Here is a 72,089-nt window from a genome sequence, read left to right as displayed (position 1 = left end):
ATGGTGGTGTTGACGGGCCCAGTACGACAAGCAGAAAGAGAGAGGAGACAGAGAGAGCGGGAGATATTTATGCGTGCGTATGAGGCTTCCGAACCTGCTCTGATCTTATTGCCGAACCACTTCGCCTGCCATCGAAGTTAGGCGTGATCCGAAGATCACCGAAGTTCTTCGTCTGCCTTTTCGTTTAGCAGTTGTTTATTATTCTGCTGGTTGTCAATAATTGTGACTGGAATGATAGCACGCTGTTAAGAGATGCTTTAATTTGGAATGTAAGTAAATACGCTGTTTACAGACTGAGATTTTCACTCTGCAGCGGAGTGTGCGCTGATATGAAACTTCCTGGCAGATTAAAACTGTGTGCCGGACCGAGACTCGAACTCGGGACCTTTGCCTTTCGCGGGCAAGTGCTCTACCATGTGAGCTACCCAAGCACGACTCCCGCCCCGTCCTCACAGCCTCACTTCTGCCAGTACACAGTTTTAATCTGCCAGGAAGTTTCAGATACGCTGTATAGTTTGTCTAATATTAATAACAGAAGATTATCGTTTTGGCGCGCATCTTCCGAATGCAGCAGCCAATCGCAGAGAAGGACTACAATTCAGTAGGTCTTTCTCACGATACCCGTGCCTAAAAAACCATGTGTCATCGGTACTCACACCACATTACATCATCTTGCCACTGCTGCCTTCTCAACTGCTCTGAGAAGAGCTTCTTGTATCTGAATATAATGGCTGTAAAGCCAGAAATATTACACCAGTCGGGGCGTAAAGCTTTGTCTTGCGGTCATCAAGGGTACACGAGTGGTCCTTCGGTTCCGAAAGCCCATATCGATGAAGTTTCGTCGAATGGTTGGCACGCTGACACTTCTTGATGGTCCAGCATTGAAATCTGCAGCAATTTGGGGAAGGGTTGCACTTCTGTCACGTTGAACAATTCTCTTCAGTCATCATTGGTCCCATTCTTCCAGATCTTTTTCCGGGCTCAGCGATGTCAGAGATTTGATATTTTACTGGATTCCTGATATTCACGGTACACTTGTGAAATGGTTGTACGAGAAAATCCCCACTTCATCGCTATCTCGGGATGCTGTGTCCCACCGTTCGCGCGCCGACTGTAACACCACTTTCAAACTCACTTAAATGTTGATAACCTGCCATAGTAGCAGCAGTAATCGCACGAGACAGTGGTTGTCTTATATAGGCGTGCCGATCGCAGCGCCGTATTCTGCCTGTTTACATATCTCTTTATTTGAAGACTATACCAGTTTCTTTGGCGCTTCAGTATATTACACCTCGATAATTCTCATATGAATTTTATGATAGCCTAGAGGCATCGTTCGTATGAATGGTTCGTGTGGGACTAAATAACGTTCTGTGCCATCTGCAAAGTGTTGCATAGAACATTAGCACCACTCATAGCTTGGTTCATTCTTTCTTATCCGTACTCCAAGATCAAAAGGTCTTCAACACAGACTTTTTCATTTTAATTGGTAAAACATTAGAAGTGATCAGTATTGTAATACAATGACAGAAAAAAATCACAAAACGAAGGAGTTGTGCAGCATAAACAAAAGTTGGTAGGCATGTTTCTACATCTGAAAGTTGATGTCTATTCAAACGTCGCGCCAGTCGCAAATGAGTGGCGCTAGTAGGATGAGAATCAGATTAGCTTTAAATACACGCTGCAGCGGTCGTGGGCGTGTTACTCTTGAGATTGGACGTGGTCATCTGATATTAGTCAAGAATCCCTTTAAGGCGAGAAGGACGCTATTACCAACACCTCAGTGAGTTTGAATGTGGTTCTATAGCACAGCTACGAGAAGCTAGACGTTCCTTCTGCAACGTTGCAGCAACGCTTGGTAGGAATCTAATCTCTGTACATGACTGCTGGCTGCTGTGGGCACAAGAACGTACAGTCGCAAGAAGACCGGGCTCTGGACGGCCACGTGGTACCAACGAGAGGGAAGACCATCCTGCTGAACGTATGGCTCTGTCGCATCGTAGTACACCTGCCGCAGCAGCATGTGCACCAGTTGGCACCACACTGACACAACGAACTGTTACAAATCAGTTCCTTCAAAGGCAACTCCGAGACAGACACCGTGCTGTAGCGTGAATACCAATTCGGATGATATTCTTCCAGTTGGTAATACAACTGAATCTTGGAATCAAGGCTGCATATATTTAGCAACTGTGTGACCTGCGAGTTATATCGTAGGTGGTACAGAATTATCCTGCTAAATTCACTCGATTTTCCACGTAATTTCCATGGAATAATTTTTATGATTTTCAATTAAGGTTATCAATTCATGGTTTTGAGTCCACGTAGAAACTGCAACTAATTTCGGCCTGGCAATGCGATTTACCTGTCCTAACCACCACTGGGGCAACAAGTAAGAGACAAATAACACAGCTTTTTTCTAGATCTGGGGTAAGATGGTTGCTTGTGAAGTGAAAACTGCTTACGCTCAGGGTTCGCTCTCACTGAAGGCCAGATTTTTAGTCATTCTGTTACTGAGCTACAAGCAGCCTCGTGGAAGAGCAATACAGAAATCTTAAGAAAATTTCTCCATCAGAAGCCGTGTTGCTTCTTCCAGTGCCTCATAGAATAAGGGCAAAAAAACTTGTGGTGCCTCATCACTGAAACTGCCTCTTTCCACTTCTGTAGACATAATTTTTGCCTTTTGTTAATAAATAATTATATTTTCGAAATGCCACACTTCCACATACTTGTGAATGTCACAGACTGTCTCAAAGCCCAAAGAAATTCATGCTGACATAAGCACACTCGTTAGTTTTAGATACTTTATGTTTTATTAAATTATACTTTCATTGTAGGGGTATTACGGTAAGTTCTATCGCATTTCCGTTAGTACAGTGCATATTTAATGGCACTTTAATTAATTTATTGAACGCATCAGAGACGCATAAATAATTAACAATATACTCTCTCACATTACCTAAAACAGTAGTTGACTGATTCCACATCTGTAGAAGCCTCCTAGTTCTGAGTTAAAGTTGTCATCAATCCAGGTTTGAAGTGCATTTTCGCCTGAAAACTAATTTTCTTGACTGTTGTTCTATAAAGACTGAAAAAGGTAAACATTTGATGGCGTAAGGTCAGAATAATAAGTGAGTGAGGGATGACGTCCCTTACAACCTCCTGGATGGTTTTGCTTTTGAAATCAGCAGATTGTGTATCATGTAGTAGCGACACAGGACGCTGTTTTGTGGGTAATTTTTGATACAGTGTGGCTGAAAGGTGTCTCCGTTGTTGGCAACAAATACCATCTGTGATGGAGACAGCTCTGGGGAAGAGCTCATAGGGTACAACAGCTTTCTTGAGCCACGAGATGAATAATATTATGTTCACACTGATCTTAGCTCAAGTGTACATCTTTTGTTAGGGATCAGATTTTAACTTCTTCTCAAGAGGTTAACATAATGGCATCATAACTTGCCGCCAATAACAATATTTCTTACAAGGGAACCTCCCCATCGCACCCCCCTCAGATTTAGTTATAAGTCGGCACAGTGGATAGGCCTTGAAAAACTAAACACAGATCAATTGAGAAAATAGGAAGACGTTGTATGGAACTATGAAAAAAGAAGCAAAAAATAGAAACTGAGTAGTCCATGTGCAAGATATGCAACATCAAGGAGAATATGAACTGAGGAGCTCCATGGTCCTGTGGTTAGCAGCTGCGGAGCGAGATGTCCGTGGTTCAAGTCATCCCTCGAGTGAAAAAATTTTTTTTTCAGACAGTTATCAAAGTTCAGGCACTCACACTTCGCTCTCCAAAATTCTAGGACATGTTCAGATTTGCTTGGACATATGCAGGATTTGACGGTCTACACGTGGAAAAATTTGAAAACGTTAAAAACATATGTTTTGACAGAGCACAGGGAAAACTGTGCGACTGTGAAACTGTTGCATTCATTTGTTGCAGTTTATGTGACAAACTCTTATGTTTTAATCACTTTTTTGGGAGTGATTATCACATCCACAAGAAAACCTAAATTGGGCAGGGTAGAAGAATGTTTTTACCCATTCGCCAAGTGTACAAGTTAGGTGGGCCGACAACATATTCCTGTCATGTGATGCACATGCCGTCACCACTGTCGTATAGAATACATCAGACGTGTTTTCCTGTGGAGGAATCGGTTGACCTGTGACCTTGCGATCAAATGTATTCGGTTCCCATTGAAGAGGCACGTCCTTTCGTCTACTAATCGCACCGTTTTGCGGTGCGGTCGCAAAAACACAGACACTAAACTTATTACAATGAACAGAGACGTCAATGAACGAACGGACAGATCATAACTTTGTGAAAATAAAGGAAGAAAACTTTTCACTCAGGGGAAGACTTGAGCCATGGACCTCTTGCTCCGCAGCTGCACATGCTAACCACGGGACCACGGCGCTCCTGAGCTCAGAACATCCTTGATATTGCCTATGTTGCGCATGGACTACTCAGTGTGTATATTTTGCTTATTTTTTTTATAGTTCCACACAACTTCTTCCTGTTTTCTCGATTGTTCTCTGTTCAGTTTTTCAAGGCCTATCCACTGTGCCAACTTGTAGCTAAATCTGCGGGGGGTGCGATGGGGAGGTTCCCTTGTTAGGAATGCTCAGTGAGTGCACATATGACATTCAAGCAAAAATGCAGTGTCAGTCAGACTTTTTCTTTTTTTTATAAATTATGGCATGGAATAATCCTACATCCGACTTATGAGCCTTGCCTATTGATTGGAAATGTTGCTTGATGGTCAAATGGCCACAGTTCATGATATATGTCAGTTGTTGAGATGTTCTCAATATGGAAAGTCATTCATTTCAGAACGATGTTTCTTTAACAAGAAAAACCTTTCCGACGTATTTTGCGCAAAAGCACTCACCCCATACTTAATACAAAGTTTACGAGCTACCTCTGTTGCCTTCACCCCTTCTATTAAAACAAAGGGAACAATATGTCACAAATGTTAGACCTAGTCTCTTATGCAACTGTATTTTACAATGCTTAAATAACGTTCATAAGCTCGAAGTATGCAAACTTCAGTCCATAACTGCAGGATAATGATGTCTGGCTGCGTGTGACCAGCAGCCGCCGTAGGGGGAGGAAATTCTCGATCGTGAATTGTTCTGATCTTGAAGCAGCCATGAGTTGTTTTGCGGATTTGTTTCTGAAGTTTTTGCCATTACTGGTGGGTTAGAAATCTAAACGAATTATCTTTGTAGTTTCATCAGATTGGTAACTTTAGCAGGCAGGCGAAATGCAGTTTAAAAAATAGAGGAAGGAGTGGACTCAAACTCGCGACTATATGTCTACATTGGGCGACATTTACCAGTAGACCACGAGCTAATACAGCTCTACTAACAACTTGAGAAGAAAATGACTCTTCCTCATCATAAAGTGTTCCCAAAACGTGTGTGTGGTCGGATTCAGAATCTGAGGGGCGGCCAGGTTTATTGACCGCCTTAATGCCTTGGCTAGACGTTACAGAGACTGCTGGTACAGCCTGCGGACTTGGGTTGTAACGGCCAGGCTCGTAAAAACTTTTATCCATTGTGGATGTGGAACAATGTGACTACAATGAATAAAGGCTTCTATTAATAACTGCTACCAGTCGCCTTTTGTGATTCTTCACTTTTTATTTACAATGGCCAGTTTTGAATCGCCGCGCGATTTATGGTACACGTTTTCTGAATGGGGATTATTGTAGCTAACTATAAAAAAAGGAAACAAGCAGGCACTGAATGTGGTGCGAATTTTTTATATCGTAAGGCATCACTTACAGTTATTAACACCCGACAGTTTGTTTCTGGTGTACACATTGTTCGGGAAAAGATAATGTACGTTTTCCAGTAATGTTAAGTGTAATGTACACTACGCATAGCAACTCCGACTGCTTTATGCAATGTAAATAAACCAAAGAGCGTGACTGAAGTTACATTCAAAGAATTTGTGTCAGGGCAAATGCTCGTTATTGTATCGTGCTAGTCATACAGAGTGCGGCTTTGACCCAGGGGCAACTGTACTTCCTGCGCTCAGTTGTTTCAGAATACAAATGCGTCGCAGTGCGCAGGGGAATTAATTGCTTACAAGTGCATCGCCCCCACCATAATCCTTACATGCAGTTAGCAATTCCATACGCCAAAATTGGAAGCGCTTCTTATGTGAGTTTCAAGAAGTTGCTTATATGAGTTCAAAGAAGCTGACAAGTGAAATTATTCGTACGGGAGTTGCACAGCTTTCAACCGAAGAGCATATGAGCTGACAAAGAAAACACAGACAACCAAATGTTTGTAATGAAATGGAAACCTTCAAGAACTCATTTGGGAACATCCAATACGCTATTAATAGTGTGGCGATTATCGACCACAAGAAAAATCATCTTCGATTTTTACTTTTATGCTCTTTGACGGTGGATTTTGATATGTTTGTCTTTGCACGGTTCTTCTCTCGAATGTTGACACTTTGTGTGTATGTGCTACAGATATTTAATAAAAGTGTTCTGTGCACATTATGTTGGTGATGTTATTCCTTCACCATACAACTAAAGGAAGAGAATTACCACATTACAGAACCCAGACTCTTTTTCACTCTTTTTTCAAGGGCTGTGTGTTCTGTGCACGCTGCAAACAATGAGCCATGCACCGTATGACACAATGAACCACATGTTCTCTCATCTCGTTCCGCCTGCAGACTGTGAATCTCATGTGCACCACCTACCTCAAGTTGCCAGAACGGAACAGGAACATTTCCTTCTTCACGCAACACAAAAGGGCCCTCTGTACTATCCCAGTTCACAATAGTGTGATCCAAGAGCATCGTCTGCAGTGTTTCTACAAGGTCACGTCGACCTCGAGACTCCGCAAGTTTCATAAACAGTTGAACACGCTTCCTGCAGACCGGATATCACCACCCGTTGCATGGTTAATATGCTGCATACGTCACCATTGGCGCCCAGCAGCCACCAGACTGGAAGTTATTACACTCAACATTTCACTCAAAGTACTGTTCATTCGCCACCTTTGTATAATATACATCTCCTGTTATCGCCTTTCATAGCCACAGCTGTATGACCCATGATGGACCACCGTGTGTATGTGTCTTCCACGTTGCGTGATATCGCTCCCCTTCCCCCCCCCCCCCCCCCCGCCTCCTCGTTCCCCACAGGGGCCTTGGACGATGGACCACATCACGCTCTCACAGTGCCCAAAAATCCTCTGCCGAGGCATTCGACGACCATGGTCTTCCCTGCTGTGTTTGTCAATGGTGCTCTTGCACCTATTCCGTCGTACAGCGCATGATCACCTTCTTGAACCCCCACAAAAACATCAGGCAATGCTGCTCTTAGATACCAACTGTTGCTCAATCAAGATTTTCATCTCTGTGCCTCGTCTCCCTCAAAGCCTCAGGAAGCACAAATTCAAGTTTATCTTGGGTTGGGTGGGGTTGTTTGGGGGAAGAGACCAAGCTGGGAGGTCATTGGTCTCATCGGATTAGGGAAGGATGGGGAAGGAAATTGGCTGTGCCCTTTCAAAGGAACCATCCCAGCATTTGCCTGGATCGATTTAGGGAAATCATTGAAATCCTAAATCAGAGTGGCTGGACATGGGATTGAACCGTCGTCTGTCGTCCTTTATCTGATGCAGTATATTCTTACTGGCAGGTTCCCTAAACTGCCCTCTTGTTGGAAGACAACCCTCGGACCTGGTTCACCCTGAACAGCAATCTTTCAACCTATACAGCATCGCAGTTGAGGATTCAGACATTATCTGCCTGGAGACTCATCTATATGATCCCATGGACCTTACAAATGACCTCGTTCTCTGCCCACCTACTCACCAGAAATACTCAGCTGCCAAAGCATCGATAATCAAGTGCCTATCACGCCCTCCATCTGAAGTTGTACACCACATTATCCATGAAGTAAGCTTGGGTTTGCCAACTCCATCCCGGCTTTGGTGCCAGCTATGGGACTGATCGATGTGCAGTTCACACCTGGTATCACATATGGACCTTGTGGCCCATCAGGCTACTGTATGAGCTGCAACTTCAGCTCCTTCCTCATGCTTCACAGTCTTTGGAGTCTAAATGATGCCTTGCGTACCAGGGTTATCGCATGCTCCATCGAGGGCGCCTTCTTACCAAAACTGCAGGCGTGTTGAGGCCAGAGTTGGTACTACTGACGAAACCACACCCCCCTCCATTTCGACCAGATGGCAGAGGACACACGAGAGCATGCACAGCATTTCAAGAGGACACTCAGCTGCCTGGAGGCAACCTTCATACCCTACCTGCATCTACTATCTGACTATTTCTGAGTACTGCCAAGGACTCTTCGGAGCACTCGGCTAACTCATCATGGAGTATCGTCCAGCCTGTGTAATCCTCTGTTGTTTCCACAGTACACTGGGTGACAATGCACAGAACTGCTGACCTCCCTGCACATTCCTAACTCTGTTCATGTGCCCCAGTCTGCGCCACCTCCACAGTGCAGTGAAACAACGGTCAGTGAACACCATCTCCTCTTGTGGCAGCTGTCTCTACATGTTCGACCAAACATCGTGCATAAGGTTTCCTATTGATACAGGCACAGAGGCTAGCGTCATTCCTGTCGCATTAGCCTCCATTTGCACATCACCAACAATGCTAACCTTATGTGCAGCTTATAGTTCTAGCGTCACTGTCCTCGGCACTGCAGAGCTTCAGGCCACCTACCTCCTGATATTGTTTTTCTATGGACTTGCATGAGGAAGGGAGGGCTTGAGTTTAGTACCTTTACTGACCATTAGCTGCTTGCAAATGCCATCTGCAACCTGGTCAAAGACCTTCCTCCCTAATGCCTGCAGCACATGTACCTAATCAGTCAGTATTCAACAGACATACAGTGAACATTATCATGTCGCCTGTTGACATGGATAAGTTGACTCATCTGCACAAACCAACGACATCGAGTTATGCTAAAGGACACAACATGTGCATTGATTGTCGAACCACCAATTACCTTGCTCAGCTACCCCCATTATGTGCCATACTTTGACAAGTACTCTCTGACATGATACATCCCCCTCTCTGACGAGCAGTTTCCAACTCCCTAAACTCTCTTGCTCACCCAGGCATCAAGACTACCACTAAGCTGGTTACTGAACGATTTACCTGGTCAGGGATTAAGAACTATTCTCACTATTGGACATGGGGCTTTGTATCGTGCCAGAGAAGGAATGTTGGACGACACGCACTGCCCCCTCTAGGACTGTTCAGCATCCCCAAAGAACGTCTGCATCATGTACACATCGATCCTGTTGGCTCCCCACCTCGTTGCCTCCCAGGGCTTTCGATATATATTCTCGGTCATTTACTGGGTCACGGTGTGAGTCAAAGCCATTCCTCTATCCAATACTACAGCAGATTCGGCCGCTCATGTTTTTTTCCAACTCCTCAATTTCTCGTTTTGATTGCCTTTCATCTATAACCACAGACCAGGATGCCAACTGCTGTTCTCCAGAATTTGCTGGCTGCTGGCTGTGTGTGTCATCTGTAGAGCAACAGTCTCATGAAGTGCTCGCACTGCACCCTTAAGGCAGCACTCACGTGTCATCGTGGTTCCTGGTTATCATTACCATGGATCCTCCTGGAAATATGTGCTGCCCACAAAGAGGATTCACAAGTGTCACTTACTGACATCCTCTACAGTGAAGCACCCATACTCCTGGCCGAGTTCTTTGAACAACCCACCTCCGGAACGAGGATGAAATGGTTCAAATGGCTCTGAGCACTATGGGACGCAACTGCTGAGGTCATTAGTCCCCTAGAACTTAGAACTAGTTAAACCTAACTATCCTAAGGACATCACAAACATCCACGCCCGAGGCAGGATTCGAACCTGCGACCGTAGCGGTCTTGCGGTTCCAGACTGCAGCGCCTTTAACCGCACGGCCACTTCAGCCGGCGGAACGAGGATGAGCCTCCTGCTCTAGTCGATTCAGTATATTAGCGTATTTCGCTCATCCATACTCCTCCACTGAAACTGTATTCCTTATGAGTCTTAGTCCACAAAAATCTCGCATCATGTGATTATGTTACACCCATCCATGCAGCTCTCCAACCCCCATATCCAGGCACTCACAGAGTCCTTGACCGGCGACAGAACACAGTGGACGTTCTAATAAATGGCAAACGCCTAACGATCTCAATAAATAGATAAATCCAGCCTGGTTGTTAACAGACGATCTACAGCTCTAAGTTTGGCTGCAGCCGACAAAGCTCCTCCACGGGACACAACGCTTGGAGTGAAGGACGACTCAACCACCCAGAGTGACAACCACCCCCCCCCCCCCCAACCCCCTTCTAACTCCTTCGCCCCCTCTTGATAAAGTGTTTACCATCGGCATTACTCAGATGACCTCTCCACTAAGGTTCGAGATGGCGCTATCTTCGTTTTCGCCGTCCTTCCACTGACAACACAACACCTCAACAACTCAGTTCTCCGTTGTCGTGTCTCTGCGTCCGCAGCTCGCTGTCCTCTCTTCCCTTGACGAACCTCCCCGCTCCCACAGGGAATGACACCTTCGCACACCCACGTGGCTTGAAGATTGTGTCGTGTGAACAGCACCTCCGTTCCTCCCCCGTGCTCCGCGCTGCAACGGCGTGTGTGTGTGTGTGTGTGTGTGTGTGTGTGTGTGTGAGACGACTGTTGACCACAAGAAGCATCATCTTCGGGTTTGTCTTGTAGACTTTTCGATCGAAGATCTTTGATATGCTTCTTTTTGTGCAGTTTTTCTCTCGAATGCTTCCGCTTTGTGTACATGTGCTACAGTTATTAAATAAAAGTTTCTTCAATGTATGTTGTGTTGGCGATTGTTATTTCTTCGCCATACAACTAAAGGAAGAGAATTACAACAAGGTTGTTATTTCCCAAGGGAAGTTTCTTTCGAATGAGTAAAATCAATTTTGAAATCATTTTGAGCCATATTTCTGAAGTCCAATATACGTGTACGAGATTCTGTTTCAGCTGGCACTAAATTACAAGTAACACTGAAACCTCTTCCATTGGAATCAATACAGTATGTGCATTATATTCCGAAGACCAACGTGTCTGAATTTTTATGTTCTCTACAATACAGTAAAAGTGTACCGGAAAGTAATGTTTTTGTCTCCACAGTTCAGCTTTGTTTATATTTTCAGGGTTAGTCAGGTTTTGATAGGTCACAGTACTAGGCGACCACAGTATTACTATAGTTGGCCTCCGGCGGCCGTAATCGGAAACACGCAGTACCGTTACAGCAAACAACTAACGAAAACCCAGCGTGTGCTTGTGAAATACCCCGATAAAAGCTCACTATCATTACTCCCGGTGCATTAATATTGTGGTCGACTAATACGACCACAAGTGATGCCTTTGTTTTACAGGTAAGGTACTTAATTTTGTAACCGAACTTTGTACTACTGTGCAGAACTGTCACTCGTTGATATCGCAAATATCTACATCTACATACATACTTCGCAAGCCACCATATGGCGGCGGCAGCAGAATCGTTAACAGGCAGTCAGTTTCAACTGCCGGTTCTCTCAATTTTCTCAACAACGTTCCTCGAAAGAAACGTCGCCTTACCTCCATGGATTCCCATTTGAGTTCCCGAAGCATCTCTGTTTCACTTGTGTTGTTCGAACCTACCGGTAACAAGTAGGCTACAGCAGCCCGCCTCCGAATTGCTTCAATGTCATCCTTCAATCTGATCTGGTATAGATCCCGAACACTCGAGCAGTACTCAAGAATAGGTCGCCAAGCGTCCTATATGCGGTCTTCTTTACAGATGAACCATACTTTCCTAAAATTCTCCCAATAAACCGAAGTCAACCATTCGCCTTCCCTTCAACAGTTCTCACATACTCATTCCATTTCATATCACTTTGCAACGTTATGCTCAGCACAGTACTTTTAGAGCAAGCTGCCATTCATCACACCCACTTGAAATTTTGTCTAAGTCTTCTTTAGTCTTCCTACAGTCACTCAACTTCGATACCTTACCGTGCACCACAGCATCAGCAAACAAACGGAGATTGCTGCCCAACCTGTCCACCAAATCATTTGTGTCTATAGAGAAAAACAGCGATCCTATCACACTTTCCTGAGGCACTCCTGACAATACCTTTGTCTTTGATGAACACTCGCCGTCGAAGACAACATTTCTGTTCCTTAAGAAGTCTTCAAGTTCCTCAGAAATCTGTGAACTTACTCTGTATGCTCGTATATTTGCTAACAGCCTGTAATGAGGCACTGTGTCAAATGCTTTTCGGAAATCAAGAAATATGGAATCAGCTTGTTGTCCTTCATCAATAGTTTGCAGTATATTATGTGAGAAAACTGCAAGCTGAGTTTCGCATGAGCAATCCTTTCTAAAAGTATGCTGATTCGTTGACATAAGCTGCTCAGTTTTAAGAGAGTTTATTAAATTCGAACCGGGAATATGTTCAAGGATTCTGCACCAAACCACAGTTAAGGACAATGGTCTGTAATTTTATGGGTCCGTTTTTTTACCCTTCTTATACACAGGAGTCACCTGTGCTTCTTTCCAGTTGCTTGGAACTTCGCGCTAGGCGAAAGATTCACGATAAATGCAGACTAGTTAGGGTATCAGTGCCGTAGAGTACTCTTTGAAAAACCTTTTAATTGATTGATTAATTAATTGGGGGTAATGGGACCAAATGGCGGGGTCATCAGTCCTACAATTTCGAAGTTAGTCATAGTCGAAAGGCGGTCCGCTAAAAGTGGACAGATCCAGTCAGGGGAGTCAAGTTATAAAATAGTGAACATTAAACACACAGAGTAACAGGCATAAAAGGCGAGACCAAATTAAAAATTGGAAAAAAAGGGGCATTCATGGGGTCACACACCGAGAATACTGGAAAAGAGGTCCCAACCGTAACCAACCTGTCCCTGCTCCAAGACTAAAGTAGAACCTTATATCTGCAAATAAAAACGACTTTCACGGAGGGCAGAGAGAGATTTGATGTAAATCTGCATATCTGCAGTTGGAATCATGAAAGGAAATGGGGGTAAGTATCTGCTTCTCTAGCCAAATGGTCAGCCAGTTCATTCCCTGGGATGCCCATATGACTTGGGACCCAGAGAAAGACAACTGAACAGGTGACATGTCAAAGGCCAAAGAGAAGGAGATGGATAGCGGAGACCAAAGGGTGACGAGAGTAGCACCAGTTGATAGCCTGCAAGCTGCACATTGAGTCTGAACAAATTAAAACACTGCCAAGGGCGGCGTGAGAAACAAAAAGGAGGGCTCTGTGATTGGCTAAAAGCTCTGCTGTGAACACACTACACAATCCTGGCAATAAATGGTTTCCTTACCCAGTAGGAGCTGTGAAAGCATATGCCACTTTATCGATTGTCTTAGAACCTTCAGCATAAAAAATGGTGGCACCCTGAAACTCTGCGAGGATGGCACATACATAACACCAAAAAACCATATGTGCGACAGAGATCTTAGGACCCTGGAATAGATTGGTCCTAATCCATGGTCTAGGCACCATCCAAGGGGGGATATGGGAGGAACGACACGGGGTGCATTCCAGTGAATGGATATGGAGATCCCGACAGAGGGAAGTGAGATGCATGCCAACCAGCAATTCCACCCATGGGCAGGTGTTAGGAGGGAGACAACCCTCATTGACAAAGAGTACAGGGTACATGGGATGGTCAGGGAATTGGCGAGAGCGATTGCCTATGAAACCAGGAGTTGGCTTGTATGTGTAGAGGGGGAATCCCCAGTTCTGTGAGGAGACTATCAACAGGACTAGTGCAAAAGGCACCAATAGCCAGACACACCCCACAATGGTGAACAGGGTCAAGCAGTTTCAAAGTGGCTGGAGCTGCTGAGCCATAAACCTGACTACCATAATCTAGTCTGGACAAGACTAGAGCATGGTAAAGATGGAGAACAGTGAAACGGTCTGCACCTTAAGATGTGTAAACCAGGAGGCAGAGAGCATTAAGCTTCCGCATAAAAGTAGTCTTTAGGTGGTGAATTGGGGGCAGCCACGTCAGCTTGTTATCAAAAATAAAGCCTAAGAAACGGGACTGTCCTACAACATCGAGGAGCTGGTCTCCTAAATAAAGTTCTGGATCAGGGCGTACTATGAGTTGATGCCAAAAATGCATAACTCACATTTTGGAGGGAGAAAACTGCAAGCTATGGGAGGTGGCCCACACAGAGGCCTATCGGATGGCACCTTGCAGTTGGCACTCAGCACATGCTACCAAGTGGGAACTGCACCAGATGCAAAAATCGTCAACGTACAACGCTGGGGTAACCAGAGACACAACAGAGGTCACAAGCGTATTAATGGTAATGAGGGAGAGAATGACACAGAACAGAACTCTGTGGGATACTGTTCTCCCGAATCTGAGGGGCACTGAGTGAAGTGCCAACTCGAACCTGGAAGTGCTAGTGAGATAAAAACTCGTGGATAAAAATCGGAAGGGGACCACGGATGCCCCAGTCATGGAGGGTAGCTCAAATGTGATGGCGCCATGCCATGTTGTATGCTTTATGTAGGTCAAAGAAGACCGCGACAAGGTGCCGGCAGTGAGTAAAAGCCTGTCATATGGCTGTTTCCAATCTGAGTAAATGGTTAGTTGGAGATCGTCCTGCCTGGAAGCCACACTGGTGCAGGGACAAAACGCCCTGAGATTCGAGTACCCAACATAATCTGAAACTGACCATCCTCTCAATTGTTTTACGAAGTACACTCATCAGGCTAATTGGGCAGTAGCTGTCGAGAGATTTTGGGTTCTTCCTGGGCTTAAGGGCAGGGATAACTATACTGTCTCGCCATTGAGATGGCAAAGCACCCGCAAGCCAAATGCAGTTGAAGACCCTGAGGAGATGTTGCCTCTCAGGAACGTCCAAGTGTTGAGTCATCTGGTTGTGGATGATATCTGGACCTGGGACCGTGTCTCGTGCAGAGGTAAGAGCTTGCAAGAATTCCCATTCGGTTGATTATAGGGCTCAGCGTGGTATGGGATGAAACAGAGGGGGAGAGGGGTGTGTTCAACTATCTGAGATTCTGTCAGAGAAAGGTAGGATGCCTAAGCTGTCGCAAAGTGTGTCGCGGGGTGTTCTGCGAGAACCAATCGATCAGTGCACAGAGCACCTTGGAGGTTCACAACCTGGACAATTGACTGTCATTGATGGTCCAGAAGGCTATGGAGCTTGGACCAAACCTGCGGCTGGGTGTTGCGTGATGTCCTTAGGTTAGTTAGGTTTAAGTAGTTCTAAGTTCTAGGGGACTGATGACCATAGATTTTAAGTCCCATAGTGCTCAGAGCCATTTGAACCAAACCTGCGATGAAGAGGCATATGTCCCCAGGGAAGAAACATGACGCTCCCAGCATTTCTTTTTATCCTGCTTAATAAGGTAACGATCTATAACACAGAGACACTTAAAACCGTGGAGACTGGTCTGTCAAGGGTGTCACTTAAATCACTGCAGCGCCCATCAGCGATCCTGGACAGCGACTGTGACATCCTTGGTCCACCATGGTACCGGTCGATGATGAGGGGGACCTGTGGATGGTGGGATAGCACTGCCAGCAGCATGAAGAATAGTGGCAGAGACGCCTTGCACGACTACATCAATAGAATTCGAGAGGGAGGTGCACAGCAGATGTATATAAAGGCCAATTGGCCCTCCAGAACACCCAACGTGGGGCCCTGGTGGCAGCAGGGGAACGATAGAATCACCAGAGAGTGGTCACTGTCACAAAAGTCGTCATGAGATGACCAATGTAGAGAAGCCATGAGGGCAGGGGAGGAGATCGTGAGATCCATAGCAGAAAGGGTGCCATGAGCAGCACTGAAGTGAGTAGGGGAACCATCATTGAGGAGACACAAATCGAAGTCCGTGATAAGTTGGTCAATTAGGAGAATCCTACCTGTTGAAACGACTCATCCCCACAATGTATAGGGGGCACTGAAGTCCCCGAGGAGGAGAAATGGGGGCAGGATTTGCTGAATCAAGGTAGACAGTGTAACTTAAGGAAGTGGCCTACCTGGAGGGAGGTAGACATGCAAATGGAGATTGCAGGAGTCATTTGCACTCGATCCACTATTGCTTCCAGGTTGGTACATAGGGGGACCCAGTCACTAATGACATTGGAGCAAACCAAAGTGCAGACCCCACCAGATGCTACTCTAGGGCCAGTACGGTTCTGATAGACTGACCGATAACCACGATATGTTGGAGAGCGGTCATCATGGAAATGCATTTCTTGAAGAACAAGGCAGAATGCAGACTAGCAGGAGACAAGATGTTGCATTTCTGGTAGGTGACGATAGTATCCATTGCAATTCCACTGGATGATCAAGTGGTGAGAGTCCAGGTTAGACATAAAGAAGCCAAGAGGAGGGTGTGTCACACGGTCACTAGCCATCATCGACAAGGATAGGGTGACATCCATAAATAAGATGTCAGACTTAGGCTGCGAGGGGGGAGATGGCACCTCCGGGGGCAAGGGGGGGCCTTGCCTTGGGATTTATGTTTCTTCTTCTTCTTATTCTCTTTCGGAGGTGGAGGAGGGCAGGGCACAGAGGGAGTACAGGTGTCTGCAAGATCTGGAACCAAAAGAGAGTGGGAAATCTTGGGATGAACAGATGGTGCATCTCATGGCCAAGTGGTGGTAGGAGTCTTCCAGCCTGAGAGACGTCGGGGAGATGGGTCCTGCGAGGGAGCCTGATCACTGGCAGGTGCCAAAGAAGGGGGGCTGGGGTAAGGAAGAGGTAGGAGGAGGAAATGAAGTAACAGAGGCAAAAGTTGAAGATAGTGACACTGGATGGAGTCTCTCATAATTTTGGCGATCCTCAGCATAAGACAGGCGATCCAGGAACTTTTCTATTTGTAAGCCAGGCAATACGGCGAGTCAGGGGAGTGGCGGCCACAAAAATTGACACACACAGGTGGCAGAACACAGGCTTCCCTCATGGAGTAGATGTCCACAGTCACCAAGCAAAGGGTCTGCTGTACAGCAGGAAGACATATGCCCAAAACGCAAGCATCGAAAGCACTGCATAGGTGGAGGGATGTACAGCTTCACATCACATCTGTAGCACATAAACTTGACCTTCTCTGGGAGGGTATCACCGTCAAAAGCCAGAATGAAGATGCCAGTAATCATGTGGTTGTCTCTGTGACCTTCTGGACATGTTGAACAAAATGAATGCCACATCGCTCCAGATTGACCCAGAGTTCCTCATCAGTTTTCAGGATGAGCTCCCTATGAAAAATCACACCCTGGACCATATTCAGAGATTGGTGCGGACTAATAGACACTGGAATATTTCCAAAACAATCACAAGCACGGAGAGCTGCAGATTAGTTGATAGAAGATGCTTTGGTCAACAGGGAGCCCCACCAGGTCCTACTAAGAGACTCCACCAAATGTGCCCTCGATATTTTCCACAAAAACGATGGCTTTGTGGCAGTGAACATGTCCCCATCAATCTTAGAACAGATGAGGTAATGGGAAAATTGTTTCATCCCAAGACAGTGAGCCTGGCCCTACTCCCATGGTATAGCCAGGGAAGGGAAGGTTGCCGGGTGATATGAAGTAGCATTCAATGATCCTCATCTTTTGAAGAGACGGCTGTTTGAGAATGTCCAGATTTTTGTAGCTTGATATGCTTTATGCTCCATGCATCCGCCCTGATACCACCCACTCCGACCTGGGGCTCTCCCCATGGGCACCACCCAGCCACAACAAGGGCCGTTTGGCATGGCGGCCATTGCCATTAGTTCCAAAGCTCCAAGAAGATAAACAACCACTCTTTTGCATACGTGGGGAGGAAACAGCTCAGGTATCAGTAATGTGATCCGTGTGTTGTCAGGGGTGTCAGCCATATGGGTATATAACAGCCCCACCACATGGACTGGCTACATGTGCTGGTGACCTAGCAGGGTGGAAGGGGGCTACAGCAGGGAAGGGAAAGGAGAAGCAAGGGGGAAGCAGAATCCACACCATAGATGCTGGGGAGGGAGTTCTTCCCAAAATGGCTCACACTAAAATAGGAAATTTTGAAGTAGAGGTCAAACCTCAAGTGGGGACCTAAATGCCAAAAAGCGTGAAAGAACAGGCAAAAGGAACAAAATTGCAACCAATGAAGGAAACCAGGTGATTAGACAGATCAATATAAATCAGAACACTGAGAGAGAGCAAGGAGGGGGGCAATGGGGAATGAATGAGGATAGGGAGGGATGGCAGGGTGAAGGAAATGGGACCAGGGAAGGAGGAATTGGCTGAAATAGCTCATGTCATCCATATGGGAGCCTGTCCGATGGTCAAATGACAGTATGTGTGTATGATTCTCCTGTGTGAATGATTTCTTGAAAGTTAAATTTAAAGCTTTGGCTTTTGTTTTGTGAACTGCAACTGCCACACCGGATTGGTCAACAAGGGACTGAATGAAAGCCTTAAAACCACTTACAGATTTTACATAGGTTCCCTGTTTTAGGATTTTATATAACTTACATAGGATTTTACATAACTTAGGTTCTCTGCCAGACCTTTCCCTAAGGTATGGCAGTGGTAGTTGGTGGGTGCTTCTCACATAGATCTATTCACAGAAATATAAAGCTCTACTAACCCTTGCTTGTAGTTATTTGTGTGTTCTCTTTTGAATCGTGAGTGCAACAGCCTTTGCTTTCTCAGCCTCTTACGAATTTTGTTATTAAACCATGGTGGGTCTTTTCCATCCTTTACCCACTTACTAGGCACATAACTCACCAGACTACAGTTTACAATCTGCTTAAACATTGCCCATAATTTCTCTACATCCATCTTACTGGAACTAAGTGATGTCAGTCACTATCTAAGTGAGATACTAACAACTGCTTATCTGCTCTACGTAGCAGAAACACTCTCCTAGCCTTCTTAACCGATTTAATAACTTTCATAACCATAGTTGCTACAATGACATCATGATCACTAATCCCCATCTCTATACTGATAGTGTCGGCCTATTTGTGGCTACAAGGTGCAAGATACTTCCATTGCGTGTGGGATGCTGAGCTAGCTGCTCATGATGGATTTCAGAAAATGTGTTCGAAAGTATTTCAGAAGGTTGTCTATCTGTACCCCTGTGCAATGAATCCATAGACATCCCAATCTATACTCGATAGGTCAAAGTTGCCTCCAACTAGTACTGCATGATCTGGGTATTTACACACTACTGACCATAGACTATATTTGAATGATTCTAGAACTGTCACAGTGGAGTCGGGTGGGCCGGCAAAAACATTCAACAATTAACATGGTTTCACCAAAACCAGTTATATATGACCAGATAACTTCACCGTGACAGTCAACTTCGACCTCAATAGAGGCAATATTTTAGTCAGCTGCCATGAGCACTCCCTGTCCAATGGATTTCTAATCTCTTTCCGATATACATTCCACGACTTGCTAAACATCTCAGAGCTTTCCCAGCTTTCAGTCCCAAGAATAATTTTGAGTGCGAGAACTTTCCTGGAGGGCAGCAGATTTGGGAACTTTATTACAAATACTTTGACAGTTCACTGATAAAATTTTGGAAGTCAAAGTGTCTTTACTCTAAACACACTCTGAACTTCTGCTGCGTATCGACTGGTGAGTGGCCGTCAGAATACCTCAAACTACTGTCTGGCCTAAAAACCTTCATGTTCACTTCACAAGTACTGTGCTGCCCAGGTAGCTGTTTCCTTTGTGTAGTGCATCCCACATCTGTCAAGGGGACACTTATGCTGATATAGGGTCAAGAGTGGCTTTTAATCTCTGAAGCCACAAATAAATTCCCACTTCACCGTAATATTTAAATTCTTTGACTAAACAACAAAATATTGTTATACAGAAATAAAAAATACCTTTACAGTACCAGTATTTACTGTTCTGCAACACTATCAACCTTAGCAAGTTCATGCTCATCATTTACAATTTTAATCCACTTCACCACTTAAAACGATGGTATGTTAGTCTCTTACAAATAAGCGATAAGGAGTTGCTGAATATTCCTATCGCACATTTTAAGAACTTTTTTCCAACTTTTCAAAGCATTAATTTACTTAGTTGAAGACAGTCCATGCCACTGATCTGCGATCGGGCACCGTTATCCTCTTTTCCTACATTCGACTTCACTTTACATCTTACTGTTCACCAGAATTAACATTACAATGTTCTCTCATCAACTAGTATGCTGAGGAAGAGATTGTGGAGATGCTGGAAAAGAGCAACTCTGAGGATGAATTTGAAGTGATAACGCTTCCAAATTCTGAAAGCAACAGTTTCAAGCTGTCTATCTCAGCAGGTGTAACACTACAGTCTTTCAACAGGAGATGTAACTGATTGTTCATCTGAATAACCTGAAACTGATAATTATGCACTTTAAGAAAGCAAAGTTTAGTGACAAATTGGATTGGAAAAGATTTTCAACCACGTAATCATGCACTTGATAATCATCCTTTGAGACTAAAAAGTCAGCCACAGGATGATACAATTGTCATTTTCTGTGTGTGTTTTTTTTATTTACAGAAGATACTGTGCTGGGGTTTGAAGTGCTACAATATTTATTTTGTTTGTGAAGTATACAAAAGTGAAAATACAGCACATTGTGCCAAGCAATTAAGCAGTATCAATATATGACACTGAGCTACTCATACATCAACCAAAAATATGTACATACAACTTGATTTCCAATGCCTTTAAAACTGGATTGCACACTAAACCGTTTTTGTATATTTTGTAGAGCTGTTCCCCACTTCTTTAGCAAAAGTAATAAGAAGTAGCAAGGAGGCACTGAAGTATTGCATTAGCAACCGTGGTGTGGAGACTTCACCCCGCACTGCAACAGCCTACAATATCATCATTTGGGCTGAGTGAAACTACTTTGTTCTTTTGTAGTGACAGTCATGGGGTTGAGGATTTGGGATTACTTTTTAAAACTGGTGGAACCAGCAAATTTATCACAATTTAAGGGGAGTTCTAGATTGCTTGTGCAGACTGCCCCTTGTGCAGTCTGTACAGTGGATTGCTATAAGTGTAATTATTTTGGGCGCATAGATAAACAGTGTAGAAAGTCTAGGTGGCTCATGACTAGACAAAAGATGCAGGTTGGTACTGCAGGTAACTGTGGAGTGCTCTGTGTTACTGTTGGAGTATTATTTTTCAATTGTTTCAGAGACTTGATTCTGAATCATGAAGATGAGTAACAGAGAGGCATTGAAGATAGGAGTAGGAAACTGAATGAGTTACAGTGAAGAGTTGAATAAAGTATCGTACAGGCAGCCAAGTAAGTTTCATGTTTTTCTGAGAGGTCTGGCACCAGAGACGTCTAGTAAGGTGCACACAGCTGTGGCTAAAGATATACATGCAGTGGTTAGATTATCACTGGAGTATAAGGAAATATATGTGTCAAGAGGTATAATGGACTGAAGAAATGTGTTAGCATCGAAGTTACAATATCTACAGCAAGGATATAGGGATAATGGGAGAGGTGGTCTAGGGGATATGAAGTACCTGCTTAACTCAAGAAGGAACCCAAGAGCTACCGAAAAAGTTCCCAGTAAATATAAATGTAAAGGTAGAATGTGTCAAAGTGGATGTGACATATTATACAGAATATAATGTTTTGTTTGGCACAGAGACATGTCAGCAGTCTCTTGAGAGTTGTAGGTAGGTGTTGGACTCCATTATGATACAAGTTGCGTGATATACCAGTGAGGCCTACAACATGATACCGTAGTCAGACTTCGTGCATCATCACTGTGCCATAACTGACCTTCGGCTATGTGTGGTGAACTTATTGGAAAGACATTCGAGCTTGGGGAAGCTGTCAATTTGATCTCTCACAGGGAGTGTCTAGTATACAGGACAATCCATTTAAGACTGGGAACAATGGCATTAATACTTAATTTGCATATGGGTCAAGTGGAACCAGAAAGTAGCAAGGGGTGAACGTGAACCCTGACTTGTTGTGTTTCGTGGAACCAACAGAGGATAGTGATGTATCGGATGCAGCATGTTGTTTGGTGAGACCAAATATTGTACACGCACAAGATAGGGATGGAGGCCAGGCAGTACCCATCAAAGTAGATAATGTTGGCACCAAGCACTCTAAGTTATTGGAGGCAATGTTTTTGGCTACAACGGACATTTTGGATGAGGGAGATATCCACTCAGAGGATATAAACGATAGGACACAGGATGCTGCTAGGACTGCATTTTGCAAAAAACTGAAGCATTTAAAGGGGGACAGAAACAACACAGATGGAGAGCCTTCTGCTAGAATTTCAGGATCTGTATTTTGCACAGGGGCTATTGCCTGCTACACCAGTAACACAAGATTCTGCAGAGCACAAAGTGCCAGTGTATAGCATTACATGGCCTCACCGTCCAATTTTGGAGGAATTTATTAAAAATTCACTGACATAATAAGAGAGCAGTAACCCAGGTGGTGAGGGCAGGAATTGTAATTGTATTCATGAAGTCTAAAGGTGGTGCTAAGAAATATCGATTCTGTTGTGACTACTACAATTTAAAGAGTAAGAATACGACGGATCGGTACCTAATTCTGAATTCCACAGAAATGATTAGTCTTGGATAATGCTTTTACTTCTTGACCATGGACTTGAATGGTGGACACCAAGTTAAAAGTGGTTCCAAAGAATGGACTGAAAACTGTGTTTTCAGCACCTTGGGGAAACTCAGTACAGAAGGATGTCATGTGGGCTAAAAAAACTGCAACAACATTCCAGCATTTATCGAAAGGAGCACCAAGAGAATTGATACCATGTCAGTGTTTGGTGAATACCTACAACATAATCGCCTTTTTCGAGCGATGTGCAAAAGCATAGGCAATGACTGAGGGAAGTATCCAAGAGATTTCACGTAGCTCATTTGACATTAAATACTGAGAAATGCCACTTTGCAACAGAATAGTCAACTATTTAGGCCATGTGATTACTAAGGATGATGTAACAACTGATCCTAGATTGGCGGAAGATTTTCCGGTATCAGTGACAACCAAGGAGTTATTATCTGTTCTTGGTCACACAAATTAGTATAGGAAGTTCATGAAGGTGTTTTTGGATATTGCAGGACTGCTTAAACAGTTGTGGAAGGCTGCTTATGTGGTCAAAGGGATGTCGGAGTGTATGCCTAAAGAAATTGTTAAGAGTTCAGTCCTGTGAGTGGGCCTTTCAGAACGAGTTTATACTGCCATGTGGTATGTCAAATCATTCTCTTCAGTGTGTTTTATGCCAAGAAGGCAATGATGAAAAACATTCTATTGCCTTTGCATCATGACAGTTGAACACAGTGGAGAAACTTATCCAACAACAGAAAGAGAAATGCTTAGTTTTGTGTATGGAGCTACATACTTCCGTGTTGCCTTTGTGGAATAAAGTTCAAGGTAGTGACTGGCCACGCTGTTTTGAAGTGGTTACTAGGTTTGAAGGACCCATCCAGTACACTGAAGAGATGGGGATTGAAGCTCAGTGAATTTGTATATGAAGTAATCCACGGATCACAGAAGAAGTATAGAAATGCAGAGAGACAGGTAAAGCAGGAAAATAGCCATAGTACAAGCACTTTGTAATGACCTTGTGCAGTAACAAACAGCAAACAGCCAGAGCCGATGAGGAGTGTAAACAGTACAACAGGCAACAGCCCTTTACAATGCATGGCAGATTACTATGTAGGGAAATGAAATTAGGACCACAAGTGATTGTGCCAGCAGAGTTGAAGCAAGAAATACTTGAAATGCATGATCACATCTTATTGGGCCATGGGGGATGCTGGATGAAGAACAGCAGGAAAGTACTAGCGGATGGGAAGGAAGAATGATATTGATTAGGAAGTCAGAAATTGTGTGGTATGTGTGCAGTGTGAAGATTTGAATTGGGAACAGATACAATAGTAATGCACAGATTGCCAGCAGCAACTGAACCATTTAGATTCACTGGGGTGGACGTGTTAGGACCATTCCACCAAACACCAGCAGGTAATCTTTTTGTATGGACAGTTTTTCTTGTTACATCAAGATGATGCCAATGCTGGACCAACAGGCAGTCACAATTGCAGAGGTGTTGATTAATAGGTGGATATTGACATCTGGGAAGCTGGAGACAATTATGGACCAGGGGTCAAACTACATGTCAGACCTAATGCAAGAGTTGTGTCAGCTATTAAAAATATAAAAGTTAGCTAATCCAACCTAACGGAGGGATGGAATGAGTTCGTAGGACAATTGGAAAGATGTTTAGTTAGACATGAATCCACACCATTTGCATTGGGGCATGTATTTACTCTTCACAGTGAGTGCATGTAACTAACGAGCACATGCTAGGACACGACTGTCATCATTCAAGGTGATGTCTGGTATGAAGATACCATTGCCATTTGATGTGATTAGACAGCAAGATGCAGGAGTTGACAGCCGATCTGAGAATTTTCAAGAACAGTGAGGGGAGTGTGGAGAAAGGTCCGACCAGCAAATACTAATGCATAAGGCATAAATACATCAAATACTATAGCATTCGAGAATCAGGAAGAGGCACTAAAGTGAGTGGCAATGTTACCTCAATATAAAGCAGCCAAATAGGTGATGTTATCAAGTCCCTATACCTGAAGAGAAGAACAAAGAAGTTTGAAACATGGTAATATGACCCTTTCCAAGTAATTGAAACCACATCACTCATAAATATAAAAGATGAAGAAGCTGACAAGATCAACAACTGTGCATGTTGGCCATCTACAACCGTTCAGGAGTGAGCCGTAAGCAGCTCCATGAGAGGTATAAATAAAAGTCAGCAAAAGTCGAAGAAGAAGTGGGAGGGTGAGTGCCAAGAGGTGGTGGTCTAGATGCATTGAGGCAAAGTAGTAATTGAAATGTATTGTTTTCTGTGATTTATGGACATTTCTCTTTTGTGTATCGTATAGGGCATTATCATTGATTTGGGTAGTATGGTTGTCTGTTTGTGATAAGGCAGGATTTATTGTTAGAATGTTAAGACGTGCTGTTTGGAGACAGCAGGTTTCTGGGGGGAGGGGAGGTAGTATTGATCCCTGATCTCAGATTGCCGTATGGATAAAATGAGAAAAAATAAGAATGCTAATTTGGCAGTGCTGTATCTCTTCTACAGTGGGTGGAGTGGGCACGCTGCAAAATGATCACTTGGACAGAGGAATTCTATTTCCCAGGCAACCATACAGATTGAACAAAACAGCAAAGGCCATAATGTTAGCAGAGGAAAATAACAAAACTATGCGGTGGCATTCCATGCAGATTGTGAACTTGGAAAGGAACATGTTAAACAACTCACACACTTTGAAAACTTATTAAAGTCACGGATTACACCAGAGCCATGGCTAGCACTCTCAATGGGTATCTGGAAGCAGTACAAACACAGATGCAAGTACTACATGCAAGAGTAATGATGACAAATCTATTGCAATTACCAGGAGATATTATCTGGGAAATGAGGGTGGAGATAATGAACTTGCAAGAAGCTGGTCATCAAGCACTACACGGGCAGTTAAGTGCATTCTTGCTGTCACCTGAGCAATATCTGAAAAGGTTGAGGAAGTAGATAGCAGAATTATTGTCGAAATACACTTAGTGGCAGAGCCGAGCAGCCAGAACTTGCCGTTTTATAGCAAAGCACAGTAACTATGATGAATAGTGAAAACAAAATTAATCTCTTTTTGAGTGAAGAGAGCAGACTAATACGTGTAGAAACAAAATTTTCACCTAATAGTTTTCTTAAAATTTTGCAAGTATTTCATGGCTGCCACACCACCATTTCAGCACAGGCAGCAAAATTTGGCAAGCAGTACAGCCACGGCAAGGCTGAGCTCAGTGCAGAATGCAGGGAGCACGTCTGCAGCACCAAAATAGTTAAAGCTGTGACAACTAGATATATGTCTGCCATTTTCAACAGGCAACATGTAAACTGAAATTTAAGAAACATTGCCGAATTTCCTAACAGGACAAGAATTATTCCACAAATTTACTGCTATGTGGTGTACTTATTACCGACAAACAATCTGTCCTCTTTGTAACAATACCCATATGTATAGCATTAGTGTTTCCACAAAATCAGTTTGCCTTTTATGAGTTGGCAATGAGTATTTAGTGCACACAAACTGTCCGAAGGAATGTGACAAAGTTACAGTGAGTTAAGGTGTAAACATATACCACCTAGCAGCAATAGTATTAAGCAAAGAAGAGTGTGATCCTGTGATGTGAACTGTAATAAAGGGTGCTATCACCTACAGAAAAAAATAAGTAGTTAAGATATTCTCTTCTGTGTAGTATGTAAAATGTATTAATTGTTAAAAATGTTTAATATTAAGAATCTGTTAAATATAAAACAAAGAACTGAATAATATTGTAAAAATAATTATATATTCAAAGAGAAAGGGATATGAGTAATTAGCTGTGACTGAAGTTAGGGGGAGAACGAGACAGGGCACTAGGCAATCCCACCTTTTTGTCAGTTCTTAGAATCGTGGTTATGATGTTTGCCTTTAAGAGTCATGGTGGAAACTTGTGTTCATAAATGTGAGTCAGCGGAGTTTATAGTGCTCGAGACAACTGTCTTAATAATACCATGCGTGATGAAGCTGTATGTCGTCTATGTGGATTAATTGTGGATGTTTCTGCATATAAGGAAAAGTCAGAATTACAATGGTGATACGGACATCGAAAGCGTTCTAATGAATGCTGGCTGGTATTTCATACTAAGTATGCAGCAGATTTTATATTATGCAAGTTATTTTCAAGAGCCACAGGTGACAGGTGCAACTGTTTTTGATGGAGTGTGCCCCACAGCAACTGAACATTTAAGTATTTTCATTCTGTGTGTTGTTAGAATTGGAACAAGTTTAACAGCAGGCATTACTGAAATTAAAGTTACGAGTGCCTCGATACACTATGATAAGCATTTTTTTTTAAATTGTTTTCTTATTACCAGGACAGAGTGTTACATGTTTTTATTCACAAGGTACGTGTGATTCGAAGCCGTTACCTTCGAATAACATAATTTTCCATATTCAGCTGTCATAATAGCAAATGGAAAAGTAATTTCAAACATCAAAAGATGGTAATGAATCTTAAGGATAAATATTTAGCTTTCTCTCTTTTAAGTACCATCTAGTTGGGAACTACACCAAGAAGCTGACATCAAAAAATAATGTGCCAGACACTATTGTAAAGCATAGGCACTGCTGATAAAAATCAGTGAAAAAGTATGTCTGTGTTTTTTTTTTTTTTTTTTTTCCTCTCGTGTGACGAAACGCAAGCATTTTTCGAATACCACAAGAGGCTGCTAAAATTACATTCACCCTGTTTTATTATTTTCATATCATTACAATAAAGTGAAGCTTAGCTTATTTTTACACTTTGTATTAACCAATAAATGTGTAGCCACTTTCAAATTAAAACCCAACTGCCAAAGAGTGCACTGAGCCTCCACACCAATTTAACTGTATAAGTAACTTCTGAATATTAATTACTTACACTAACAGTGCAAGTGAAGTGTTTTTCATGTTATTATGGCTTATGTTCTTAAGAGCATAAAGATTCAAATATTCTGTGATTAAATTTTTTTGTGTGTTATGCTAAGGTCCCTCCAACAGTTAAAAGCTCAGATAGTACTCGCTCCTCTATGCAACCCAAAATTTCAATTAAACATATTTCTTTGTGTGGTAGTTTGATAGCACAGTTGTGTAATTAAATGGACTGCAATAAAATTTTTTACTGAGCCAACACATCAAAAGATTGTTAGCATTCCGAAGACAGGTGCCACACGCTCAAATTCAGAACATTCCTATTTAGGAAAAGAAATAATTAATAGCAATGGAGCGACAGATCTCATCTTCCAGTGATTAAAAACTCAGTCAAGCAAAAGATTGTTTATGATGCTAAAATATGTAGATACGAAATAACAGGAGACTTTTGACTATGAAAATACCATAAAGGACAAAAATACATCACAGGAAAACTATCAATAATTGCTTTCACCTCCCACGTGCAACCCAAGTGTCAATGTGCGATCCAAAAATATCCACTTACCTACAATCAATTACGTATATTTTCCATAGTCAGGTGAATAATACATGCAGTACAGTAGGTATTATCAACATGAAGCTACAAAGGAACACTGAACTTGTGTTGCACATTGAAGGCAAGACAACTATAGGAATAGGTTACAAAAATTGCGTCAGAAACTATTGAGAGAAATGCAGTCTAACTCATGTTCAGCACTGGGCTTGGTAGGCCACTCAGGTAGCAAAATCCCTGCTAAAAGACCAGAAAGACACTACACAGGTAGAACCATTAGGTAGTACCGAAGCTGACCCTCTCACTTCACCTCAAGCATTTGTGACCAACTGACAGCATGCATGTTGTGGCACAATATACATTTACCTTTCAGCTGCATGAAACTGCCCCATGCTTTGGGTTATCTCAAAAATTAAAGCTACAGTGGTATGCTTCTGATTAATAAACAAAATTTTCTGTTTTTCAGGAACACATGGTAGTGCACAGTTTCATGCCAGATCAATCCAAATTTCAAGACCAGCTACAGGCATAAGTGCTTCACAGTATCTTCACTCAGCTCAACAATGTTGACAACACACACAAATTACTACAGCACCCTAGCTGTTAGAAACAGCTTAGTTTTTACAATCGGTACGTCATTAAATACTCTCCATCAGTTTAAATCTCGAACATCAACAGAAACTGGTTAATTCAGTGCCAAACTGCAATTATATGGTAGCACTAACCACTCTGAAGAGAATACAAGATCCACCTTGATGGTTCCAACTTCAAAGAAAATTCCTTAGTCCAATCTTAGTGTGATACAACACAGCCCCCCCCCCTTCTAAAAACAACAATGTCAAAAATTTTCACTACCTTAGACCAACTCCTCTAAGAGTTTACAAAGACCCCCATTCAGTTATCCTTCTGTGAAGTAATTCGAATTTATCCTTTTAATTCAACAGTAATAAAATGTCTGAACCATTAACCAACACTGACCTACCACATATGCCTGCCAACGGAAGTCATCTGGCAATTCTGTAATACAAAAGTTATATCTTTCATCATATCCATGTAGCTGATATCATCATCATCTTTATTTAAGACTGATTATGCCTTTCAGCGTTCAGTCTGGAACATAGTCCCCCTTATAAAATTCCTCCATGATCACCTATTCAGTACTAAAATTGGTGCCTCTTCTGATGTTAAGCCTATTATTTCAAAATAATTCTTAATCGAATCCAGGTACCTTCTCCTTGGTCTACCCCGAATGAACAACAGTGGAGACAAGTTGCAGCCTTGTCTTACCCCTGAAACTACTCTGAACCATGAACTCAATTTACCGTCAACTCTAACTGCTGCCTGACTATCTATGTAAAGACCTTTAATTGCTTGCAAAAGTTTGCCTCCTATTCCATAATGTCATAGAACGGACAATAACTTCCTTCTAGGAACCCGGTCATATGCCTTTTCTAGATCTATAAAGCATAGATACAATTCCCTGTTCCACTCGTAACATTTCTCCATTATTTGCCGTAAGCTAAAGATCTGGTCCTGACCACCTCTAAGAGGCCTAAACCCACACTGATTTTCATCCAATTTGCCCTCGACTAATACTCTCACTTTCCTTTCAACAATACCCGACAAGGGAACCTCCCCATCGCACCCCCCTCAGATTTAGTTATAAGTTGGCACAGTGGATAGGCCTCGAAAAACTGAACACAGATCAATTGAGAAAACAGGAAGAAGTTTTGTGGAACTGTGAAAAAACAAGCAAAATATACAAACTGAGTAGTTCATGGGAAGATATGCAATATCAAGGACATTAGGAACGCAGGAGCGCTGTGGTCTCGTGGTAACATCAGCAGCTGCGGAACGAAAGGTCCTTGGTTCAAATCTTCCATCGAGTGAAAAGTTTAATTTTTTATTTTCAGTTTATGTGACAAACTCTTATGTTTTCATCACTTTTTTGGGTGTGATTATCACATCCACAAGAAAACCTAAATCGGGCAAGGTAGAAGAATCTTTTTACCCATTCACCAAGTGTACAAGTTAGGTGGGTCGACAACTTATTCCTGTTATGTGATGCACATGCCATCACCAGTGTCGTATAGAATATATCAGACATGTTTTCCTGTGGAGGAATCGGTTGACCTATGACCTTGCAATCAAATGTTTTCGGTTCCCATTGGAGAGGCACGTCCTTTCGTCTACTAATCGCACGGTTTTGCGATGCGGTCGCAAAACAAAGACACTAAACCTATTACAGTGAACAGAGACGTCAGTGAACGAACGGACAGATAACTATGAAACATAAAGAAAGAAAATTTTTCACTCAAGTGAAGACTTGAACCTAGGACCTCTCGTTCTGCAGCTGCTCACGCTACCACTGGACCACGCCGCTCCTCAGCTCACACTGCCATGATGTTGCCAATGTGGTCCATGGACTACTCAGTTTGTATATTTTGCTTATTTTTTCACAGTTCCACACAACTTCTTCCTGTTTTCTCAATTGATCTGTGTTCAGTTTATCAAGGCCTATCCACTGTGCCAACTTATAACTAAATCTGAGGGGGGTGCGATGGGGAGGTTCCCTTGTGAGAAGATTTTACCCCCAACGCTGATTAAAGAGATACCTCTGTAATTGTTACAATCTTTTCTGTTTCCATGTTTAAAGATTGGTGTGATTACTGCTTTTGTCCAGTCTGATGGAACCTGTTCCGACTCCCATGCCATTTCAATTATTCTGTGTAGCCATTTAAGACCTGACATTCCACTGTATTTGATGAGTTCTGACTTAATTTCATCCACCCCAGCCGCTTTATTGCACTGCAATCTATTGGCCATTTTCTCCACTTCCTCAAATGTGATCCTATTTTCATCATCATTCCTATCCCATTGTACATCGAAATCTGAAACATTACTGATTGTATTTTCACCTACATTGAGCAACTCTTCAAAATATTCCCTCCATCTGGCCAAGGCATCAACACGATTCACCAGCAGTTTTCCTGATCTGTCCAAAATACTTGTCATTTCCTTCTTACCTCCCTTTCGAAGACTGCTAATTACACTCCAGAATGGTTTTCCAGCAGCTTGACCCGAAGTCTCCAACCCGTTTCCAAAGTCTTCCCAAGATTTCTTCTTGGATGCTGCAATTATCTGTTTGGCTTTGTTTCTTTCTTCAACATAACTTTCTCTGTCTACCTGAGTTCTAGTATGTAGCCATTTTTGATACGCCTTCTTTTTCCTTTTACAGGCTGCCTTGACTGTGTCATCCCACCAAGCTGTTTGCTTCATCCTACCTTTACACACTACTGTTCCAAGACATTCTTTAGCCCCTTTTAGTACTGTGTCCCTGTACCTTGTCCATTACTTTTCCAGTGACTGTAATTGACTACATTCAACTAACTGGTACCTTCCTGAGATCACTGTTATGTACTTGTGCCTGATTTCCTCATCCTGAAGTTTCTCCACGCTTATCCTCCTACATATGGACCTGACCTCCTGCACTTTCGGCCTCACAATACCAATTTCACTGCAGATTAAATAGTGATCAATGTCATCAAAGAATCCCCTGAATACATGTGTGTCCCTCACAGCCTTCCTGAATTCCTGTTATTATATAGTCAATGACAGACCTGGTTCCCCTGCCTTCCCAAGTATACTGGTGAATGTTCTTATGTTTGAAAATGGAATTTGTGATTACTGTTCCTGTTGGCCTCCATATTCTCTCCAAATTTACCCATAACCTTTTCATACCCTTCTGTTTGATTTCCAATCCTGGGATTAACATCACCCATGAGCAGAACACTGTCCTTGTCCTTTACTCTAACAACTACATCACTGAGTGTGTCATAAGAACTATCCATCTTATCTTGATCTGTCCCTTCACAATGCAAATATACTGACACAATCCTAATTTTCTTGCTAGACACTGTCAAATCTATCCACATCAGTCGTTCATTTACACACCTTATTGCAACAATGCTGGGTTTCATTTCTTTCCTGATGTAAGGCCCTACACCCCATGTGCTATTTCTGCTTTGACTCCTGACAGGTAGACCTTGTATTCTCCCACTTCCTCTTCTTTCTCACCCCTTACCCGAATGTCACTAACAGCTAAAACGTCCAACCCCATCTTACTTGCAGCCTCTGCCAGCTCTATCTTCTTCCCAGAGTAACCCCCGTTGATATTTTAGCTCCTCATCTCGTTACAATTTATTTGCCAAGTCATATCTTAGGAGTCCCTGGTTTGTCAATTAGAGGTGGGACCTCAAAGGTCCGAGGCATTTTGCTCTGATTGTTGCCAGAATCATATTTGAAGTACCAGGGAAGCAGGCTGCTAGCCTTACTTGCCCCGGGTCCCATGAGTTTTACCCCTGACGGTTGAGGGACTAACCGGTGAATTTGGTAGTCTTTGCCGTCTGAGCACAAAGGTTCTAGGGCGCAAAACTGCTGTGGTCAGTAGCGCCCGGTCTGTGACTTCGGAAACGGTAAAAAACGAAAATGGAAGGCAGCAGCAATGGGAACAAAATTCAAAAAATTGGAGAAACGAAAAGCAGAAGGAAAGCTCAAAAATCCACTACAGAAAGGGGTTCGTTGTCCACAAAAAGAGCTTCAAATGACTGACGTCATCTCACTGGCACTAATAAACTCGAGAACGCGATCGGCCGAGCGCGTGTCATTTGCTAAAATGGACGATATATCAGGCGACAGCTATAGACAGGCGCGTAATGGAGTAAAATAGGGGCACTCAATTAAAAGGTGTCTTACCGTCCACAGCTGAGAGCAGTGGGGACAAAGTGGGGGAGGATCGCCGCTTAAAAGATGTTGATGGCTAAAAAGACAGTGCCCTATCTGGAGTCTAGTTAAAATTACCTCCTCCCGACGACGCGTTCGGGAGGAAGAGGTCCAAGCACAGGGAAGAGCTTTCACAACCCGCAGTTTATTATGGGGAAGTGTCGACCAATGTGCGTGCCATAAAAGAACAACACGACGACATAAAACGCTCTGTAGATCGGCAAAGGGAATCGATCGAATAGCTGGCCGAAGAAGGGAGACTGCAGCCTTGGCCGCTATATCGGCTGCCTCATTGCCACAGATACCAACATGTCCTGCGAGCCAGAGGAACGCCACAGAGATGCCCCCCAAATGGAGCAAGCGCAGGCAGTCCTGAATCCGGTGGACCAGAGGGTGGACAGGGTACAGAGCTTGGAGACTGAGGAGAGAGCTGAGAGAATCTGAACAGATAACATACTGTATCCGCTGATGGCGGCGGATGTAGTGGACAGCCTGGAGAACAGCGTAAAGCTCTGCAGTATAAACCGAACACTGGTCGGGAAGCCGAAATCGATTTGGGGTGTCGCCAACAATATAGGCACTCCCTACATCAAACGATGTTTTCGAGCCATCAGTGTAAATAAATATGGCTTCCTTCATTTGTACACATAGAGCAGCAAATGCCCGACGATAAACAAGTGAAGGGGTACCATCCTTGGGAAATTGACAAAGGTCACGGAGCAGGCAGATCCGGGGACGGAGCCAAGGCGGTGCTGTACCCCAAGTTGTCAAGAAGGTTTTAGGAAAGCGGAAGAAAAGAGAATGGAGCAGTTTACGGAAGTGGACTCCCGGTGGTAATAGGGAGGAAGGGTGGCCTGCATACCCTACAGCCAAGGAGGCGTCGAAAAAAATGTCATGGGCCAGATTAGCAGGCATGGAAGACAGAGGGCTAGCATAACGACTCAGAAGGACAGGTCGCTGATTGGACAGCGGAGGTTCAGCAGTCTCAGCATAAAGGCTTTCCACAGGGCTGGTGTAAAAAGCTCCAGACACTAAACGTAATCCACAGTGGTGGATAGAGTCGAGACGCCAAAGAATAGACGGCCGAGCAGAGGAGTAAATTATGCTTCCAAAGTCCAATTCCAAGTGCACTAAGGTGCGATAGAGGCGGAGAAGGACCACTCGGTCCGCTCCCCAGGAGGTACCATTCAGGACACGGAGGGTGTTGAGGGATCGCAGACAGCGAGCCGAAAGATAGGAAACGTGGGAGGACCAGCACAGTTTTCTGTCAAACATAAGACCCAAGAATTTAGCGACGTTGAAAACGGAAGGTTGACAGGTCCTAGATGTAAGGAGGGTGGAAGAAACTCCTTACGTCGCCAAAAATTAACACAAACGGTCTTACTGGGAGAAAAACGGAAGCCGGTTTCGATGCTTCAAGAGTGGAGGCAATTGAGACATCCTTGAAGACGTCGTTCAAGAAGGCTGGTCCATTGAGAGCTGTAGTGGATCACAAAATCGTCCACAAAGAGGGAGCCCGAGACATCAGGAAGGAGACAATCCATAATTGGATTTATGGCAATGGCAAACAGTACAACACTCAGCACGTAGCCCTGGGGTACCCCACTTTCTTGGGAGAAAGTACGGGAGAGAGTGGTGTTCACCCGCACTCTAAATGTGCGCTCTGCCATAAATTCGTGAAGAAAAAGGGGCGGCTGACCTCGAAAGCCCCAAGAGAACAGTGTGCGGAGGATGCCTGTCCTCCAACAGGTATCGTATGCTCTCTCCAGATCAAAAAATATTGCTACTGTTTGGCGTTTCCGGAGAAAATTGTTCATGATATAAGTGGAGAGAGCAACAAGATGGTCAACTGCAGAACGATGCTTTCGGAAACTGCATTGGGCAGGTGCTAAAAGACTGCAGGACTCCAGCCACCAAGCCAAACGGCAATTCACCATACGCTCCAAAACCTTACATACACTACTCGTGAGAGAAATGGGGCGATAGCTAGAGGGGAGATGTTTGTGCATTCCAGGTTTCGGAACAGGAACGACGATAGCTTCCCGCCATCGTCGGGGAAAAGTACTGTTGGTCCAAATTTGATTATAAAGGCGAAGGAGGGAACGCAGACTATGGTATGATAAATGCAGCAACATTTGGATGTGGATACCATCCGGTCCTGGGGCGGAGGAACAAGAAGAAGAGAGTGCATGTTGGAGTTCCCGCGTGGAGAAAACAGTATTGTAGCTTTCGCAATTTTGAGAGGAGAAAGCAAGAGGTCGCACTTCCGCTGCACGTTTCTTCGGGAGAAACGCTGGTGGGTAATTTGAAGAGCTTGAAATCTCAGCAAAGTGTTGACCCAATGAGTTAGAAATTGCGACAGGGTCCACTAATGTATCATGCGCGACAGTGAGCCCAGAGACCAGGGAGAAACTAGGCGCGCCTGAGAATCGTCGAATCCGACTCCAAACTTCCGAGGAGGGAGTGAAGGTGTTAAATGAGCTAGTAAAGAATTTCCAGCTTTCCTTCTTGCTATCGTGGATGACGCGACGGCATCGCGCTCGGAACTGCTTATAGCGGATACAGTTGTCCAAAGTAGGATGGTGGCGGAAAACGCGAAGAGCACATTGCCGCTCACGTATTGCGTCACAGATGCCGCATTCCACCAAGGAACTGGGGGGCGCCGGGGCAATGCGGAGCTGCGTGGTATTGAACGTTCCGCAGCTGTAAGAATAACGTCTGTAATATGTGTGACGTCATCTTCGACGCTAGGAAAGTGACGGTCATCGAATGTCGCTAGTGTCCAATCGGCTTCGCTAAACTTCCAGTGTCGCAGGCGCATATATGGCTGTTGAGGCTGCAGTCTAAGGACACATGGAAAGTGGTCACTCGAGTGTGTATCATCAAGGGCGAACCATTCGAAGCGCCGAGCTAGCGGAACAGTACCGACCGAAAGGTCCAAATGAGAGAAATTTGTCGTGGAGGCAGACAAAAATGTAGGGTCCCCAGTGTTGAGGCAAACTAGATCTGCTTGGTGGAAGACGTCTAGCAATAGTGAGCCATGCGGACAAGGATGTGGAGATACCCGAAGCGGGTGCTGGGCATTGGCATTGAAGTCCCCAACCAGCAAATAGGGGGGTGGAAGCTGACCAAGAAGATGAAGGAGATCAGCTCATGCCATTGGTGTGGACGATGGAATGTATACAGTACAAAGAGAAAAGGTATATCCAGAAAGGGAAATACAGACAGCGACAGCTTGGAAGGAAGTGTTTAAGGGGATTGGGTGATAATGGAGAGTATCATGGAGAAGAATCATGAGTCCTCCATGTGCTGGAGTGCCTTCAACAGAGGGGAGATCAAATCGGACGAACTGAAAATGGGAAAGAACAAAGCGGTCATGGGGACGCAGCTTTGTTTCCTGAAGACAAAAGATAACCGAGCACAAAGGTGACCACGACTCAGAATATGTCTGAGATGCCCAGCCTTATTCCAAAGTAGGTGGTATCCCAACTGTCAGGATCACTTACTTGGCCCCTTATACGTTGCCTGATATTTATCAATAAAAATACATGCACCTGTCAAGGACATGTACAACTGGGTAATTTTACAGCTGTGAAAGTATATTTATACAATCAATAGAACATTGTATCTTTTCTACTATTCTTTTCATTAATCGTATGTTTGGAACTGCAGTTAACCATTAGATCTAACGTGGAGAAGTATGGCGTGTGAGAGAAATGAAGAGGTAGATTGCTAGTAACTTGCCCATGCAGTCTCAAACAAAGTAACTGTAAAACAGTACCTACCAGGGTACATATGCAGCCAAGAAAAAGTCCCAGATTTCCCAGTTAAAAATACTTTTTTCACAGTGAAAACACACTGCTTTCTGTGTTTGGTGAAAATATACTTTCCCTTAGAAAAGCTAAGCTTTCATATGTAATATTGGTCGTCAAATGTTTAGCTGTTTTTCTGAGGGTGTGGTTAGGCAAGGTTCTAATAGCATGGCTGAATATTTCTGACAAGCACGATTTTAAATTTCACTGCTGTGCGCCAAACATTTCATGCATTACCTAGCTGAATAGATGATGATGATTATGATGATGATGATGATGATGACAATGATGATTAGTGTTTTAGGGCGCACAACAATGAGGTTATCAGCGACCATTCCCAAAAGAAATGTTGACGAGTGCAGCCAAGATCTGTTAAACAAGGATCAATTCAGAGCTAATCTTTGCGAGAATTGTAAATGTTCAAATTTCAAGATTGGACATACAACATCAAAACAGGTAGATAAAACTAAAAAAGCAGTACAAAACAGGTAAAAATAATTAACGGTGGCCGAGTGAGCACTTACAAACAATGGGTGACCAAACCACTTTACAGCACATTAAGATCTCAATCCCAATACTTTGGGAAGAACTCCAGACATCACACAAAAACGTAAAACTCTAGCGATACTCACCTCATTATTAGTTAAAATTGAGGGCAGGTCTAGTGGGAAAGTGAAATCTTCCCTCAAACCCGCATATAAAACACTCAGTTAAAGTGTGTCGTATCGACAGCTATGTCCCACATGTCTGACACGTTGGTGGCTCCTCACGACGTAAAAGAAAACCATGTGTCAACGGACAATGTCCTATTCTAAGCCGGGTAAGGGCTACTTTCTCAGCTTGGCGTTGTCGTTAGGAGGTAAGCCACAGTCGGACAGAATCCTTCACTGCTCCCAACTTATTATCCTTCACTTCCAGCCACTGAGCCTCCCACCAACACATGACCTTCCGAGTCACGAATGATGTTATTGCCTGCAGGGGGATGGATCAGCGAGCAGGAGGTGGGATGGAGCAAGCCTCCTTGGCAGCCGTATCTGCAAGTTCATTTCCAGGAATCCCTATGTGCCCTGGAACCCAGCAGAAAATTACATCCTTACCCTGCTTTTGCAAGAGCAGGAGTGCGTCCTGCACTTCTTGCACCATCCGATCTGCTGGGTACATCTGTTCAAGAGCGTGTAGAGCACTTTGGGAATCTGAGCAGATGATGAATTTCGTGCCATGATGTCGTCGCACATGCTCTAATGCTTGCTGAATGGCAAACAGTTCTGCATAGTAAACTGAGAACTGCTCTGGGAGCCCTATCGACAGTATCAGGAAAAACAGCAGTGCAGCCCATAAAATCCCCGTTTAGACCCATCTGTGTAAACAGTAACAAAATCTGAATGCATGCTCCGTCGAGCACTTCAACTTTACCACAGAAAAGCCAATTACATGTGAAATTTCTCAAGTACTCACCCTGCACACTTTTTTTTTTAAGTTTAATTATACTTTTTCCATCATTGTTTAATAATAATTACTAAAATAAATATGAAAAACTAAAACTAACATTGAAGCTGGGTCTTTTTCCTTTTCCTCATTTGTTACCGTAGCATACATTCAACACAAATATGTCAGTAAAATTTTAAATAATGGCTTAAATGGTTGGTCTGAGTCTCAAATTTTTCTAACTGGATGGTCCTCATAGTGTTAAGTTTTGAATGTATCTCAAATGTGCCATGATTTAATAAATTCATCACACATTCTCTCAACATAATTTATCTTGAGGAAAGTAAATTTACTTTGAAAGCAACACTTTTCAAACCATCATTAGGAATGTTTTCCCCACAACCTGTTAGAAATATAAACAGTTGTGATGTACATCACACTTTAAGCATTTTGTTGTTATGGAGTATTGAATGCTCTTCATCTTAAAAGCCACTGATAAATTCTGCTGTCGACATGCACTATGTTTTGCTGTTTTAAATGGTGCATTTTCTCCTCAGCCAAAGTTTTATTTTGCTGTTATTCTTTTGTTTCATTGCTGCATTATTATTCTGTAGCACTGGGCTAAAGTAAAATTCTTTGTTAGATTATCAGTTTTTGCCAGTCAAAATTACAGAAATTTAACTGAAAAGTAAAATAATGAAAAATTCCCAGGTTTTCCACGAATTTCTCCTAAACAAAGTTACCAGATTTTTCCCAGGGCGTATACACCCTGTTGACAGACCCCTTGACCTAGTGTAATCAGATGAGTAATTCCAGTACAACTAACACCAACTGTCCGCTACAATCCACACATGGTTCACTATACCTTACTCTGTGCATCAGACTAAGACTGGCTTGCGTTTCACTATACTGGCTATACCTTTACAGGTTTCTTTAGGCTATTGATTACAGGGAAATTTCTGTGTATCAAAAACGGAGAAACCTAGTAAGAGCAAAAATTGTCCAACCATCATAGTGTTCCACTTAACCAGTAACACAAGAACTTCACTAGTTGTTTTCATATTTTTCATCCAAAGACAAGTTTCCATTACAACAGGCATGTCTAGCCGCACCCCATACACTGAAGCACCACTTACCACCCTTTAGACAGCACATAGGTACGGATTCCAAAACAAAACTTAAAATTACTAACAGACAATTTTAATCCTACAGGTGATTTTGTAAGTATATACAACCACCCTTTCCTCTGAGAGGTACCTTACAGATTTTTTTACTATAAAACCTCATCAATATTTACAGTAACCTGACATTTTGCAGCTGACAGTTATCTATAATGTACTGTCTGAAAGAAACAGCATAAAAATTCCATCAGATCTTGATAAGATTTCAACGTGATGTGAAGATTGGCAACTTACTTTAAATGTTCAGAAATGAAAATTGTGCACTCCACAAAACAAAAACCTAGTATACTAAGACTATAATATCAAGTCACAGCTGGAATCAGTCAACTACAAATACCTGAGTGTAACACTTTGTAGGGCTATGAAATGTATGATCACATATGCTCCATTATGGGTAAAGCAGCTGGTAGACTTCTGTTTATTGGTAGAATACTGGGGAAGTGCATCGGTTTACAAAGGAGACTGCTTACAAATCACGCAACTGGTTCTAGAATACTGCTCAAGTGTGTGGGATCCATAGCAAATAGTCCTAACGGGAATGGTCACAGGTTGGTTTTATCCATGGGAGAATGTCTGAGGACACTGAAGAAACTAAACAGGAAGACACTAAGAAAAACATATAAACTAGCCCAAGAAAACATTTCAAGACCTGGCTTTAAATGACAATTCAGGGAATACAGTTTAACCCTGCTTTTCCATTCCTGGGATTAACATATTTCACACTGTTTATAACATTATTATTCTCATCAAATATCTTGTCTTCACAACGTTAATTTTCCAATAACTTGTTTATAATTTTCCTATAATTTACACTTTATGAACAAATGTTCATGGAGAAAAACTGATGTAAAATAATGCTGATCAATCAGCATTTATAAATAGTATGCAGTTAAGTTTCTTTATGAAACAGGGCACTACTCAGCAGATCCAGACCAGTACACTGGTAGAAGTCTGAAAAGTTCGTGCCGTATCTCCTGCCGTTGCCAAGCTCCACTCGATGTGGTGGTTGATGGGAATAACAAGGTTCGTACGAACAGAAATACCATGACGAATCACAACCATTCCCAAACTGTCTCTACTGCGCATGTGCAGCTTCACGATTGTTGCAATTGTCTTGACACCTTTCTCAAGCCATGTTTAGCACACTTCATCTTTTGGGCAAGTTAAGTGCTAGTTGACACCTTTGCTCACTTTATGTGGCTCAAATGTTTGATTTAAACACAGCACCAGTTACGTATTTCTTCATGCTTAGCAAAATATGTTTCAAGAATTTATTCTTGTTACGTGCAATATTTGTGCAAGTAATTTTTTTTTATGTTTCACAAACAATGCGAGTGATACTTAGCATGTGTGGTTTTCAATGTAAGTAAGGAGGCACAGTAACTGATAATTTCAAAAAGACAACTATAGGGCAAGAGATGCGAAAGAAAACACAACCACCACACAAAATACTTATACAAATATTTGTACTTAATAACAAATAAACTCTCTAAGCACTTGCTGCTCAGCAGGGAAAAATGCTTAACTGGTACAATGTTTAACAACTTAAATAATGAATGACAACTGCATGCTTTCCAATAACATCGATGTATATGAAATTAAGTCAAACGTGTCAACTTCCCAGACAGTTTTTCTTACACAATCCTTCATTAGATAATAAACAAGTCCCTGACAAGTATCTTGATGTCTTATGTACATATACCATACATTAAGTGCAAAAATGCAAGGAGGAGGGGAGCCTACACGTAACTTTGCGTTTAAAACGTTACTTCCCACATTCTACATTTTCCCACGTTTTACACCATTTTTTAAAAATGGTCTTGGAAAGTGGGGTTTATATCACTCAGGGAGCACGAGGATAAAATTAGAATAATTACAGCATGCACAGAGGCATTAAAACAATTATTCTTCCTGCACTCTATACATGAACGGAAAGATGAGAAGCCCTAATAACTGGTACAAAGGGATGTATCCTCTGCTATGCACTTCACAATGGATTGCAGAGTATAGATTTAGATCAATGCACAGATCCTCACAACTGTCAGTTATGCATGCACGAATGGCCCACTGAAAGCGAAAATTGTTAATACTCTGTTCTGTCACAGCCAATTCTGTAGTTAAAACCATACACTGATTAGGGAAAAAATACATTTTAAAACTGACTGGAGAGGAGGGGCGCTCAGTTACAGGGAACTTTGCCCACTACTTGAATTTGTTTGAACTATTTAATGGTGGAGTTAAAATATCAGTTAAATGACAATATCTTGTGAATTTAAGTGATACACCATTGGTATATTTGACAAATGTAACAGATTAATAACAAATCATGTCAATCATTTTATTTCAATCAACATGTTATGCAACAGCTGCATCTTCCTTGATGTGGACTTTTTTAAGCAAGTCCATAAATGAAGTTGGCATCAGCAGTTTGGAACTGTCCACGACCGAACATGGATGAAGTCTCAATGAATTATAAGTGGATCTTTCCAAAGCCTTCCTCTTCTTGTGCACAAGTAGTGACTGAAAACCAAACAGAGGCTGTAAAACGTTTCCAAGTATTTCAGCAAGAAATAGGTTTCAGAAAATTAAACTCAGTCCTATCATTGATCATCAAATTTATTGCAGAATCCTTTTGGCTCTACTGCAAAATCATCATGCTACTTCTCACTAAAATAATTAATAATTTTATTGTGATACTTGAGTTTCTCCCGGCGTATTTGATAGTCAAAATATCCACGGGTGTGCTGCCGGTCTATAGTGTCCAACGGGCACAATATTTCGGCGATCATACATGTCGCCATCATCAGGTGAACTGACGGACTGAGCTCCTGTGAACGTGCCGGCACGGAGATCCGTACGCTATGGCTGCTCAGAGGGAACTGGGTTCGGTCGCGGCGGCGGCCGATTTAAATACCCTCCGCCCGCGGCGCGCTCCCTCCGCCGTCCGCGCCCCGCGCCACGGTCGCGCGGTGGAACAGATTGCGACGGCGTCTGAGATGACGTCGGAGTGATGGCTCTGTCCGCCGTGGTCGTCACAACTATACGTTTGCTCGATTTACTCTTGATTAACCCGATCGCTGGTTCCCAAGCCTTGCTAAGATTATAGCCACAGTCACGGTTTATGAGGTCGTCATTGGTGCGAATTTCGATGGCCTCTCTAACAACGCTGTCCCAGTATCTCGACGTCTGTACCAGAATCCTCGTGCGGTCATATTCCATGGCGTGATTTTCCGACAAACAATGTTCAGCGACCGCCGACTTGCTCGGATACATCAGGCGAGTGTGCCTCTGGTGTTCACGGCATCGATCCTCGACGGTACGCATCGTCTGACCAATATACGACTTGCCACATTGACACGGAATCTGGTACAGCCGGCCTTCCTCAAACCGAGGTCATCTTTGGCGCTCCCCACCAGTGCACGAGTTTTATTTGGAGGACAAAACACAGTTCCGACCCGGTGTTTCTTCAGAATGCGAGCGATTTTCCCCGAGAGTGCGCCTGTGTATGGAATAAATGCAGTGCCTACCTCCTCCCTCGTGACTTCATCCATCTCAAGAGGTTGTGCTGCAGTGGTTGGGCGGAGAGCACGTTGAATCTGCCACTCTGAGTACCCATTTTTCCGAAATACAGTTCTCAGATGTTCCAATTCCTGGGGTAGACTCTCTGCGTCAGAGATAGTGCGCGCCCTATGTACTAGAGTTTTAAGTACCCCATTCCTCTGTGAAGGGTGGTGGCAGCTGTCTGCGTGCAAATACAGATCAGTGTGCGTAGTGGTTGGGCGGAGAGCACGTTGGTGTTTACGAGGGTACCCCTGCGAGAGTCACTAGAATTGATTAGTCAGAAGTTTGACGAGAAGACCACTGAACTTTTTAGGCATGTCTTGACTTCCACGTATTTTCTTTTTAATGGAGAATACTACGAACAAACGGAGGGAGTAGCCATGGGTAGCCCACTCTCACCGGTGGTAGCGAATTTGTACATGGAGAACTTCGAGGAGGAAGCCCTGTCGTCATCCGTATGGAAACCTACTTGTTTTTTCCGTTACGTGGACGACACGTTCGTCATCTGGCCACATGGTATGGATAAACTCCTTGACTTCCTCACACATCTAAACTCCATACACCCCAACATCAAATTCACTATGGAGACTGAAACGGAGGGTAAATTACCTTTCCTCGACGTCTTGGTCAAGAGAAGGGCTGACGGCACCCTAGGTCATGGGGTGTATCGGAAGACTACGCACACTGATCTGTATTTGCACGCAGACAGCTGCCACCACCCTTCACAGAGGAATGGGGTACTTAAAACTCTAGTACATAGGGCGCGCACTATCTCTGACGCAGAGAGTCTACCCCAGGAATTGGAACATCTGAGAACTGTATTTCGGAAAAATGGGTACTCAGAGTGGCAGATTCAACGTGCTCTCCGCCCAACCACTGCGGCACAACCTCTTGAGATGGATGAAGTCACGAGGGAGGAGGTAGGCACTGCATTTATTCCATACACAGGCGCACTCTCGGGGAAAATCGCTCGCATTCTGAAGAAACACCGGGTCGGAACTGTGTTTTGTCCTCCAAATAAAACTCGTGCACTGGTGGGGAGCGCCAAAGATGACCTCGGTTTGAGGAAGGCCGGCGTGTACCAGATTCCGTGTCAATGTGGCAAGTCGTATATTGGTCAGACGATGCGTACCGTCGAGGATCGATGCCGTGAACACCAGAGGCACACTCGCCTGATGTATCCGAGCAAGTCGGCGGTCGCTGAACATTGTTTGTCGGAAAATCACGCCATGGAATATGACCGCACGAGGATTCTGGTACAGACGTCGAGATACTGGGACAGCGTTGTTAGAGAGGCCATCGAAATTCGCACCAATGACGACCTCATAAACCGTGACTGTGGCTATAATCTTAGCAAGGCTTGGGAACCAGCGATCGGGTTAATCAAGAGTAAATCGAGCAAACGTATAGTTGTGACGACCACGGCGGACAGAGCCATCACTCCGACGTCATCTCAGACGCCGTCGCAATCTGTTCCACCGCGCGACCGTGGCGCGGGGCGCGGACGGCGGAGGGAGCGCGCCGCGGGCGGAGGGTATTTAAATCTGCCGCCGCCGCGACCGAACCCAGCCCTACGCACGTGCACACGACGACGCACGGACACTGTCGCTGAGATGTGCAGCCGCGAGAAGGACGTACCTGCGCCTGCTAGCGACGCGAAGGGTGTGGCAGATCGCCGTTCGGCCGCGCTTGCGCTGTCGACGGCCCCATCTGGCCCCCCACCTATGACGACCACTGCTACGGCTATGGATTTGACGGACACTGCTACGGAAACGTTGAAGACTGCGCTGTCTGCTCCGCTGCCAGATTCTGACGATGAGAGCACTGCCGCCCCTCGGCCACGCGGACGCAGCGGGAAACAGAAGAGGAGGGCACCAGCTGCGACGGCTGCTGCTGCAGCTCGCCGATTGAGAAGAGGGCCAAGCAAGACTTCGCCCCTGACGCTGACGGTTTCGTCCCGGCCCGGCGCACTGCAAGACGCATGCTGTCATCGACGACGCCACCAACTGTCGTCGCCAACTCCTTCGCTGCGCTCGAGGACGCGCCGGACCCGCCGCCGAGCAATCCTGCGCCGAAGACAGACTCCCATCTTCCGCCGGTGGTTCTTCAGTTTCGGCCGCCCTATGGAGAACTGCAGAAGCTGTTGCGCAGCTGGACAACGGCCGTGTACACCGTGAAGCCTGCGGGGCGAGACCTATACAGGGTCACACTCCGCACTGCTGATGACTATCGCCGGGTCACCCAGGAGGCGTCTGAGCGTGGTATCCCTTTCTATACCCACGCCTCCGCACCTGACAAGGTCCTGAAGATCGTATTTCGCGACCTTCCGTTCAACATGGAAGCCGATCACCTGCATCGAGAACTCGCAGACCTGGGCTTCTACATACGGGCAGTTGTGAAGATGAAGTCGCCAAAATCACGCGAAGATATGCCGCTCTTCCTGGTCGTCTGCTCTGACACCGTGGAGAACCGCAAACTCTACCAATTGACGCGGGTCGCCGACGTTCCGGTCCAGACCGAAGATCTTCGTTCCCGGAGAGGCCCTGTGCAGTGCTTTCGCTGCCAGGGAATCAACCACGTCGCGCGCCACTGTTCTATGCCGGACAGATGCGTTAAATGCGCCGGCGCCCATGCAGGAAGTGCGTGCCCCCGTCCGCCCTCCGAGAAGCCTACATGTGCACTCTGTGGCGGTGCTCACGTGGCCAGTTATCGTGGGTGTGAGGTATGGAAGCGTGCCATTGCTCGCCAGCGTGGCCAAACACCAGCGCCACATCAGAAGAAGCTCGCAACGAGACGGCCAGGCGTCTCTTTCGCGGCGGCAACGTCAGGGACGTCCTCCGCCGCCCCGGCTACGTCGGTTCCTGCTCCCGCCGCATCCGAGGCCGTACCGACACCGGAGGCTCCTGCGCCTCCACCACCGCAGCCCGTGGCGGTGCCGGGTACTGCCTCTCCCGGGCCGTCGGCCGGATCGCGCCCCACCAACCGCCGGCGCGGGGGTCACCGCCCAGTGGGTACCCAACGCTCAGCACCGTCCGTCGAGCAGCCCCAGGCGGACTCTCACAGCGAAGCAGCCACGCCCCCCCTTTCCTGCGCCGGGGCCGCGCCGGCTGTCTCCACCGCTGACCTGGCCAACCTCGTCGCGCAACTCACAGCCCTGGTGACCAGTGCTACGAAGTTGATTGAAGTCCTGTCGCAGCAACTCACCGCTGCAGTGCCGATGGCCCCTCCGGCCCCAACCGCTGCCCACATTCAACAGCCGCACCATGGGCAGCGTTAGAGGGCTCACGGTCGTCGCGTGGAATGCCAACGGCGTCCGCACCCAAGCTGGCGAACTTCGCCAATTTCTCCGCGATGAAGCCGTCGACGTCTGTCTTATCAATGAAACGCACCTGAAGCCTGGGGTAGACGTCAGGGCGGCCAACTACTCAAGCTATCGCACCGATCGACTGACGGCGGGTGGGGGGACAGCCGTCTACGTCCGCAATGGCATACGTCACCATGTGATACAACTTCCACCACTGGCGACGCTGGAGGCCACTGGTGTCGTTGTTCACACCTCGGCGGGCGCCATCACGTTCGTCGCGGCCTATCGGCCGCCGTCTCGTCCCCTGGACCCTGCTGACATCGATGCTCTGCTTTCCTTGAGGGGGCCAGTGTTCGTCGCCGGGGACTTCAATAGCAAACATGTCTCCTGGAACTCCAGGATCACCAACGCCGCTGGCCGCTGCCTGCTCCGGATAGCGGAACGTCACCATGCGCTTGTGGTGGGGCCGTACGACCCGACCATTTTCCCTGCTCGTGGCCTCCCAGATATAATTGACATCGCAGTCGTCAAGGGTATCCCTCATCAGATCACCGCCACGACGCGGACTGCACTGTCGTCGGATCATGTCCCTGTGGTTTTTGACATCGACCTAGACGCCCTCCAGCAGCCCAGGCGCGGTATCTCACTTGCTGGCATCGACTGGGACAGGTTTCAAGAAGCCGTGACGCACTCACTAGCCGCCGCACCGCCCCCTGCGGAAGTTGGAGCGGACGAAGCACTTTTGCACTTCGCGGCAACCACGATCGACGCTGCCACCATAGCGACGCCGCCCCGACCACGCCCCCCGCCTGACTACTCCCGACAGCTGCCGCCGGACATCCTTGCGGCCATCACTGAGAAGAACCGGGTCTACCGGGAGTGGCAGAGGACGCGAAATGCCAACACCAAGCGCCTCCTCAACAGGATGCGTCGGGACATCCGGGCCGCCATTGACGATCATCGCAATCGCGACTGGAATAACAAGGTCGCCGCCCTTTGTCTTGAAGATGGCACAGCCTGGCAGATGACGAAGCGTTTCCTCCGCCGCACGCAACGTATCCCCCCGCTGCTGGTCCAAGGTCAGGCTGTCTGCGAACCAGCTGCGAAGGCTGATGCTCTTGCTGACGTCTTTGAGGCGGCGTTTACGCCTCTCGAAGACCCGACTGACGCTGTCACCGACGACCTGGTTGCTGACCGGCTCCCACGCTACCTGGAGGCGCGTGACGACGATGACGTCATTGAAGAGACAACGGCGGAGGAGGTGTCGACCATCCTGCGTGCCCTGCACCCCAGGAAAGCTGCCGGCCCAGACGAAGTTTCCAACGCCCTGCTCCGGAAGTTGCCGCCCGTGGCTGTCACTCATCTTGCTGACGTCTTTAATGTCATCCTCCGGTCCTGCAGCTTTCCTCAGTCCTGGAAACATGCGGAAATCGTGGCGGTTCCGAAGATGGGGAAGGATCTGCGGCAGCCCGTGAACTACAGACCTATTAGTCTCCTGCCGGCCGTCTCTAAGGTCTTTGAGAGGGTGTACATCAGGCGGCTGCAGCGCCACGTCGACGAGGAAGGCCTCCTGCCCGAAGAGCAGTTCGGGTTTCGCAGGGGCCACTCAGCCGTTCATCAACTCCTTCGGTTAGTGGAAGATGCGTTCGTCGCCCTCGAGCAGCGCGAGTTCTTCGGCGCGGTGTTCCTGGACGTGTCGCGTGCTTTCGACAGCGTGTGGCACCGCGGCCTCTTGTTCAAGCTTTTTGAACTTGGGGTCCCGACGTCGCACGTGCGTCTCATCGCTTCCTATCTTGCTGATAGAACCTTCCATGTGCGGGCCGCGCAGGGCTTGTCCTCCGTCCGCCACATCAACGCCGGGGTGCCGCAGGGCTCGGTCTTGGGGCCACTCCTGTACTCGCTGTACACGTCTGATGCGCCGAAGATCGACCGTGTGCAGCTCGCCCTGTACGCGGATGACACGGCTCTCTACACTCGGAGCCTCAATGCCGCTGTCATGCGCCGCCGTCTGCAGCTCGCCGTTGACACCCTGGCAGCCTGGGCAGTCAAGTGGCGTCTCCTATTCAATGGTGCCAAGACTCAGTTCCTGATCGTCACCAGGCGACTCGTTCCTGCAGGTTTGCAGCCGCTCGCTGTCGGTGGAAGCCCTGTCCCGTGGCGCCCAACGGCGCATTACCTCGGCGTCACCATTGACCGCCGACTCACGTGGGCTCCACACATTCGCGACGTGAAGGCCAAAGTGCGGAACAGGCTCCGCACCCTGTACCCTTTGCTGAACCCTGGTTCCCAACTACCACCGCGGCTGGGCATCACCCTGTACAAGGCGCTGCTCCGTCCTGTACTCCAATACGCCGCCGTCGTCTGGGGGAACGCCGCCGCCACGAACCTGAAGAAGCTGGAGACTCTGCAGAATCGCATCCTTCGGCTGGCCTTACACCTGCCTTACGATTTTCCCACTGCTCATCTTCACGACGTCGCGGAAGTACCTCTACTCCGTGACCTCTTCCAGACGGCCGCCCGCACCTTTTACGACAGTGCTGGTCGGTCGCACAACGCCCAAATCCGGACGCTGGGCCACAAATTGCAACGCAGCGTCACCACCCGCTGGCCACACCTGCTAGCTATGTAGCTGGCTCTGCCGAACTGTGCTGAGGAGACACCCAAGAAGACATCCCACATGTGAAGACGCAACATCAGCATGCATGGGAGGCAAAGCATTAACTGCTGCGAACTCCATCACACATCGGAGGAAAAGTATCTCCGTGCAGATCCATGCGATGCGACCGAACCCAGTTCCCTCTGAGCAGCCATAGCGTACGGATCTCCGTGCCGGCACGTTCACAGGAGCTCAGTCCGTCAGTTCACCTGATGATGGCGACATGTATGATCGCCGAAATATTGTGCCCGTTGGACACTATAGACCGGCAGCACACCCGTGGATATTTTGACTATCAAATACGCCGGGAGAAACTCAAGAATCACATCATACACCTTTACGGGGAGGAGATGTATCGCAGCATGAAGAAATTTGAAAAGTTGCGCCACCGTAGATGTCGTTTGCTAAGTACTCTTGCCTTTCTAAAGAGATGTCGTTCCGAGAATGTTGTTCCAAATTTTGCTAAGGTTATGCATCACATCGATTCTGCAGCAGCTAAGAGAATCAAGAAACGAGCCAGCCTCGCATTGGTACGTGAGAGAGTGCAATTCACCCGCCGGAGCCTTGAGTTTATCTCACAGGAATTACTCAAACTACATTTGCAACTGGCTAGTAAGTTTACTTCTTGTTCCTGGGATTGGATTGATGGTGTCACCTGGGTGTCAGCTGATTCCGCCCATAAGAAGGCTACGGGACGTCAAACAGCTAAGTTCTCACGTCTCCTTGACAAACCATCTCTGCAGGTTCCGTGCAAGACTGTCATCAATTTGAGTGGCATGGTGTTGAGTGATGATGCAGTCTCGGTTTTGCAGAAAGGTCTCAACTTCGCTCCCACCCCCAAGTTCACTCCAGTCGCAGAAATTGTTAGTGCTGTTGAACAGGTTGCAGCTCGACTTCCGCCAGAATCAGCCGAGGAAATACGTCGTGAAACTTGTCGTGCGTTGACGAAATCCAAGCCGATGAAGTCAAATATCAGCAGTAAAGAGAGGGCGGCCATTCGTGATCTGAGGGAGCGCTCTGAAATTGTTGTCTTACCGGCTGACAAAGGCAATGCTACAGTTGTTGTCTCCCATAAGGACTACACTGATAAGATGCAGAGCCTGCTAAATGACGATTCCTACCGGAAGATCAGCGTTGACCCTACAAAGAAGGTGGAGAACAAGACGAGGGCGCTTCTCAAGGACGCAGATTTACCGGAGGGTGACGCTAAGAAATTGTTACCCCAAGGTCCGGTACCGCCTAGACTATATGGACTCCTGAAGGTTCACAAAGAGGGGATACCATTACGCCCCATTGTCAACAACATCAGGGCACCTACATATTTGCTGGCCAAATACCTGACGGGAATATTAAGTCCTTATGTGGGTAAATGCCCTCATCACATCCGTAATTCCGTGGATTTTGTTAAACGCCTTGACAGCTTCAGGTTGGATGAATCAGATATCATGGTGAGTTTTGACGTCGTTTCCTTGTTTACGAGGGTACCCCTGCGAGAGTCACTAGAATTGATTAGTCAGAAGTTTGACGAGAAGACCACTGAACTTTTTAGGCATGTCTTGACTTCCACGTATTTTCTTTTTAATGGAGAATACTACGAACAAACGGAGGGAGTAGCCATGGGTAGCCCACTCTCACCGGTGGTAGCGAATTTGTACATGGAGAACTTCGAGGAGGAAGCCCTGTCGTCATCCGTATGGAAACCTACTTGCTTTTTCCGTTACGTGGACGACACGTTCGTCATCTGGCCACATGGTATGGATAAACTCCTTGACTTCCTCACACATCTAAACTCCATACACCCCAACATCAAATTCACTATGGAGACTGAAACGGAGGGTAAATTACCTTTCCTCGACGTCTTGGTCAAGAGAAGGGCTGACGGCACCCTAGGTCATGGGGTGTATCGGAAGACTACGCACACTGATCTGCAGACAGCTGCCACCACCCTTCACAGAGGAATGAGGTACTTAAAACTCTAGTACATAGGGCGCGCACTATCTCTGACGCAGAGAGTCTACCCCAGGAATTGGAACATCTGAGAACTGTATTTCGGAAAAATGGGTACTCAGAGTGGCAGATTCAACGTGCTCTCCGCCCAACCACTGCGGCACAACCTCTTGAGATGGATGAAGTCACGAGGGAGGAGGTAGGCACTGCATTTATTCCATACACAGGCGCACTCTCGGGGAAAATCGCTCGCATTCTGAAGAAACACCGGGTCGGAACTGTGTTTTGTCCTCCAAATAAAACTCGTGCACTGGTGGGGAGCGCCAAAGATGACCTCGGTTTGAGGAAGGCCGGCGTGTACCAGATTCCGTGTCAATGTGGCAAGTCGTATATTGGTCAGGCGATGCGTACCGTCGAGGATCGATGCCGTGAACACCAGAGGCACACTCGCCTGATGTATCCGAGCAAGTCGGCGGTCGCTGAACATTGTTTGTCGGAAAATCACGCCATGGAATATGACCGCACGAGGATTCTGGTACAGACGTCGAGATACTGGGACAGCGTTGTTAGAGAGGCCATCGAAATTCGCACCAATGACGACCTCATAAACCGTGACTGTGGCTATAATCTTAGCAAGGCTTGGGAACCAGCGATCGGGTTAATCAAGAGTAAATCGAGCAAACGTATAGTTGTGACGACCACGGCGGACAGAGCCATCACTCCGACGTCATCTCAGACGCCGTCGCAATCTGTTCCACCGCGCGACCGTGGCGCGGGGCGCGGACGGCGGAGGGAGCGCGCCGCGGGCGGAGGGTATTTAAATCGGCCGCCGCCGCGACCGAACTAGAGCGAGCGGAGCAGCCGGGCGGAGCGGTAGTCTGCAGCAGCGTCAGAGGCAGCCATCGAGATCTTCAGACCGCGCCAAAGCAGCCGCGCAGGCCAGCCAGCGGTGAAGGAAGACCTCACGGCGTCGAGATCATCGCCTGGAGAGTCACCGCACTGAGATCTTCGGCTGCAGAGTCTCACCACCAGCATTCCAGTGCTGGGAAAGGAAATAGGCGGAAGTATTGTCCTGACAGTGTCGCCTACGGCACTGCCCAAAAGAGCAAAATTGTCGTCAACTACCGTAACTGGTAGCCAGCAAAGTGTCGTGCCTTACACTCCCAGTGTCGTACGACAGATCAGATCTGTCCCCCCCATTAAATAGGGACTTATCCGTGCCAGGGCCCGCGGCAACGCCCGGATACCCGCGCACGTGTATGTAGGGCTGTGGGAACGCGGATACCTTCAGGCGAAGTGGAAGCCATACGGCGGAAGCAAGCAAGGTGCCAACCAAGCGTGAAAACAGCACTCCTTTGTACGACCACACTACTTACCAAACAACTATGGACAACCGGAAGAATCATGACCAACCCCCCCTCCCACCAGCACCGCCCCATGACAACGGCGACTCACCAGAATCGCCTGACGGAAACTACAGACCACACTCCCCTTCCAGTACGACCTCATCGGGACGAAGCAGCCCCAACAATTACTCTGAACCCCTCAGCAACTTCCATGTCACCACGTATGTCATTACGCGGCTTCCGGCGGAATGCACGCAACCAGATCTAGCCTCCCTCTTTCGCAGGTTTCTCAGGCAGGAGATCAAAGACAATATCAAACAACTTACCGTAACCAGGGACCACAGAACCAAGGGCAACAAGGCCTTCTTAGACATTAAAATGAAAAATATAGAGACCGAAATACGCAGAAAGATACGCGAGTCAGGCTACCCAGAGGCAGAAGTGCGACCACAAAAACCCCGCGACGGAAGGGGTACAGTAAGACGCAAACCAGAACCATCCCTCAGTGTCGTCCTCAAAAAAATCCCGATAAACACCAAAGATGACTCAGTCATCCAACAACTCCGCGATCAGGGCCTGCAAGTGAAGACTGCGTGGAGAATCACCTCAAAGGCAAATAACGCCCCAACTGAAAAATACAGGGTCATCACGCACGACCCGCAAACAGTGGACAAAATGCTGGCGGAAGGCGCGGTGATAGACTACAAAAGAAGAGCCGCAGAACCCCCACACGACCCCCCTCCACAACCGGCACAGTGCGGAAGGTGCCTCACATTCAGCCACACAACAGCCACACAACAGCCAAATGCACTGAACAAGTGAAATGCGCGCGATGTGCAGGCGCCCACAACCTCTCCCAGTGCAAACAAATGGAGAGGCAACAGTGCTCCAACTGCGGCGGAGACCACTCAGCACTGTCCTACAAGTGCCCCCAGCGCCCAAAAAAGGCCTCCAGCAGTGAAACCACGGCCCCCATCAAAACAATTGATGGCCCAGCACCCCTCCCAGCAGAAGAAATTTTTCCAGAAGAGGTAGTACTGAAGGACGACCTCATCAGACTCCTCACTACGGTCTTGCTGGATTTATTTCAAGACCGCCGTGAAGAAGTTAAAAAATCCATTGACAGAGCCTCCAAGCAAATCCTCCAGAAGGGCATGTTCGCCACACAAGCAAGAAACTCACTGCACATAACAATAACAGACCGCTGGGACCCAGAACTGCAATCACAGTGGCACCCACAACACGACCACACACCACGACCACAACACGATCACACACCACGACCACAACACGACCACACACCACGACCCCACTCACCCTCCCCCACCCCACCGCAAGACCCACGACACCACAACCAGCGCGAAACACAAACACACACAAGGAAGTAGGAAAGTACACCGCACCCGCCCACCTTACCCCTCTCCCTTAACATGGACGAAGCCAGTGAAGCAAATTACCTGAACCTCCTTTTCGCAAACACGAAAGGAATTAAATCCAAACGCCCCATACTAATGCACATGCTCCACCAAGAAAACATACACGTAGCTGCCTTCGCCGAAACATGGCTCAAAGACAGGACCAAATGCGATGTCCCAAAATATAATACATTCAGGAAAGACAGGCAGGACGGCAGAGGAGGGGTGGCTATCTACGTCAGCAACACTATTGCGGCGAAAGAGGTCACCCTCCCTGCTGCTTTTGACAACACGGAAGCCATCGCAGTTGAGATAAAAGACAACAACAGACGAACACTCAAAATAGCGTGCATGTATAACCCCCCAGGGACTGCGCTACAGGTCCAATTCATCCAGTACTTTACTTCACTTCCTCGATCTATCTTAGTAGGAGACTTTAATGCCAGACACCACAGACTTGGCGACAGAGTAGACAATGGAAATGGACGCAGACTATTTGACCTCCTGACCACAGACCCAACCCTTCGACTTCCACTAAATGAACCTACTTTCATAGGACACCAAGGCATCTCAGCCCCAGACCACATCCTACACAGCCCCGACTTACACAACTCACTCCACCTACCCCGAATCGGAGACTCCATCACCAGCGACCACCTACCCATCCTCTTTTCCACATCCGCCAACCTCCCCCCTCCACCCCATCCCCACAGAAGAACAATAAGCCAGTACAATAGAGCAGACTGGGGAAAATACCAGGACACTATCAATCGTGAGCTATCCATTCCCATAACAATCACTGACGAAGACGACTTACATCTGGTCACCAACAAACTTGAAACGGCTATCACCAAAGCGATCCAGGAAGCAATCCCCACCAAAGTAGTAGAAAATTGGAAACCCACCATCCCAGAAGCAGCACTACAACTAATACGACAGAAAAAACGACTACAGAGACAGATGAGACGAGACGACAATCCAGACCTAAAAAGACAATGGAACAGAATAAACGCCAGAATTAAAAGACTAATATCTCAACACAGACAACGACAATGGGACGACACATGCAGCAAACTGGACTACAGGAGTGGGGGCAAGTTCTGGAAGAGCTTCAAAACTCTCACAGGGCAACGCCAGACACACGCCAACACCCTGACAGTAAACAATGAACCTTCAACAGACCCCCTCGAGCAAGCAACAGCCTTTAAACAAACACTACAAGACGTATACTCATTCCCGACCGACAACAGATTTGATGACATATTCAGACGACATGTAGACATACAACTAGGAACCCTGATAAATGCCCCAACAACCGAAACCGAAGAACAGCAGGCCCTCACCAAAGACATCACAGACATGGAAATAAAAAACGCAATCTTCTCAGGACGCAACTCCGCCCCCGGACAGAATGAAATTAGACGTATCCACCTACAAAAAGCCCCCCTCCACGTCATAATTCCCCTCCTATCCCTTATCTTTAATTACTGCCTACACAATGAGACAATACCAACAAACTGGAAGACAAGCAAGACTATCATGATACCTAAACCTGACAAACCTAGGACAGACCCAAAATCATACAGACCTATATCCCTACTGGACGTGATAGGGAAAACATACGAAAGAATAGTAACGGACCGCCTAAGGACTTATGTCGAGACGAAAAACCTACTCCCCCTTACACAAGCAGGATTCAGACACAACCATTCGACCAATGACCCCCTCCTTAAACTGACAGACAGCATCACCAAAGGGTTCAACCAGGGACACTGCACACTCGCAGTGTTCCTGGACATAGAACGGGCCTTCGACAAACTATGGCACCAGGGCCTGCTGTTCAAACTAATCAGCATCGGCATCCCAACTAAAGTAGTCAGGATTATCCAATCCTATATCACCAACCGGACCTGCAGGGTTCACGTCGCAAATCAGGTATCAGAAGCCTTTACCCCACAAGCTGGCGTCCCCCAAGGTGGCATATTGTCCCCACTACTGTACACACTATACACTGCTGACATACCTACCGTAACGACTCCCCACGAAGAAATGGGACTATATGCAGACGACACAGCTTACTGGTGTACGGAACTACGCACAACGACACTGCAACGAAAAACGACCACATACCTCCACCGCCTAGAAACCTGGATGGCAAAATGGAGGATACGACCTAACCCAACAAAGACACAGACAGTCCTCTTCAGACACAGACACTTAACAAAAAAGAAACAACAGAACGAACATGACATCCGACTAACCCTTTGGAACAGCCCCCTACAACTAAATGACACAGCTAGATACCTCGGAGTATACCTTGACAAACATCTCAACTGCAAAACCCACCTGACGTACCTCCTTAACAAAACCCGACTCAGACAAAACCTAATACGACAAGTGCAAGGACGCTTCAATGGCTGCAACACCCAAACGGCACTCCATACCTACAAAACCTTCATTCGTCCAGTTCTAGAGTATGCAGCAGCCCCCCTGGGAGGCATACATGCACCGATTGCAAAAAGACTGTACAGCACAGAACGCAGACTAATACGAAGCATCGCAAGGCTGCCGTATCAGACACCAAGCAATGAAGTATACGAGACAACCAGAATCGAACCCCTACAAACCAGATTAGCCAAAATGAGAGCCAGATACGGAAACCATATCCTAAACAAAAGACCGGACATGGAGGACCTAATCACAGTGAACCACAGAACAAAAAGGAAACCCAAATACAAATACGCAACACCCACCCACACAATCGCCCACAACACAGCTAAGATGTACCCCGATCTCGCCCCAATCCTAGCACCACTAACAGCAAACACCACCATCGCCCCACACCTAGACGAAAGGACCCAAGCATAAAACACAAACACCACCAAACACAAACGAACATGGCCCACAAAGAACCACCAAAATACACCTAACCCAACTCCCTCTACTCCCCCTCCCTCGCTCTACACTAAATAATAAATACAAAACAAATGCATATGTACAGTAGAATAAGGTATTGCCTATATTATAAGATATTTCTAATTATAAACTATTAACGAATAAGAATAAATGAATTGTAAAATAAACTGATGAAAAACGAAACTGTAATATAATATTAACCAAATTGTTAAAATACCACTGAAATTACTAAAATATTATTGTAGTTGTCCAAATCTCATTGTATTCGTTAAAATATCACTAAAACTGCTAAAATATCACTGAAATTGTTAAAATCCCAAAGTAAATGTTAACATATATAAAAATCATTGTAATTGTTTAAGACCAAAAGGAAACTTGCACTATGTAGCAAGACAAATGTAAAAATTGTTTAAAAATAAAATGTACAAACCCATGGCTGAAAAGGGCAAATAGCAAGCCCTAAAACAGCCCGCTCTGCCCCCTCTGGGCAGAGAATGAAAAGTGCAAAAAAAAAAAAAAAAAAAAAAAAAAAAAAAAAAAAAAAAAAAAAAAAAAAAAAGCGACCGAACCCAGTTCCCTCTGAGCAGCCATAGCGTACGGATCTCCGTGCCGGCACGTTCACAGGAGCTCAGTCCGTCAGTTCACCTGATGATGGCGACATGTATGATCGCCGAAATATTGTGCCCGTTGGACACTATAGACCGGCAGCACACCCGTGGATATTTTGACTATCAAATACGCCGGGAGAAACTCAAGAATCACATCATACACCTTTACGGGGAGGAGATGTATCGCAGCATGAAGAAATTTGAAAAGTTGCGCCACCGTAGATGTCGTTTGCTAAGTACTCTTGCCTTTCTAAAGAGATGTCGTTCCGAGAATGTTGTTCCAAATTTTGCTAAGGTTATGCATCACATCGATTCTGCAGCAGCTAAGAGAATCAAGAAACGAGCCAGCCTCGCATTGGTACGTGAGAGAGTGCAATTCACCCGCCGGAGCCTTGAGTTTATCTCACAGGAATTACTCAAACTACATTTGCAACTGGCTAGTAAGTTTACTTCTTGTTCCTGGGATTGGATTGATGGTGTCACCTGGGTGTCAGCTGATTCCGCCCATAAGAAGGCTACGGGACGTCAAACAGCTAAGTTCTCACGTCTCCTTGACAAACCATCTCTGCAGGTTCCGTGCAAGACTGTCATCAATTTGAGTGGCATGGTGTTGAGTGATGATGCAGTCTCGGTTTTGCAGAAAGGTCTCAACTTCGCTCCCACCCCCAAGTTCACTCAAGTCGCAGAAATTGTTAGTGCTGTTGAACAGGTTGCAGCTCGACTTCCGCCAGAATCAGCCGAGGAAATACGTCGTGAAACTTGTCGTGCGTTGACGAAATCCAAGCCGATGAAGTCAAATATCAGCAGTAAAGAGAGGGCGGCCATTCGTGATCTGAGGGAGCGCTCTGAAATTGTTGTCTTACCGGCTGACAAAGGCAATGCTACAGTTGTTGTCTCCCATAAGGACTACACTGATAAGATGCAGAGCCTGCTAAATGACGATTCCTACCGGTAGATCAGCGTTGACCCTACAAAGAAGGTGGAGAACAAGACGAGGGCGCTTCTCAAGGACGCAGATTTACCGGAGGGTGACGCTAAGAAATTGTTACCCCAAGGTCCGGTACCGCCTAGACTATATGGACTCCCGAAGGTTCACAAAGAGGGGATACCATTACGCCCCATTGTCAACAACATCAGGGCACCTACATATTTGCTGGCCAAATACCTGACGGGAATATTAAGTCCTTATGTGGGTAAATGCCCTCATCACATCCGTAATTCCGTGGATTTTGTTAAACGCCTTGACAGCTTCAGGTTGGATGAATCAGATATCATGGTGAGTTTTGACGTCGTTTCCTTGTTTACGAGGGTACCCCTGCGAGAGTCACTAGAATTGATTAGTCAGAAGTTTGACGAGAAGACCACTGAACTTTTTAGGCATGTCTTGACTTCCACGTATTTTCTTTTTAATGGAGAATACTACGAACAAACGGAGGGAGTAGCCATGGGTAGCCCACTCTCACCGGTGGTAGCGAATTTGTACATGGAGAACTTCGAGGAGGAAGCCCTGTCGTCATCCGTATGGAAACCTACTTGTTTTTTCCGTTACGTGGACGACACGTTCGTCATCTGGCCACATGGTATGGATAAACTCCTTGACTTCCTCACACATCTAAACTCCATACACCCCAACCTCAAATTCACTATGGAGACTGAAACGGAGGGTAAATTACCTTTCCTCGACGTCTTGGTCAAGAGAAGGGCTGACGGCACCCTAGGTCATGGGGTGTATCGGAAGACTACGCACACTGATCTGTATTTGCACGCAGACAGCTGCCACCACCCTTCACAGAGGAATGGGGTACTTAAAACTCTAGTACATAGGGCGCGCACTATCTCTGACGCAGAGAGTCTACCCCAGGAATTGGAACATCTGAGAACTGTATTTCGGAAAAATGGGTACTCAGAGTGGCAGATTCAACGTGCTCTCCGCCCAACCACTGCGGCACAACCTCTTGAGATGGATGAAGTCACGAGGGAGGAGGTAGGCACTGCATTTATTCCATACACAGGCGCACTCTCGGGGAAAATCGCTCGCATTCTGAAGAAACACCGGGTCGGAACTGTGTTTTGTCCTCCAAATAAAACTCGTGCACTGGTGGGGAGCGCCAAAGATGACCTCGGTTTGAGGAAGGCCGGCGTGTACCAGATTCCGTGTCAATGTGGCAAGTCGTATATTGGTCAGACGATGCGTACCGTCGAGGATCGATGCCGTGAACACCAGAGGCACACTCGCCTGATGTATCCGAGCAAGTCGGCGGTCGCTGAACATTGTTTGTCGGAAAATCACGCCATGGAATATGACCGCACGAGGATTCTGGTACAGACGTCGAGATACTGGGACAGCGTTGTTAGAGAGGCCATCGAAATTCGCACCAATGACGACCTCATAAACCGTGACTGTGGCTATAATCTTAGCAAGGCTTGGGAACCAGCGATCGGGTTAATCAAGAGTAAATCGAGCAAACGTATAGTTGTGACGACCACGGCGGACAGAGCCATCACTCCGACGTCATCTCAGACGCCGTCGCAATCTGTTCCACCGCGCGACCGTGGCGCGGGGCGCGGACGGCGGAGGGAGCGCGCCGCGGGCGGAGGGTATTTAAATCTGCCGCCGCCGCGATCGAACCCAGTTCCCTCTGAGCAGCCATAGCGTACGGATCTCCGTGCCGGCACGTTCACAGGAGCTCAGTCCGTCAGTTCACCTGATGATGGCGACATGTATGATCGCCGAAATATTGTGCCCGTTGGACACTATAGACCGGCAGCACACCCGTGGATATTTTGACTAATAATTTTATTACTCCTTACCTTTTGTACAGTTATAACCCTCATATCTGATCTCTTACACAAATATTTTATGATAAAGTCATCATTGACATCACCATAATGTGAGGCACCTCACAATAGTGTAATGGTCTATTAAATCATTCAATATATGCACTGTTTTTCATCACCTGAAATATGTGAACAAGTTAATTATCCACCCTTATAATCTAACAACAAATACGTCTAGTTCATCACCATAGCAAAATACAAAACACACCTTTCCATCTTTCACATTAATTCCCTGACCAATGCAACATTTTCTCATTGATCTGCTCTATGGTGGTAACCTTCAAGTGTGGCTACAATGAATGACTATCAGGATGGCAAGCACCAGTGGGAGCACCCTTACACAAACCCTTGCATGTTTTACACGGCAGCTTCTTTGTGTGCTAATGCAATGTAACACCTGAAACATGAAGATTTTGCAGTTAACAATAAGCAATATCGTCAGTGGCTCCACCAAGACAATGACAGAGGGGAGGAAAAAACCAGTAACTATCAAACATAAATCTCTATGAGAAAATTACTTTCACATTGCTCAACATTTAAGAGGTTCATTGCCAGTAGGAAAGCAACATTGTGTGTTGCAAATGCTCTTTTATGTTAAAGTTTCATCAATTCCTCAAAGTTTTAAAATTATTTGGACATAAACTGTTTAAACACTGAAGTAAGAGAAGCCATAGGATACCTCATAATATTGTGTAGGACCTTTTGCCCATCAGAGTGCAGCAACTTGGTGTGGCATAGATTTGACAAGCCTTTGGTAGTCTCCTGCGTAAATATTGAACCATGACACCTCTACAAATGGGTGTAATTGCAAAAATGTTGCCAGTGCAGCATTTTGTGTACCTGGAAATACAAGCTGAAGATTAACTATTTGCTGCACACAATGAACAGCTGCAAGTTTATTAGCAATTTGAGTAGTACATAAACACTAAATGGAGCTAAGAAATTTGAAGCATTGCCTGTGACATAAGTGATGAAGTTCACAAACAAGCCAAGTGCAAATAAAACCCATTCAACTAGCATAAGAAGTCTAATAGCTGTTAGCAGTTAGAATTTGCATTCAATCTACTGCAGTGTTGACAAACAGCTGGATTTCAAAACTGTCATGAGTCAACACACATTTACATTTTGTCACAGGCAAACTAAAAGATCCATAATCTACAATTAAATGTTAAGTTTCTCACATAATAAGAAAAGTGACGCTTTTAAAACTAATTTTATGAAGCTGACGAAAGTAAATTCACAGATAACCTAAAAATGAATCTTAACAACATATACAATCTATTGTTAAAAAGGCTATTATATTATTACAGTCAACAAGATGACCTGTACCAGGCATGGTTTGTCTCCCAGGTCACCACCCAATGGGTTCCTGAAAGCCTATGGAATATGCCGTGCCTCTCCACACTCCCAGAAAATGGGGGACAGAGATGCTGTATGATGCTGTGGCAAGGAATTGACTGCACAAAGCAGCTCCAGTGCCACAATGGTAACTTAGTTCAGCCTAAGCTGTTCCTCAGCACCAAGCATCAACTGAAAAAGATAATGGAAAATTTAAACTTTACTCACCTGAGTGGGCTCCAATAACCTTGTCATGTCTCAATTTTTTTGAGGTCACAATCAACTGACTTATAACCCAGATCATCTTGCCATTTCTTGGAAGCTTCTTCGTTGACTTGTACCAGTTCAAAAACATCTTGGGAGTGTAGCAGATAAGACAGAATGCTGGTATAGGGAAACCAGATTGGCAAACAAGTATCTCATCATTATAAGCAGGGATGATTCTTCTTCGCCAACCTGCAATATTCCAAGATGAGCTGTTACAGCTCTCACCTTTCAAGCAGAGTGCTTAACATCAATCATTAGAAACTGTACACAAATTCTCTACAACTATGCTTAGTAACGGCTTTCAAGCTTGAATTTAGGTAAGTTGGTTTATTTGTTGGAGGGGACCACACAGCAAGATAATTGGTCCCATGATCTAGGATGGCAGAAATCAAGGGAGGAACAACACAAACAGCACAGTCCAGTCAAGGGGAAGAGATAACCTGCAAACAAGGAGGAAAAATGGATATCAGGGCAACACAGAGTGGAAAGAACAGGACGAGGGTGGGTGGAAACTGGGAGAATAGCGGTGGTCCAGAAACACTATACGTGGTGAGGCACACCACCACCACCAGCCCATCCTGACACCCACACCATAAAACACCAGTATCACAATACAATGGAGACAACACCATGGGGAGAAAACATGAGAAGAGGGGAAACAAAACAGCACAACCGAACACACAAAACGTAGGGGAAAGGAAGAGAATTTGGCCAGTATGTAGGCAAAGCGAAGGCCTCCTTAACTGACACCTACACTGAGGGAGTAATTCCAAAGGAAAATTCAAGGTCTTCCATCAGAGCACAAACCACTTTTGCAAAGCAAAGCGACAACAGACAATGATCAGAGGGTTGTCTGCTAACACCCAAGACAAGGAAGGGCAGGGGGGCGGCATATTTAGTGTGAAGGGGCAGTCCAGCAAAATATGGATAACCATGATCAGAGGACAGAACACCTTAAGTGGGAGTCACGATGGTGCGAAGTTTATTAGACAGGGGGTAGCCTCCCAAGAGTCAGACCACCATCGAGAAAAACTGGAGTTTATGTCAAGACACAAATCCACCACTGCAGAGGGTCACAAAGATCGGGATAGGTGTTCACGTCCAACTGACCCCCCACCTAGATGGACACAAACCCAAAGGAAATCCACTGAACAAGCAGCATCACCAACATCAGCAAGGTGGTCTTTGATGCCAGACACCAAGGGGAGGCAGGACGACCACTCATTTAATCCATACGTAACAAAACACGGGTGAGTGAGGACTATAATAAAATAAGAGGGCCCAATCAATGGCCATCAATTCCGCAGTAAACACCCCACAAGTGGCACACAAGGGATGGTGTTCCATGCCAGCAAATGACGTAAAGTCATATCCCACATGATAGCAGATTTAAAGCTATCTGAGTAAAAAACAATGGAATCCTGAAACTGCTGTAAGAGCATTCAGAACAAACAACAAAACCCCTATGGACGAATAGTAGCTTTTGGCCCTCAGAAAAGATCCATCTGAATTAACGGCCAATGAACTAACAAAGTAGGAGTTGTTGGGAGAGACCACTGGAAAGAAGACTAGCAGAGGAGATCTGTCACAGCAGAGAGAAGCAAGGCAAAACCCAATCTGTAAAACAACCTGAAGATCGGCAGCAAGGGGAGGGGGAGGGGGCGGGGGTGGGGGGTAGGTGCGGCAATGGCTTGAAGCCACAAAATACAACAGAATAGGGAGGATGAGCAGGGCTAGAGCAGTTATTGATAGCAAAGGAAACCAGGAGCAGGGACTGACAAATCTAAAGGGGAGGGATCCCAGCATCAACCAAAAGACTATCTAGAGGGCTAGTGTGAAAGGCACTGGTGGCTGAACAGATACCACAATGGTGAACTGGGTCCAAGAGGCAGTGTGTAAAGGGCAGCACATTCATGAACTTGACAATCATAGTTCAGACAGGGCAGGACTAATGTCTGGCAAAAGAACGATCCACACCCCAAGAGGTGTGGACAAGGAAGTGAAGAACACCATAGTTCATAGCAACAGCCAACCTTTTCCTAACGTATGGGACAACCCAATAAACTTGTCAAAAACGTGACCGAAAGAACGATAGTGGGGGACCACAGTCAGGTGTTAGGCACTTTTGATAGAGCTCTGGATCAGGGCGGACCATAGTATGGCAACAAATGCACCAACCTAGACTTAAAGGGAGAGTGCCCGTCACCCACCCTCCCCCCCCCCCCCCCCCCCCCCCCCCAACACACACTTTTCTAGATTCTCTGAGCTTATGTATAGTAATTAATAATATTAGCTGTCAATTTTAACAAAAATCATCATTATAAATGTATTGCAAAAACAAAGCCTGTCCCTTTACGGAAGTTAATAAATTATAGTTTCCTCGTAATAATAACTACGATGCAACATAAAACGACAAGACAATTACTCAACTTACTTGAACCAGGCCTATCGGCGTCTCTCACCACGTGACTCGTACCAGCTTTATAGCTAAAAAGTGAAGTAACGTGAAACGCCTTCGCTTCGCTTCACCACGAAGCCTCTATGATCTCTTCTCTGGATAAAACCCCATGGAACTATGGCGACGGGCGCTAACCATTCGACGAGACTTGAAACGAAAGAAAAGAAATTATTTTCATGCGAGAGCATTTAAATAATCAGCTCTATGTATAAAATGTGTCTCAGACCGCCCTAGACAATTTCCTCACACACTAACCATGTACAAAGCTAAATCATCATCGACTGAACGTTTAGCAATTGAAAAATAAGCTACCAATTTCCAAAAAACTTTAGCCTGCAACTGCTGAAAACATATATTCGAAATTACATCGTGAACACGCACTTCCTACCAAACTCACCATCCCGGCAACGCGAACGCCGAACAAAATGAATAACTGGTCTGGACTAATCGATTGTGGAAACTAGAAATCAGTGTTGCCAACAGTATATGACTCTTTCCAACCAGATTCATATTAAAAAAGACTAAAAATTACCTTAAAATAACTAGATTCTAAATGTTTCTTCAAGAGCAAAGACATGACAATGAAACGCCACTAACTCGAGATATAGACTACATAAATAACATATTTTTTACTAATATAATGGAAGGAAACATTCCACGTGGGAAAAATTATATATAAAAACAAAGATGAGGTGACTTACCGAACAAAAGCGCTGGCAGGTCGATAGACACACAAACAAACACAAACATACACACAAAATTCAAGCTTTCGCAACAAACTGTTGCCTCATCAGGAAAGAGGGAAGGAGAGGGGAAGACGAAAGGAAGTGGGTTTTAAGGGAGAGGGTAAGGAGTCATTCCAATCCCGGGAGCGGAAAGACTTACCTTAGGGGGAAAAAAGGACAGGTATACACTCGCACACACGCACATATCCATCCACACATACAGACACAAGCTTGTGTCTGTATGTGTGGATGGATATGTGCGTGTGTGTGAGTGTATACCTGTCCTAGACACAAGCTTGTGTCTGTATGTGTGGATGGATATGTGCGTGTGTGCGAGTGTATACCTGTCCTTTTTTCCCCCTAAGGTAAGTCTTTCCGCTCCCGGGATTGGAATGACTCCTTACCCTCTCCCTTAAAACCCACTTCCTTTCGTCTTCCCCTCTCCTTCCCTCTTTCCTGATGAGGCAACAGTTTGTTGCGAAAGCTTGAATTTTGTGTGTATGTTTGTGTTTGTTTGTGTGTCTATCGACCTGCCAGCGCTTTTGTTCGGTAAGTCACCTCATCTTAGTTTTTATATATAATATTTTTTACTAAACTTACCTAAAACTGGATGAGAATGTAATCTTAAACCATTATCGCCATCATCCTCATGGGAAAGAGAAGCTGCAGTAGAAGTTGATGGTCTCAATGTATATGCTTGAGTAGTCCCAATTGTTCTGAGAACTCACTCAGGAAATATGTAATTATGGCAGCACCGATTCTGTCTGCACGAATCCCTCATATGGCGTTTACCATATCTGTGCACATTCGATTCCTTATCTTCGTTTTGATGAGATTCAACAGTCTGAATATTCTTTCTACCTCACTGCTGGACCAAAGAAGTACGAGTCTAGATAATGCAGGTTCTTTAAAAGTATTTTCACCGCTGGCGTCATGGTAACTGAATACCTCACGACACAAATCGATAGAATTGTTAACGTTACCGGTATCCCATTGTACGACGGTCATTTTTTGCCACTGTAATTTAATTATTGTAATTGTATCATTATCCAAGTGAGAGATTTCTAACAGGGGAATTAAGGGTTCTTTTACCACTACAAGCGCCTTTGAAACAGCAAATAGAGATAATTTCCTCAATACTTGAATCTTTGCACCAATTGTTTGACAAGTACAAGTGAAGAAACAAAATTTACACATCTTTCAATAATAATTTTTTCTTCACCTTTGGTCGTTTTGTTTTTAATTTCTAAATTTTTTTTCCAAACAAGTATCCAACATACAGCTTTGGATCTAGGTGGTTTTGGAAATCATTGTCAAGACATTTTCTCTGAACCAGATCGGTGGGAATGGCAACTTGCTTAAGAAGAGATTGAATAAGGATTATCAGGTCATTTAATAACTTGCATGGGTGCACACCATTTGACTCAAATTCCTCACTGATTCTCCGAAGACTTGAAAAGATAGGTTTCAAAAATAGCAAACATAAAAAATTAAGTTCGTCACTAAACATCGAATAGAGCAGTCCAGCTGTGTAGCATTTTTCGCTTTGCCTAATAATTTCAAAATGATTTTTTAACTTGAGCCATTCATCAATTATTCTACATACCACAGGTTCAATAAGAAACAATTTCATGTCACAAACACGGAAGATTTTAAGTGGCTCCTCCCCATCATTTAAGACTGACAAAATCTGGCAGTAAAAGAGCTATCGTGAAGAAGATTGAGAAAACCAGTTGTAAGTTTCCCTAATCAAGAAGTCCAAATTTCTTTGCAGACATTCTGCAATTGCTGCAGAGGTTGCCAACTGAATGCAATGACAGACACACGTAATAAGTACCAAATGCAGAATCTCCCTTTTAAGTATTTCACACACTCTGTTATTAATACCGACCACCACAGCTGCATTATCTTTTCCTGTTCTCTGCAATTTCTTTAAATCTAAATCTTTCAACGCCTCTTTAATAGCTGATACAATAGACTCAGCACTGTATTTTCCAAGTTCTACTAGTGTGAAAAAGGTCGAAACAATCTTATGAGATGTTTTACTATGATAAATTATAGCAATTGCTAGGAGTTTAGTGACATTAATATCAGTTAATTCGTCAGTTAAAATACTGTACATGCCATCATCAACATCACTTCTCAGATAGTTCCCAAAATAGGGCCCAAGAACATCCTTGATAATAGCAATACACGTTGTATGATGTAACTTAATCTGGCTTGCAACAAGACTGTCTTTGAACCTGTTTTTACACATTTCTCCTAAGTGATCACATGACATTATAGCACAATGTGCAGACACAAAGACAGTGAGTGACCCTTCAGCTTCGTAATGTCGTACGGAATCATGAACTGGTTTAAAATTAATTTTTGCCTGTCTTTGGGAGGAAAAGGAAGAAACTTCAGATTTATGTTTTCTTGTTTCTGCATGTTTTTCTATGTTCCCTAACACAGCTCTTTCAGTACAGACACAAGCTTTACAGAATGACTTTGTGTTATCTCCTACAGCTTGTGAAAACCATTGGACAAATTTAGGATTATTTTAACCATTCTTCCCTTAACTTTTGGATGTATTGAGTTTTAATTTTACTCTTTTCAACAGAAATATAATCAATCACAATGACAAGATGAACAAGCATTAAGCACAGCCACTTCTGACACAAACTCCACAATAACTGAATAATAACAATCAGTTTGCATTTCATTCAGCTTCTCGGTCCTCAACAATGGGAAAATATGACAGAAATACAATTTACAGCTTCAGGTCGCAAAATGGAAGGTTCACACAATGGATGCTCTAGACCAGGTGGTAACTCTGATGGGGAATCCACCATTACATCATGTAATGCAATGGGACGTAGGATTCTGGGGAGTCCCAACATTTTCAATGAAGAAGAGATAGAATATATTGCAAAGCCTTTCAAGTTTCAGTTCATGAAGTAGTACTACTTTGGAACATTTAATGTAAATTCTCTTCTAAAAATTGGGAAACAAAAGCAATTAGAATTATTTCTGCAGAAGAACAGTATACAAATTGTAGCAGTACAGGAATAACGATTCTTAGATGAGAATGTAGTTGATACACAGGATTATAGAATTTATAAAGGGAAACCAGCAATGAGAATAATGGAAAACATTCCAATGTTTGGAACAACATTTTGTGTAAACAAAAAAAAATCGTTAACAGTGTAACAGAATATAGATCGAATTCAGAAAGAATATCCATATTAACTATAAAGTGCAAGAATAAATGTTAACCCTCATAAACTGGCATGCACATATAAATGTAGACAACAGAAGAAATCTAGAGAAAGTACATCAATCCTGGGATCTTTTAGAATCTGAAATTTCTATCAAACCTAAAAAGAATGTTAAAATACTACTTGGTGAATTCAATGCGCAAATTGGAAGGGAAAAGAAATTTAGGACTACTATAGGTGAATATCCAGCACACTCAAGAACAAACAGAAATGGTGAAAGACTGATCAATGTGTGTAAAATGTTCCAGTTAAGACTCATGACCACGCATTTCCGCAAATTACCAAGAAAAGCCAAAATTTGGAGACATCGAAATCCAAACCTAGGAGAATTTCAACTAAATCACACAGACATATCTAAAAGGCATAACATGGAAAATTACGAATGTTACAATAGTCAGAGATGGGGAATTCGACTCAGACGATTATCTCTCTAAGATTAAGATAAAATTACTCCCATTTAAAATAAAAAAGGCGACCAATAAAGTGATCAAATACAACACCACTATAGCAAATATTACAAAAGAAAATATAGGAAATTTTAGACAAGAAATGGAGACAAGTAAAGAAGGCGATTGGTGTGAACTCCACATGCAAATAACCCAAGCAACAGAAAAAAACTCTAGGATTGGCCGAGAATAAAGAGAAGACATGGTGGAATGAGGAGTGTGAAGAAGCAATAATATCAAAAGCTCAAAAATAGAGAAAATGGAGATGTTAGAAAAAAGAGGAAGACCTTGAACAATTCGGACAACAAAGAAAAGAAACATCAAAAATAATCCAGAAAATCAAAAGGAACTTTGAAAATTCTCAGCTTATTGAAACAGAAACAAAATTACACCAAACATAATACTAGAAATTTTACCAAACTTTTAAACGCATACTTACAGGATATCAGGCACCAGGCATTTCTTTTATATATGAAAATGGCAAAATCGGATTAAATAACAAAGAAAATTGTGAAATTTTAGCAAAATTATTTGTAAAGCTGTTAAACTGTCCAATTCCAACAGATTAGAATTTCCAGTGACACCTCAAAATCTAGAGGAAGATTTCCCACCAACAAAGTTAGAAATTCGTGATGCCATCAAAACACTCAAAGACAATAAAGAAAGTGGTGAAGACTCCATTTCTGCAGAATTATTGAAGTGGTCAGAACCACAAATCATAAAGGATCTACAACTGCTTCTTGATAACATTTGGAAAACTGAAAAGATTCCAGTCGAATGGAATACAGCATTAATCCACCCGCTACATAAAAAGGGAGACAAACAAAATGTCAGTAGTTACAGAGGAGTGTCACTTCTACCAGTGGCATATAAAATATTATCAAAAATTCTCCTGAACAGAGTGGTAGATACTGTAGACAAATGACAGGGAGAATATCAGGGTGGTTTTCGAAAGTGAAGATCCTGTTCAGAACAAATTTTTAACTTAAAGTCAATAATCCGCCATAGAATGTTAACCAGGAAATCAATAATAGTATCATTTATTCATTCGATTATATAAACAGAGAAAGAATAGATAAGGTCATTAGAGAATTTGGTGTTAAATCAAAATTAGCAAAGATAATTTGTGAAACACTAACAAGTACAATATCTAAAGTCAAATTTATGGAAGAAGTATCTCAGGCATTTTAAATAAAAACTGGTGTTAGACAAGGTGATGGTTTATCACCTTTAGTGTTTGATTATGTTCTAGAAAAATCACAAAATTGAATCAATAACTCTGGGAAGGAAAACAAATGGAATCAAGGTAAACTGCTTGGCTTTTACAGATGATTTTGCAATACTTTCAGTTGTTCAGATAAACCTTCTGGAAAAAATAACAAACAGAACTGGGCTCAAAATTTCAGCTGAAAAAGCAAAATTCATAACAAATATAAAAAATGCGCCAAAATTCATAGTAGCACAAAAAGGTAAAATAGAGCGAATCAAGAAATTTAAATATCTTGGATAGACTATACAACGAATGGACTAGAAAAATCTGCAATACATGTAAGAATGAACAAAATGGAAAGAGCATATGGTTTGACCAAAAGTATTTACAACAAGAAGTGTATATCCAGAAAAACAAAATTAAAATGCTACACCACAGTGGTACGACCAGAATGTTTATATGGATCTGAATGCCTAACGATGAAAAATAGGAAACAATAACACAGAAAGAAGAGGATTTGAAGTTGTTATAATGATCCTAGATAGTCAATACGATTGTAAAAAAAAAATCGAAATATTGTACAGTATCAGGCATTACCGAAGTTAGTCAAACTACCACTTCAATTTTTTATACATTTAAAATAAGTTTGCAAAATAAACTATGAGAGCTCCATACTTAAGTACTTCTTGCACTCGTTATTTGCATTGTTGAGTACCAGTAGCAATTAAGCTTAGGTTCGTTCGAAGAGCTGCTAGGCAGCTACTTGAAGAACCAGCAAACAGGCGCTACTGCGCCTGCGTGTCATGGTTGACGTCAAGAGCCAGTGCTTGGTGTCTGGGCTCTTCAAACGCATTTTACTGATCAACTGTTACCGAGCAGTGAACAGCTGAATTTCTATAGGTGATTTTACAAGAATAAATAAAAATAATACACAAGAACAAAAAAAGTGCTTACCTTACAATTATCGAATATCCACAAACAGTGAACTTATGCGATCGGCTACTGAAAGACAATCGAAAAAACTTAACTATGCACATGCGCAAAACTGGCAGCTTGAGAGCGCCAGAAAATTTTCCTCAGGTAGCATCTGTCTACTTGATGCTACTTGCTAGACGCTCTTCAAACAGCGGGTGCCTCACTTCAAGTAGCCAGATTTGGGACCAGATGAGCTTTGAACGTGACTACCGATCTGCGCATGTGCGGTAGCCTGAAAGCTACCTTTTGAGTGTGTGTGTGTGTGTTTGAGGTTTACGGGCTCTGAACATACCTTTCGAACGGAAGTTTTATGTTTCTTAACAAATCTACATAGACCCAACCAATGACAGAGCACCACCAACCTAGTGCGGCGCTTAGCGCGCTGTTTTTTAAGTTCTCCCTCGTTCTTACCGTCATATGTTCGTGATTTGTGAAGGATCGGAGAGATTAGAATATGATCCACTTTGCTTAGAATATTACACAGGAAGAATAGAACGAAATCACTGCATTTTATATTATTTCGCTTCATTCTCAAAACATTTTCATGAGTTTTATAACCATCATCAACAGTAAATTGCTTTTAACAGGGAATTCTGCCACCATGGAATATATTCGTTAATGATGTGGTCAAAAGTGAAATTGATGAGAAATTGAAGGAAGAATAATTCCTAGTATCCACTAAAAATGAGTATGATTTTAAGCAATGGGTAGTCTTCAACAAATGGTACATTCAGTATCAAATCAGCTGATTCTGCACCAAGACAAAAAATACTGGTCGCACACTTACTTGATCCCTCTGTCATCGCTGTATGTAGGCTGATTTCATGCCATTCAGGAATGTTTGCGCTTGTTGCCAATCTTAGATAAAAAACGGATTGTCTGCAGTAAAAAGTAGCCATTGTGACTATGTTGATCTGTGTGCACTGTTGTGCATAGTGGTTGATGTTATCTACAAAAATGAGCGACTTGCCACTGTGACACATTAATCTATTACAGTTCGTTTCTTTTACACCCTGTAAGGTGTGGGAAAAGAAGGAGCAGCAGCCATGTGCTACGAGCCAATCACAAGCTTCTGTTCCTTACATCCTCCACTCAGGGGCCAAGTAAAAGTGGGTTTTAAGTAATGCAAAAGCAGCTTCTGTTGTTAGCACAATATTAGCTGTGAACGCATATGTGAGCTTGATGTACACAAAGTCACCAAAAAATTAACTGTTCTTTGAAGCTGACAGTCACTCTACATGCAATTAAGACATGATATAGAGGGAAATGTGATTTCTTCCCTGAAATGCCACGGCAAGTAAGTTTAACACTAAATCAGAACTACAGTTTAGGAACTGCTGCATTCTTAAGCTTCGAAAACCATCAAGTGATGGACAAGTTGATTAGTCAAAAAAGGCTATAATTATTGTTATCATTTGCTCTGCAGTGTTTTTTAAAGAAAGACTGTGATACAGTGGATTTTAACAGTGAGGTAAAAGGACTGTTGTTGCAACATGTATATGGCTC

General features: G+C 44.6%; 1 long non-coding RNA gene across 1 annotated transcript; it reads right to left on the bottom strand.

Moving 5' to 3' along the window:
- Positions 1 to 41,392: 41,392 nt before the first annotated feature.
- On the bottom strand, positions 41,393 to 64,401 carry LOC124595867. Its single transcript, XR_006978253.1, has 7 exons — positions 64,365 to 64,401; positions 63,944 to 64,114; positions 61,471 to 61,698; positions 60,584 to 60,744; positions 60,113 to 60,301; positions 59,878 to 60,023; positions 41,393 to 41,833 (listed from the first exon to the last, which is right to left on the bottom strand). It is a non-coding gene; the product is annotated as an uncharacterized LOC124595867 (long non-coding RNA).
- Between the last annotated feature and the right edge of the window lie 7,688 nt (positions 64,402 to 72,089).

The sequence above is a fragment of the Schistocerca americana genome, chromosome 2 (genome assembly GCF_021461395.2).
Source record: "Schistocerca americana isolate TAMUIC-IGC-003095 chromosome 2, iqSchAmer2.1, whole genome shotgun sequence".
In the NCBI taxonomy this organism is placed as follows: Eukaryota; Metazoa; Arthropoda; class Insecta; order Orthoptera; family Acrididae; genus Schistocerca; species Schistocerca americana.
This window is presented reverse-complemented; position numbering and strand designations above follow the sequence as displayed.